This window comes from Hydra viridissima, unplaced genomic scaffold, assembly GCF_058129835.1.
Source record: "Hydra viridissima isolate aposymbiotic clone 2 unplaced genomic scaffold, HvirCarnegie_v1 scaffold_11, whole genome shotgun sequence".
Classification (NCBI taxonomy): Eukaryota; Metazoa; Cnidaria; class Hydrozoa; order Anthoathecata; family Hydridae; genus Hydra; species Hydra viridissima.
Genome location: NW_028324310.1, coordinates 12540584 through 12601531, shown reverse-complemented (window position 1 = coordinate 12601531; position 60948 = coordinate 12540584). Strand labels below are relative to the sequence as shown.

Genomic DNA, 60948 nt, shown 5'->3' with positions numbered 1-60948 from the left:
TCACCGAAGACACTTACTTGGTTCAAGACATTTCAGCAAGAAAGTGACTATTTGTCCTTGAGATCATTTGTCCAGAGTTAACATTTAAAAACATGCACTGAAATTATTGATACATTAAAAGACATCATTTACAACATGAGACAAAAATTTAGTTCTGTCGTGTGGGAAGATTTAAAAGAGGAATGGAAAAATTTTGGTTTAGATGAACCTAAAGATCCAAGGAAAAGAAAGCTAACAATTAAATTTGACTGTGGATTAACAGAGCCACACATTTTCACTGCAAAAAAGCGTTACAATAAAGTCTAAAAAGAAGCAATTGATTTTTTTCTTAGCGGCCAACATCAAGGTTTACCTCAGACTCTCAAAATTTAATTTGTCTAGCGAATTAAACAGTCATGTTGCTTGATTTATATATAAAAAGAATGCATGAAATATTTTTTTAATTGAAACATTTTTAAAATGAGATTAATATCGGCAGAACGAGTACCCAGTAGGCATTGGACGTCCTCAGACGTCCAGTTAACGTCTATGGACGTCTTCGACGTCCTTAGACGTCCGCCGAACGTCGAAGGACTTCCAATGCCAACTAAGTATCTTTTCGAAAACGTTTTGAATTTTTTTGTAAAGAAACCCTAACATTAAAAAAAATGACATCATAAATCATTTAAAAAAAGGAGAAGCTCAAAATACAATTACGTGATGAACTTAAAAAGATCACTTGATAAACTTTAAAAGACTTGAAACTGATCAGTCTTTTTCTGAAAAAGAGCGCTCTGATCATCCGACACCCTGGAGAAGAGAAAAGGAAATTAAATTAAAGAGACTTGTTAATAATCGAGTTGAGGTCAGTTAGAAAAAAATTGTCTTAAATTCGGTTTGAATCAATCAAAAAATTGGTCGTCAATAAAAAAAAAAAAATATTCAATACAGAAAACGTGAAAAAAACTCCCAAATACAAAATTGAACAACAAGTAAAAGCAAACCAGCTGTTAAACAGCTCTTTAATATTAAATTCGTTCTGATTATCGATGATGAAAAATACTATCGTTTTACAGGTGACAACATACCTGGAAATTCTTGATACTGCACAAATATTAAATTAACATGTAAAGAGAGTGTTCGCTCTGTAGGAAAAGAGTAGTTTTTAAAAAAAATATTAACATACACAGCCATATCTGACCATTGTATGCTAAAGCTATTGTCTTACAATATGTCTCAACAACAATGCACCAATCTATATTAATGAATGTTTCGAAAAAAGACTTCTTCCATTCGTTGACAAGTACCATAGCGACTTCAACTACTTAATTTGGTCAGATTCAGCAAATTTTCATTACCCTAAATGTTCTCTAAATTGAACGGACGAATATGTCAATTACGTTGATAAGGAAACCAATCCGCCAGATGTGTTTCAAGCATTACCAATTGAGAATATTTGAAAACATTTAGCCCTATAGATTTATAAGGGAGGTTAACTTGCTCGAGCAACTTATATGCTACCATATGGCGATGTCTGGGGAGTTCAGTTCAAATTTTATTTAATATATTCTTATGTTAGTTTAAGTATAATAATCGATAATTTATGCTAATTTAGCATCAAGATATATTTTTTTATTTAAAAAAGTTCTAATAGCTTTCCTTTTATTAAAAAGAATATTAAAATAGAAATAAAAGGTATAAAAAGTTAGATTTATTTGGCGGTGGAGGTGGAGGGTGTTACCTAAAAATAACCCAAAGTTATCTACCCAAAGTTACCTAAAAATCCACCAATTTAGGGTGGTACACCCTAAATAGGTGGATTTTTAGGTAACTTTGGTCTAATTTCTCATATTTATTTATCTACCCTATGTTTTTATAAATTTTTCTGGAAAACTTAATTGAATGACGAAATTAATGTTAAATAACCTGAGCTGGTCAAATACAAATAAATATATTTATACAAAGATTGCTACTCATGTATAAGTTTTTTTTCAGATCGTCTAGGCTGTACCAATTTCTTGGTTATACTCGATTTAACTACTGGTACTTTGTCTTTTTACGGAATATTTCGGGACGAAAGGAAATACATTTATATTTTTACAACTCTGTAAACCAGAACTAAGACTGTAAAATTGTATGTGTATATGCGGCTCTAACCTATTGGTAGTTTTTTTGAAACATCTAGTTTTTGTTCATTTGTTCATTATTGCTGTTCAATCTCTCTTCAACTTCTTGTTTTGAATAGTTTTTAAAACGCTTTTAATTGCTCGTCTGTAAATTGCAGCAAGAACTTTAGAACGATCTTCTTTGGTTCTTGTTAAAATTACTGCTTTGCTTTCTTCACCTTTAACAAGCTTTATATTTTTTTTCAACACTTTTGATAAATTCGTATGTGATTTTTTGTATATATCAATTGGGACGACTGCTGCACGAACTCTTGACGGAACTAACATTTTTTTCTCTCCGTTTTCTACAATCGGCTTGTCGTGTCCCGTCAGATCGATGAACTTGACTCTGATGTGCATTTGCTGTTGTTGTTTGTAGTGATTCTCAATGGGTGACTCAGGGTTTTCAACCTCTCTTGTTGCCTCACTTTCATGTAAAACTAAGTTGATAATTTCTTCCAATATCTTTTTGACATTTTGTAACCTGTTTACTATGCTGTGTTCATTTGAATCTGAAGGCAGATGGACAGAGTTGATTGTGGTAAATGGAAGTTTCTTAAATTGCTCTTCAGTTGTGACATGTTTTTCTAAGGGGTTTTCATTTAAGATGTCGTTACCTTCTGATTGAATTATCTTTGAACTTTCACTTACGACGCTTTGTGGTTCCAAGTGTGGTTCATGTAAATCGGCATTTTGAATACTACCTAGATTAAGTTGCGGTGTTTCGTGAGTTTTTTGGATATCTTTTACCACGGACTCAAATGCATTTTTTAGAAGTCCTAAAGTTTGATAATCAGGTTTGTGTTCGTTAGTAGAAACCGCTTTTTTTAGAGCATCCTCAATTTCTTGCAACGTAATTTTATTATCATTTTGATGGAAATTTGAAGTCAATGAATTTATCATAGACGTAGATAAGGTCTTTATTACTTGTGGGGTTTCACTGGACACCTGAGTTTATAAAACAATAAATTCGTTTTTAATGGTTGCAGAACAAGAAAAACCAAAAAATGAACATACATTTCCAGTATCTGTCAAAATTTACATTAAAACTTTAGTGAGCCAAGAACAAGTAATATATATATATATATATAAACACATAAATACCTAAAAAAAAAAGATGTTTTTTAAATAAAATAAAATACCTGCATTTGTTGCACGATCTCTTTTAGTTCATTGACCATTTCTAATAACTTTTCATGTGCTGATGAAGGGAAACTGTGTAATGGAACCTTTCTTAACGGAGCTGGATGATGTATGGCAGAAGTATGTGTGCCTGCCTCTTGTTCTAACTTTTCTAATAGATTTACGAACTGATCATTATCTTCGTTATTTTTAACGATTTGACCTAGAGAATCTACAGCAGTACCAGAAATTTTCGTCTCTTCATTTATATTTGTTTCATGATCATGATCATGGATTTTCGAAGAAACTAGTAATGGTAAAGCTGTTGTATATGGATGGTTAAGAAGGGTAACCTGCTTTGATACTGTCATTTCTTCTTCATGAACCGGATGATCTGTGTTAATTATTTCATAATAAGAGTTCTTGTCAAGCGGTACCGATTCACTAGCAGATACAGGTTCTTTCAGCAGATGATTGCTATTTTCAATTTCTGGGTTTGAAATATATTCAGACGTTGCTTCACTTGTTTGTACTGTTTTATCTGCCTCTTCCTGAGCTTCGTTTTTCAAGCTAGTTCCAGAATTTTTAATTGTGTAAAGTGCTTCTGCTGTGTCTTTTGTATGCTTGGCACTACTTTCATGAGCGTCTGTTTCAACATTCGTAACATTGTGGTGATGTTTAACGTGGATTTTAACTGGTACAACACCTTCAGTATCCGAAGCAGTGCTTAGTCCTTCACTGTTGTTTTCCAAATTGAAACCTTGATGATCTGTAGGCGACGGTTGAAGTACTGTCACATCAATGATTCCTTGATGGGCTAAAATAAGTGCACAGAATTTAAAACAGGTGCATAGTCATAAAAATATTAAAATACAAATAACTTAAAAAAGCATCTAAACTTGCTGGCATTATTTTACCTTCCGCAACTCCTTGGTGCCATTTTTTCCGTAGTTTGTAAGCAGAAACAAGAGAAGCGCTAAAAATGGAAGTGAGAAAAAATCCAAGGAAAAGTCTCATTTTAAAAAGTGAGCTTCCTAATGCTTATCTTACACCTTATCCAACTTTTTTTTGAACATTACGCACATTTGCAAAACGCAGGTCTTCGTGACAAACTGTAAACAATTTTTGCACAAGTCGTTGATTTTGATTGTTCGACATCTTACTTGCTGGATATTTGCTAAAATCAAAATAAAAACGCATTTTCGTTTTTCAGAATAAACGGAGCTCTTGAGAGAACAATTAGATACTTTTCAAATATTTATATGGTGATAAATCAATTAGTTCATCGATATTAGTTCCTTAAGATTTCATTTCGAAGATGAATTTTAAAAAGTTAGTATCTCAATATCACAAAACTTTAATAAAATATTGAAAGGCTCCTCATACTCTTCAGTGTTCAACATCCCTAAATGAGTCACCACTTTGACAATTTTTTTTTTTTTAAATGCATTCTTAAGACTTTTCTGTGACTCAAATATTCAAAAACGACATTCATTCAAAATGGGTCAAGCGAATTTTTCTAAACTTCAATAGTTTAAAAGCTCGTCTTTAGGGATGGCACTTTTACTTACTTTTTTTTTACTTACTCAAGTAAGTAAGTCTTTATGAAATTCAATCAAATGTAAATTAAATTTTTAGTCTAAAAGCTCGTCTTTGAAATTTTGAAAAGGCGACGTAAATAATTAAGAGATAAACTGGCTGTCTTTCTAAAATCGTTTCGCTCCAAAATAGAGAAATACGAATAATTAATTTCTGCCCAAGAAACTTCCCTACTGACATCCTGTAACTTACATCAGAAAACCTTCGCTTCAATCATTTAATCCAGTTTCTAAATTATTCGTTTGTCTGGAATCAAATACAGTCTCCTTCCTAACATATTTTACAACTATTTTAATTCTAGAACAATATGCGGACATATATAGGGAAAAGGCGGTTCCAGGACATTGACCCCTTTCCATACTTAAGGAATCCAAGATGACGTCGTGTTTTGATGCAAAGTGTTGATTCCAGAACATTGACCCCTTCCCATACTTAAGGATGCATAAAAAATGGTGAACTTTTCATATCATGTTCTTGGACAAAACCAATACTTAAGAGTCGTCTTTAAAAATCAAGAAGAAGTATAAAAATAATCATGTTATTTCTATACCAGTTCTTCAAGATGCCTGTTCTTCGCTTGGTTTATTGCCTTGTTTTGTAATGTCCGATAGCCAAGGTGTGAATTCCGTCTTCTAAGATGAATCTTTTGTCGTCGTTAGCGCTGAGTGCGACTTTGTTGATCTCTTCGGTGTAGACATCGTGATGACGTGATCGGAAGACGTTCATGGTGGTGAGTTTTTCTTGTTTAGTCATTAAGCAGTCACCACAAGGTATTGATAACTTCTTGAAAGTCAAGACCTTCATTCAATTTTTTCAAGACGTAAAGACACAAATGGCCACAATAAGAAGTGTTACCAAATTGCAATCTTTCACTGTTATAATAAACCGGGCTTTTCAAGTAGTCGACCAGCTCAACAAGAGGAGGCTGAGCATAAGAGTCGAAGCTGTATTTTTTGTCAGCGTCTTTATACCAGCACACCCAATGAAACCCACCAGTGCTTGAATCTCCTGTGTTGACAATTCCACATTCTTTTTTCATTGTCTTTTTTGATAAATCATCCCTCACAAAAACACCTCGAAAGTTTTTCAATTTTAACTGTTTAGCAGCCTTTATCAATTGAAAGTTAGTTAAAGCTTCATTAGGTAAAACAATTCCTTCTACGTCAATCCATTGAAAGTCGATCATTTTTTTAATTTCTTAAAAAGTTTATCCGAATTTTTTAACAAGCGATTTTCATAGAATAGCACCTAAAAAGGGTATGCTATTAAAGGGTGAGTTAGGTCCGAGTAATAATCCAGCTCCAACAGATTGATAACCTTTTCCAGTTTTAATGAAGAGTCCATCACCGTGAACATTTTTAGTCCATGGGGTGATAAACAATCCTTCTCCACCTAAAGTTTTTATCTTCATTCCTTTTCCATTTTTGCTCATGTAAAAAAGACCTCGCCCAGCGATTTCGTCAACCATAGCAGAGCCGGCAGAGGCTCCAACACCTGAAAGCAAACCAGTGGCAAGAGCAGGAACTACCTTTGTGGCAAGAGTGCTACCTATCATACCTAATAACGGTAAAAGAGCTCCGATGAAACCTCCTTCAACTTTAGAGTTGTGTGCAAGTTGTCTTTTACTCAATTTAAGAGTGACCCCTTTTCCAGCTTCATACGCTTTTTTAATTTTGTTCAATTGCACATTAGTGATAGCGAGAACATGTTTACCGTTCAAGTCTTGATGAGAAAGCTTAATGCTAGTATCGGTTTTATCATGCATAGCTTTTTTAATTTTATCAGATTGGCTCTGCGAGATGTTAATTTTGATGTTTTGATAATTGCTCATTTTTTATGTATTAAAAAATTATTTATTTCACTTCTCGAATATGATATCGTATTGTAATATCCTCTCCACGAAAATCAACCAAATCTCCATTCTGATCAATGATGCGAGTAACCATTGTTGAAATTTCAAACAGTTTAACAGGAAGATAAATCAAATGCATTGGTCTCTCGATGATTTTAAAACCTGGACTAACATTTGGATAAAAGGAGTAAATACAATTTAATTGGGTTCCATTAATATAGGATGATCCGATAACGTTGTTAACGATTCTGATGGTGTTAATGCTTGAAATTCTAACGATATGATCCGACTCGTATTCGTATTCGGAATTGGAATTTAATTTTCTTTTAGTAAACCCTAAAACTGAAGAGATGCTATTCTCCACGTTAAAGTCAATCAAATAATTCAAACCAAGTTTAATGGTTGATTTTAAAGTATTAAGATTGATTCCAATTTGAAGGTTGTTTGGAGGGTAATTAATTTTATTTGCAATAATATAACTTCCACGTTGAGCTGTTTTTATTGTGTTTAAAATAGACTTTTGCAAGTACTCATTGATGTCTTTAATGTCATAGCTTCCTGATGGAATGATAATGTTTTCCCAATTAGCTCCATTGTTCATGCTGTATTTGAAATAATTGTTTTTACTGCTTACATTTGGAATGCTGTTGTAAGTTTCAAGACCGGGAAAAGCCATTTCATAACTTTTTCCTTCGTTAAAAACGATTTTATCCAAAAAATCAGTGGTGATAACACTTGATTTTCCATCTACATCGATTATTATACCTGTCATTTTTTTAAATAAGAATTATTTTTTAAATTGTTTTAGAAAAATAAAAAATTGTCAAACCCACTTCGGTACTTTCCCTCGTTCTTTTTAGAAGAGAGATCAATGACGGCAAATCCGTGAGGTTCATTCCAGCAATGATTGCAAAAGGCTTTAAATTCTTCTATTTTGATATCGCTGGAAACGTGATCTTGATAAATGTGATTAACGCTTTTTTGGTCTTGTTTAAAGAGACAAATAAAGTTAGCATTTTCTCTGATGGTATGTCTTGGAATCTCGAAATAGTTTTGAGCGAGGTAAAAGCAGTCAACGTTGGAGTGTCTTCCTCGGATGTAATATTTTTCACACTTGTTTTGATTGGTCAATTGCAAATCGTCAAAGATCATCAAATTGTTTTTGGTCGAGTCTAAGGATTCAGGTTCAGGCACATCATCAGCCGTTTCAAAGAATTGACACTCCATATCATCATTGTCGAAATATTTTTTTGAAATTTCCTCAATAACATCTTCAGGGTTTAAATTCAATTTTTCCATTTCGTCTTGTACATCATCCGTTAACAAATCAACAATATCCTTTTTTAGGAAGTTTATTTTCGAATGAGTTTTTTAATATTTTATATTCTGGTTGAAAAAGAGATTTGCCAAAGACTTGTAAGCGGTTGTAATCTAGCCACCCAGGTCTTAAAAGTAAATTTAAGAGTAACGTTGTTTTTCCGCAACCGGACTTTCCAACGATGATTCCTCGTATACTTCTTGGTAAAAGCGCGCTGTTGTTTCTTTTGGTTTTCCCAATTTTACACGACAAATTCATCACTTCCATTTTTATATAAAAAAAGTTTTATATATGTTAAAATGTACTGCGTTAAGTGTAGAAGAGAGACTGAAACCATTCACTTGAAAAACGAGATCACAAAAAACAACAGAAATATGTTGAAAGGAGTATGCGACTCTTGTGGGATAACCAAATGCAAGTTTGTTTCATCACATACGCTCAAAGGATCATCTTCAGAAACAAAAGGATTTGGTGTGAGTGATTTGAAATGGACGGATCAGCTTGCAGAGGAGCTTCATAAACCGGTGATTCATCATTTTAAAAGAAGAAAAGTGTTTGTGAATGACATTGATGATATAAGGGCTGCTGATTTGGTTGACATGCAATCGTTTTCAAAATTCAACAACGGTGTAAAATATTTGCTCATGGTGATCGACGTGTTTTCAAAGTATGGATGGATTGTTCCGTTAAAAAGCAAAACAGGTCTTGAAGTGGCTGAAGCGTTGAAAAAGATTTTCACAGAAAGAAAATGCATTAAATTGTGGGTAGACAAAGGAAAAGAGTTTTACAACAGACATGTGAGAGCGTTGGGTGTTCAATTGTATTCTACTGAAAACGAGGAAAAAAGTTCTGTTGTCGAGCGATGGAATAGAACAATGAAAGAGAAAATGTTTAAATATTTTTCAGCTAACAACACCAATAAATACATTGACGTATTGGATGAGATGGTGAAAAATTACAACAACACAAAGCACTCTTCTATCAAAATGACACCAGTTGAAGCCAGCGATGAAAAGAATAAATATAAGGTCTGGTGGAGTCTGAATGGTAAACAGAAAGAAAGAAAAGATCCAAAATTCTTAATGGGTGACAAAGTGCGGATCGTAAAAAAGAAGTCTCATTTTGAAAAGGGCTATACGCCGAGATGGACTGAGGAGGTTTTTACAGTGTCAAAAGTTCAGTATACGAATCCGCCCACGTATAAAATCTCTGACGCTAACGGTGAAGAAATTCAAGGCACCTTTTACGAGCAGGAGATGCAAAAGACGCATCAAGACATATTCAGAATTGAAAAAATCATTCGCAAAACCAAGAGCAAGTCGTTAGTCAAATGGTTGGGATATCCAGACTCGTTTAATTCATGGGTAGATAATAATGAATTGTTAAGTTTGCAAAAATGATCTAAAAATTTATTTTTAATATGTAAAATGCATGCTCCTCACAAGTTTTTTAGAAATGTTGTCTCAGCAGAAGTCCACAGTTTGGATTTGCAATTAAAAATTTTGGAAGAGAGGGTTAGAGAGTTGGAGGAAAGAAGACCGAACAACATTATTGTGTCTACGAAAACGTTAGATCATCCACCTTATTTCAACGTTAACGAACAATATGAGATTTTTGCCCAGAAAGACATTAAATTTGCTGCTCTCTCACATACAATGATAGCTTTATCCATTGGGCTGAATTTGGAGAAAGGTATTGCAGTGATAACATTAATGAATAAAATTACTGATCAATTGAATTATAGAAAAAACGAAGTTATTATTTCAGAGTCTGTAGATGATGTTATTATGGACGTGAATAGTAACAGCAAACAGGATGTGATTGTTAAAAAAGGAGAAAAACTTTGTAAGATTAATTACATTGATTTAAAATAATTTTTTATTAATAAAAAATGGAAATATTGAATGATAAACTTTATCCAGTTCTTCCATCAGCTCCTGCAGATGAAGGAGGGCATGTGTATATGCTTCAGAAAATAAGCGAGATTCAGAAAGAGATAGAGAGTGAAAAAGCAAAGCGAGTTCATCTAAGCAAAAAGTACCATCGCGCTTTCAGAATCATTTCTAATGTGGATAATACGATGCAAGCCTTATGCATTGCTTTAGGTGTGACTGGAATTGGGCTTTTGTCAACCATTATTGCTAGTCCTGCAGCAATTGCGTGTGAAGGTGTAGCTATTGGAATGGGGTTTTTATCGATTGCAGGAGGACAGGTTAACAAAAAACTGACATTGAAAGCGGAAAAACATGAAAAGATCAAAGTGTTGGCCGAGTCTAAATTAAACACGATCAGCGAACACATTTCCAAAGCGTTGATAGACGGAAAAATAAGCGATTCAGAGTATGAATTGATTTTAAACGAGCTTCAAAAGTTTAAATCCTTAACAGAGGAAATAAGAACTAAAACAAAAAAGGGAATAGATGAAGTTACTAAAGAAAACTTGATTCAAAAAGGAAGAGAAGATGCGATTCAAACGTTCAATAACCTTTTTAAGAAAGGATCAACGTAGTCGTAAAACCAATTTATGTTTTTTTCCACGTATTTTAAAAAGATGTTTTTCTTTAAAATACAAGACATGAATAAAAGGGATGAAATTGTGAAAGAAATTAATGACAGAAGAAACGGCAACATTTCAGATGCTAATCTTCAGACTGATTTGAGAAAGCTTTACAAGCCTCTGATTGAAAGCAATGAAAAGATGATTAAAAGCCTGTCAGTCGATCAAAAAAAGAAAAGACCTTTCGAAGTGAACAAAGTTGGAGATAAAATGTACATTGGAAAAATGGAGGTTGAAATAGATGGAAATGATATCATTGTCGGTGAAGAAAAGTATAATGGAACAAAAGGTCTTTGGGAACTGATGACTGAATTAACAATACCAAAGAGCTATACCGATGAAGATTTGCAAAATTATGAAAAAATTTTAATGGACAGTGATGCTATAAGATCTGATTCGCAACCGCATAAACCGAAATCATCAAGAAGACCAAAGTATCAACAACTTATTGCTCCTATTTGGGAAAAAATGATGCGTATTGAAAAGGGTATAAAAGGTCGTGGTGTTATTATTCTTCCAGGTGATCCTAATGCGTTGGTGGAAAAGCTTGAATTGAGTATTGCTGCATGGCATGCTGGGAATAAAGAGTCAAGAAATATGGCTGTTGCTATTTGCGATGAGCTGTTGAGACAAGGGGAGATTAATAAAGAGGAATATAAATCGTTAATGAGGACTATTGATAAAATTATTTAAAAAGATTGTTTTATTTAAAAAAAATGCTCATTGTGAACAAAAGAAGATATGTGAAAAAGAACGTTGTTGGTGGATGTGGTATTGTAGACATGATTAAAAATTTCATAAAAAGAGCAGCTGCGTCAAGTGTTACAAAAGCAACAGTGAATTTGCTTAAAAATGCTGCAACAAGCAAAATTGGACAAGAAGCGATTACAGCTGCAAAATCTGCTGGGACAGAGTTAGCCCTTTCAGCCATTTCCACTGCTAGAGATGTGGCTATTGGCAAAGGTAAAAAGACCATTGAGAAATTAAAGACTGGTTCATCTATTCAAAGTAAGAAAATGTCTAAAAAGAACGCGATTCGAATTCAAGACCTGGTGAAAATAGGGCAGGGCATGAAAATAGTATGAAGATAGCATTCTGTTGCGATGACTTGTTATAAACTTGCAATGTCTTGCAATGAGAGACATTGAAATGAATTAAATAACTTTTTATTATATAAAAAATGATAAGTACTGAGCGATTAAGAGTTACTGAGAACCCAGAGTATGATATTGGTATTGAAAAAGTTGATTTTTTTGAGTATCTTCCAACCAATCTCGATTTAAATTCTTCAGGCACGATTACTTTTGAGATTGACTGTCAATCGATTCAAACAGTACCATCAGAGGCTTACATTCTTATTGAAGGAGTGTTGAAAAAGAGCGATGGAACCTTTTACGATGCTAAAGACAACATTGCACTGGTGAACAACGCTTTGTTGTATTTGTTTAATGATGTGACTTATGACTTGTCGGGAGAGCAAGTGGAACGAGTGATGTATCCAGGTCCAGCCACCACCATACTTGGATTGATGAAATATCCTTATGGATTTCAGTTTGCTGATGGATTAAAACAGATGTGGTATATGGATACGTCAAATCTTGTTGGAAATTCAGGATTCAATGTTAGACGAGACCACTTGTTTGCAGACACTACATCCGTTGGAGCTTTTTCGTTTAAAATTCCGTTGAAGCACATTTTTGGATTTTGCGAAACCTATGACAAAGTTGTTTATGGGTTTAGGCATACCATCACCTTTACAAAGAAAGAATGTGATGATGCGATTTATAGAGCGGAGAGCGTTAGTGCAGGAATGATCAACCTTAAAAAATTCAGACTTTATATGTCTCGCGTTGAATTAGATATTTCGAAAAAGACTGAATTCATGAATTTAATGGCTCAAAAAATTCCCATTCAAGTGGCTTATAAATCAAACAAATGTGAAAGACAGCTTATTCCAGCCGGTCAAACAGAATTTACCTGGTCGCTTGGAAGAGTCACTGACAAAAGCATTCCAAGATTTATCTTGTTCGGACTTCAGACAAACAGAAATTCCAGCCAAACTGTTAATCCATCACTATTCGACCATTGTGATGTTAGCAATTTTTACGTGACTGTTAACGGAATTAAGTATCCAAATTACAATTACGACTTGAATTTTGGAGAAAAGAGAGTGGTTATGGCTTATTCAGATGCGTTCTCTTTTGATGATAAATATTACGGCACAAATGAACTTGTTTGTCAATCTGGGTTAAGCTTGCTTGAATATATAAAATTATATTCGTTGTTCTTTGTGGATATCAGCAAGCAAAAAGAAAGAATGACGTCGGAAACAGCTGAATTAGTGGTAAACCTTAAATTTCGAACTTCAACTATTGCAAATACCGTTATTTTTGCAGTGGTGATCTCTGATAAATTGCTTAAATTTGTTTCAGACGGAACCAACATGACTGCTGTTTATTAAGATGTCTTTTCAGGAAAAATTGAATTGACTTAAAAAAAAATCTTGGTATAATAAAATGAGATATACAACATCGTATTTGAAAAATTTGCTGAATGAAAACGGTGTTAGTAAAACAGCAAACGATTTAATAACGTTGATGATGCTTGCGGTTGAAAATAATTTAATCAGTAAAGATGAGATTTTAGAAAGAGCAAAAGAAAAGAAAATACGTGAAATAAAGGAAAAGAAACCAACCGATCCAAAATGGGAATGGCTTCGTTTTGTTAAGAAAAAGCCCATCACTGTGAGAATAACCAACATTGAAACGGGTGAGGTGACTGAATACAAGTCTCTTTACAAAGCGATGGAAGGAACTGGACGTGGATGGAGATATTTAGAGCGTCGAGATGGAAAGGTGGATAATGGAATCAAGATTGAATTTTTAAATTCTGAAAAGCTTGAAAAACGTAAAAAGCAGCAAAATTGATTTTTTAACTTTTAACATGTTAAAAAATTGACTTAATAAAATTCTTGGCATAAATAAAAAGATGGAGAGGAAGTATGTGATTGAATTTGATACCATGGGTCGTGCGCATCTGTTTGATGAAGAAAAAGAAATTCATGCGGCTGGATGCGAATTTACTGCACATGACGAGTGGGGAAGAAAGTATACGATTAGATTTGATGAAATGGGTCAAGCACATGTATACGACTCAATAAGCGAAATTTTTGCCAACTATCTTGTTTCATAAGTTTTTAATTCTCCCGCGAAAAGAATTAAAAAACGGTAAAAACTTTTCGAAGAAGAAAATATGCTGAAAGTGTGCCAAGATTTAAAAAAATTGAATTGACTTAAAGAAAATCACGGCAGAGATAAAATGAGTCTCCATTCTTCAAAAAAATTAATTGCCAAAGAGCGAAAACTTAAAAGCATCGAAAAAAAATTTATTTCCCTTAATAAAATGGGTGATAAAACTGTTGCCAAAGAGCGAATTATTGAAAGCGGCTTAAACAAAAATCTTTCCGTAATAAAAATGGAAAGTAAAACTGTTAATGATCGAAAAGATCGAAACTATTCAAAAATGACTGTGAAAGAATTAAGAGAGATGGCTAAAGGTCGTGGTGATATCAAAGGTATCTATAAAATGAAAAAAGCCGAGCTCATTGAGGTCATAAGACCTGTCATTGGGTATGACCCTGCTCCTCAACCTGTAGCTCGTAGACGAACGACTGAGGCAAGACCGTTGCTTGTTAATGAAAGCGTGGTTAGGTTTGTTCAACCAGCTGTAAAAGTTTCTGTAAAGCCGACAAAAGTTTCAATAAAGCCGACAAAAGTAAGGTTTGTTCCTTCCGCAGTGATAAAACCAGTCATCGCTCCAAAACCAGCGATCATTCCACCAAGACCTGTTGTAAAACCTCCTATTGCTCCGAAACCAATTCATTTGCAAAAACACATCCTTGATGAGCCTGTTTCAGATTCATCACCTGTCATGACACCAAAACCAGTCATTCCACCTAGACCTTCATTTTTTTCAAGTCTGACGGCAGTTGCAAAAAGTGTGGCGTCATATGTTGCAACTAAGTTTAATGATATTAAAGATTGGATAGAACCCTACGTTCCTGAAGTAGTCAAGAATCAAGTAAGCGAATCAGTGGAACAAATCGATGAAAAGATAAAGTCTATCAAATCACTTGTATTAAAAACAGTGTATAAACATCCCGCGTCAAAACCATTTACAGTAAAGTTTAAAATGACTGAACATTCTGCAGAGCGTGCTGCTAGACTATTTTCTTACGAGCCTTCTTCTCGATACCAAGACATTGTTCCTTTTTTTAATTTGGTAAGAGAGTCTGCTAATCAAACCATGGAAGGAGAAAGGAATACAAAAGTAAGAATTGTTTTAATCTGTGAAATGACTCGCGTAAGCATCTTAACAGGTGAAGAGACTACTCAGATGGCTCACTTTTCATCCAACTTGAAAATTATATTGGAGGGTACAGAGGTAAGAACGGTTGTGAGTCAAATGGAAGAAAAAATCTTGGAGCGAAGCGCTAATTACAACAAGATGGGATCCAATTGCGTCTTGTCGAAGATTTTAAGAATGGATATCAGATTTATCGATTATGAACCTTTCAAGGGTTCTTCCTACATGGAGCTGTCTAAAAAGCTAAAAGGCAAAAATGCCATCATCAACATGAAAAACGATGACGATCAATGTTTCAAGTGGTGCGTCACCAGAGCGCTTAACATGAAAAATACGCATAACGAACGAATTGATGATGACTTGATTCTAAAATCAGAAGAGCTCCATTGGGAAGAAATGGAGTTTCCTTTAAAGGTGACTCAAGTCGAAAAGTTTGAGAAAAATAATCCTGACATCAGCGTGAACGTCTTTCACTACGAAATGAATAAACCTCAACCTATGCAAATATCCAAATTTCATGATCGAAAGCACTGTGTTGATTTGTTATATATTTCAAACGAAGAAAACAGCCATTATTGCCTCATTAAAAATTTCAGTCGGTTTGCTCGTTCTTCATCACCAAAGAATCAACACAAACAATATTTTTGCAGAAGGTGCATGCAAGGCTATGACCAAGAAGAAAAGCTCCAAATTCATCGAGAATACTGCTATCATAACACGCCTATGAGAATCGATCTTCCAAAAGAAGGGTCGATCCTTGAGTTTAAAAACTACAACAATAGTATGAGAGTTCCGTACTGCGTCTATGCTGACTTTGAAAGTTTCATCAAACCTGTTAACACTTGCACACCGAATTCTAAAGAGTCATATACCAAAAAATGTCAAAAGCATGTTCCAAGCTCCATCGTCTATTATATTAAATGCTACGACGAAACCATTTACAAGGGAAAGCTTGAAACCTATACAGCAGAAAGTGATGATGACGACGTGGCTCAAAAATTTGTTACCATGCTTGAAGCTAACTTTATAAAGATTTGTGACGATAGTTATTCACGACAAAAACAATGGAAGGAAAAGAAACTCAAGACTGATGAGGATAAAAAGAATTTTGAGGCTGCTACCCAATGTCACATTTGCAGAAAAAATCTTAACGGTGATAAAGTATGGGATCACTGCCATTTGACTGGAAAGTACCGTGGTGCTGCTCATAACAAATGCAACTTGGATTATAAAATTCCAAAATTTATTCCCGTTGTCTTTCATAACTTGTCTGGCTATGACAGCCATTTGTTCATCAAGAGATTAGGTGGAAAGATCACTTGTATACCTAATAACGAAGAAAAATACATCAGCTTCTCGAAAAAAATCAAAGTGAGAGATTCTATTGATAAGAAAGGTAAACCAGAAATAGTGTATAGAGATTTACGGTTCGTTGACAGCTACAGGTTCATGTCAAGCCCTTTAAAAGATTTAACTGACAACCTTGTTAAAGATTTGTGTGAGGAGTGCTCAAAATTAGATCCGAAAACATGCAAAAAGGACTGTATGGTTAAGAAAGGTACAAAATGCAAATGTAAAGACAATTGTGAAGATTGCGCTCATAGAAGATCTAAAAAAGGAGACATCATGTGCAAAAACTTAAATTCATTCCACAGCGGAGCAAAACGAGATTTGCTATTAAGAAAAGGCATTTACCCTTACGAATGGGTGGACTCCATTAAAAAATTCTCTGAAACACAATTGCCACCCAAAGAAGCCTTTTACTCTAAACTAGACGATAAACACATCAGCGATGAAGACTACGCGCATGCGCAAAACGTTTGGAACGTGTTTGGATGCAAAACGTTTAAAGATTATCACGAGCTGTACAACATCTCAGACGTGCTCATTTTAGCTGATGTCTTTGAAAATTTCAGAGACATTTGCATAGAAAATTACGGTCTAGACCCTCTTTGGTATTACACCTCTCCTGGTTTGGCTTGGGACGCCATGTTAAAGGAAACTAAAATTAAATTGGATTTTTTAACCGAGAATGACATGCTCAACATGATCCAAAAAGGAATACGCGATGGAATATGCATGATCTCAAACCGATATGGAACTGCCAATAACAAATACATGAAAAACTATGATCCTTCACAACCATCGAAATTCATTCAGTACTTAGACGCTAATAACCTTTATGGGTGGGCCATGAGCAAACCTCTTCCCGTTAGAGGATTCAGATGGATGGCTGAGGATGAACTCTCCAATTGGAAATCCATGCCTTGTATTCTCGAAGTTGATTTAGACTACCCTTCACACCATCACGATGAACACAATGACTATCCTTTGGCTCCTGAAAAAATGATTATTGGAAAAGTAGCCAAGCTCGTTCCCAATTTAAACAACAAAGAAAAATACGTCGTTCATCACGAAAACCTAAAACTCTATGAACGATTGGGTTTAGTCATCACCAAAATTCATCGAGGAATCACCTTTGAAGAAGAACCCTTCATGAAAAAATACATTGACCTCAACACCAATAAAAGAAAAGTCGCTAAAAACGACTTTGAAAAAGAATTCTTTAAACTCATGAACAACTCCGTGTTTGGAAAAACCATGGAAAATATTCTAAAGCATGTCGATATTAAACTGGTCATCACTAAAAAAGAAGCCTTAAAATTATCCAAAAGCCCTCGATATAATCGGTACACCATTTTTGATGAAAAACTCATCGCAATTCATATGAAGAAAACACAAGTCACTTACGACAAACCCGTTTACTTGGGAATGAGCATCCTTGACATCAGCAAAACACTCATGTTTGAGCATCATTACGACTACATCAAGCCTAAATACGACGATCGTGCAAAACTACTCATGACCGACACTGACTCGCTCATTTACGAAATCAAAACAGATGATTTTTATCAAGACATTGCTGATGACGTACTTGAAAAATTTGACACGAGCGACTTTCCTAAAGACCATCCTGCCATTCAAAACGCTGGATTCAAAGTGGGCTTGAATAAAAAGATCATTGGCAAGTTCAAAGATGAAACCGGTGGAAAGCAAATCACGCAGTTTGTCGGTCTTCGACCCAAACTCTACTCTTACTACATCCCTGAAGAAATAGATGATCAAGAACATAAAAAATGCAAAGGTGTTAAGAAGTGTATTGTTAAATATCACCTCACTCATCAAGACTACTACGACTGCTTGAAGGATAAACAAGAAAAACTCACCACCATGAACGTCTTCCGATCACGTCATCACGATGTCTACACCGAAGAGATCAACAAAGTCGCACTCAGCGCTAACAACGACAAAAGATTCATCTTAGAAGACGGAATTCACACCTTGGCTATCGGACATTACAAAACAAGGCAATAAAGAAGAACAGGCATTTTGAAGAACTGGTATAGAAATGATTATTTTTATACTTCTTCTTGATTTTTAAAGACGACTCTTAAGTATTGGTTTTGTCCAAGAACATGATATGAAGTGTTCACCATTTTTTATGCATCCTTAAGTATGGAAAGGGGTCAATGTCCTGGAACCGCCTTTTCCCTATATATGCGGACGTAATGTAAAAGGTGAGTCACTAATAACAGCTTAACTATTCCACTAAAACAAAAAACTGAATGCGGAGTAAATTTCATTACATATACCCTTCCATATACCATAAAAATCAGATTTTAATCCTAACGTTCAAGTATCTGTTTATAAAGTCACTCCATAATTTCTACCTAAAAAGTTACACTTAACTGTATTACATCTAAAACTTTATTTTTGCATTATGTGCATTTTATAATTTATTATTTGTGTATATGTGAATACACTACATTAACTATTTGGCCTTTATTTTATCTCTTTTAAAAGTCTGTTTAATGAATATTACTTTGTGTAAAAATCAACGTTTATTAGGTAATTGGTTTATTTCTAATGTTTCTCGTTATATTACTATATATATATATATATATATATATATATATATATATATATATATATATATATATATATATATATATATATATATATATATAACATAGAGGGTGAAGTTATCTCAAAAAAGGATCATACAAGTATAATTAGAAATCGATTAGCTCTATCAGTTAAAACTAGCGATAACATAAATTACCTGGGAATAAATTACCAGGAAAGAAGTACAGGAAAACTTTTTATTGAAGATCATTTTAATGAAATACTAAAGCAGATTTATTTAAAAAGCTCAAAAATGTTTTCGTGATTGAAACACTTGCAATATCAATTTTTACAATATTTTAAAACATTTAACATAACTATTGACGAAAGCTAAACGCGTAATTTTTAAATTACTCATATTTTTTTTTAGTACAAACTAAAAAAACTCACTCTTTTATGCTGAGAAGAAGGATTTCTCTAGATGTTTTAAAAAGCATTTGAGGCCCTGGAAGAGCTCAAAGAAGAAGTTCAAAACCGGAAAGTCAGAAAAACTTATCATGGGGTTCATCTCGCTCCATGGAATCCCTATCAAAGGTTTTTATTTATTAGACGTTTTCTTTGCAGGTTTTCTAAATTTAACACTCTTTATCCTTATACTTACGGACTATATTCAGCCCTCTATACCTTTATAAATATGGACTAAAGAAAGTCTTGATGTTAAGTAAACAAAGCTTTGCTAAAGTGTTGTAAATAAACAATAAACACACTCTAAAAGTTTAGATCAGAAACAATGAGTATATAACAAACTTGCCTCAGTTTCTGGTCTTTTTATGATGCTTTTTTTTCATAGCATTCCTTAAATGCATATTTAATATACAGTCCAATGGTTTGAGTTTCGGAACAAAGACTTTTATTGTCAATGTTTTTTACAACTTTTTTAGAAATAAATTTATATTTTATGATATAATAAATATTATATATATATATATGTATTATAGCATATTATAATATATAGAAATAAATGATTGAAAAATGCCATAGAGCTACTTAAAAAAAAATAGCTGCCAACAAATTCAAATATCCTGAGCAACAATACGTTTATACAGCAAAAGCAACGAAAGTTAAGGAGCATGGTAAAGAGTATGGTGTTTCCAAAAGTTCACTCAGTTTTTGTGTATATGTAAAAAAAAGCAATTAACACACAATTGCTTGCAGAATGAATGAAAAACTGCAACTTTTATTTCTTCTAAGCAAGATGTAGATATATTAGAACCATAATGCATTTCCCGAGTTCTTTAATGTTTTATGTTGTAATACATATGCATTACATAAAATTTAAAGTTACATATGCAAAACTGATTTCTTTTTCCTGGGTAACCTTATCTAAAAAAATAGTTTAAAAAAAAAAAAGTAATTTCCTTTGTTGAATGGAAAACGTTTATTGAAAATGAGGTTGTCAAATTGCATTGGAATCATTGATTAGCAATTGCAATCAAACAAAAGAAACTTGAAATAAGAACTTTTGTATACTAACTGTAATCCGATAATAACACAGCATAATGGTCCACAGACATGACAAAAATAAATTAATCAGCTTAGTTTGATCGTACAACTGAGTATGCCGCTATTAAAATTAATTAGTTGTAAGATCTATATAGCTATTATTATTTAACTTATTTCTTTTAAAAGGATAATTGAAAAGCTCAGTCTTATTGTAAAAGGAGTTTTAGAGCCTAAAACGATTATAGCTAATCTTGTAAAGTTGAATATATGTTAACAACATTTACAATAGGATGGGGTGCTTCTGAAAAGATAAAAACAAGTTTTGCAAGCTATTCATGCTGTTTTCTAACGAGTTTTGCGGCATGGATGGAACAGAAACCCGCTTGATTTGACAAAGCGTAAATCAAAAGTTTGAAATCTATAAATCTACACTTGTTGAGGGAATGAAATTTGATTTTTTTTCCTGTTTATTAGTTTGCCTTCGAAAAATATATAAAGAAAGGAGTTGCCATAAAATATAAATTTCTTTTTATGATTAATAGTTAAATAACTGATGTGAGCCTAATTTGCATAATTTGCATAATTGACGAAAAAGACATCAATGAAAGAAAAAAAGAAAAAAAAAACAATTTCCTAAAAAAAATTTTTATTCAAACTATCAATGAAATTAATCATACAATTCACTAGCACAGTTCCAATCAAAGGGTCAGAAAAGTTGTCTAGAACATGGGACAGCAATAAAGTTACCAAGTTTTCCTTAATCATAAATCAAAAAACCAAAATCATCTTTTTTTTTAAGATAGCTCTTAAAAATTTTGCTTAATTAAAAAAAAAGAGTTCAAATTTAATCTTTCAGAAATAAATAATCCTTCAAGATATCATTTTTGTGCTTCGATTGACTCTTCACGCAAAAATATTTTCAAATAAAAATAAGGTTCTGCTCGGTTCTATGATTCATCGTTTTATTTTTTAACAACAGTTTCTAGGAATGTCAAAAACAAGGATGTATAGTTAATTAATTGCACAAGTTGAAAAGTTTTTTATCTTTAAAACATGCCAAATTTTTCAACACCATTTTTATTTTTTACGGTTTAGGAAACATTAGTTCATATTTCGTAAATAACACTATTTTCTTTTTTTGCATTATCATAAGTCGTTGCAATTTTATTAATTGAGTTAAAAACAGTATGGTGGTGTATGCTACAACAAACAACTGAATAAAAGACAGCATGTGGTATTATATCATAGAAAGGACACTTGATTTAACAAAAGATCAATATGTGGTAGGTATTGTGTATTTGAGTTGTTTCATTGACAATCGAAATCAATTTATTTTACGTGCGTATGAGAAAAAAGACTTTTTTTTTTTCCATTACTCCATGCTGTTCTAGAGGTAATTTAAAAATTTTACATTTAAAAATGATTAAACGTTAACAAGAAAATATACTGAGCAATATTAATAACTTTAAAATGGTAGAGCAATTGCTATACTTTTCATACTTAAATATTTAAACAAAAATTCCAGTTTTTTCAAAGATCAAGCAATCTTTCCTTAAACCAATTTAGGGTTGTAACCCTAAAATTGTCCGTCATCATCGATTTTCTAATGGCATAAGCACCAATCTTTTTTCTAAATAAAATGTTTCTCATTGAACTGTATCTTAAATTTGTCTTCCCTCCTACTAGAAGAAATTTAAGACTTGAAATGTAAGGCCTCTGTAATTTTTTTATTGACCTTTTTTTAATCTTGGAAGATGATGAATCCCAGCAAGCACACAACTTTGAAACCACGTTGAAATAACGTTGATCAACGTCGATCAACTTTATTTCAACGTTGTTTCAACGTTTTAAGCTTGCTGGGATGTCACCTAGTATTTCTGACGCTGTTCTCTGAAATCCACGTATACAATCTGCCACTTTGTTTCTTCACTTATTACATTTCGACTCATTTCTACACATTTTAGCTTTCAGACCTCGAAATCTCCAAAAAACATTTTGACTAAACTGGTCATCATTTTCACTTTTATGAAACTTTTAGAATTGATGATAAAACTAAGCATAGGTTATTGAAATAGTTATAAATAGCGGTCGGTTTGAGAAAAAAACAGAACAGAAACAATTTTAAAAAAAGTGCCTATAATTTTTTTTACAACATTCTCAAGGACGCTTTTTTAAAAGCACTTGATAAATTTAAATAAATAAAGTAGAATGATCTTGCTAGGAGCATATTAGTTGCAGAGAAAACTTTGCTTTTTTTTAATATTCATCAACTGTCATGCAAAAAAAAAAGCAAAAAAATAAAAATAAAAAAAAAACAAACATCTTCATGAAATAAAATTACTGTCATTCAAAAAAAAACAAAAAAAAAAACAACAACAATCAATATCTTATTAAAGAATAACATTATCCTTACACAATAATTTGAAAAAAATAATTAACAGTTTTAATTGGCCTGCTTTTTTGAAACCATTGTATATACATATTTCGTAAATAAGTAGATAAGGATGAGTCAATTATAAAAGATAAGCATCAAATTTTTGATTAAAACAAACGTACAAAATAATATACAAAAAAAAAAAATTAATATTGCGAGTTCTTTTTCAACTTCTGCAAAAATTCAAAAGAGGTGAAAGGGATTCTAGAAGGGTTTAGAACGTGAATACGTCATTGTCATTTTTATTGAAAAAAACACGGCTAAAAAAAATTTCCTAAACCATGTATAAGAGACAATAAAAAAAAAATCTTTAGCATTTAATGTGTTGTAACTAATGTTATTTGTAGTCCTGGAGATGGTTATTCTTTTATTCATTTTAGTTATCTCTTTTTGTAAACATTAAATCCATAGGTGCCATATGGGGCCTGGAAGTTTATTCTGTAAAGTATTTTTTTGCCATTTGATGTTTAATTCCTTACGTTTTAAGTGCATTCTGAAATACAAATGAGTTTAAGCAAATAATCTTTTCACTTTATGGTATTAAAAGTGTTTTTGTTTACCAATAATAGTTCAGATTTAAAAATGCAAAAATCAGCCATTGAGTCTCGCAGAGTTTCCACAGTTTGTTATCTATTCATATTTTATTATCCCATTTATAAAAGGGTTAGAGAGCTCATGCCTCAAAAGATGCTTCTATTTACATGATGAAACTTATCTTGTTACAATTTTGCCGAGACAAGTTATATATATTAATGTAATGACATATATACGCATTTGTTAACATTCTAACGTCAAATGAAGTTATGAATTGTATATCTGAAGATTTAGCAGCTAATTGCCGGTTTTCAAATTTATTGGAATATAATTTATTTAACTTTGCACATTTATCTACTTTCAACTGGAATCTGTAAGCATTCTCTTTTAAGTTTTACATGCAAAAAAACAAACAAATGAATAGAAAAACTGTGATAATTTTTTAATGAAAAAAAGTTATTTTCATCTTTCATAAACTAAAAACCCACCCTCGGCCCCCCCCCCCCCACATTTTACTTGGCACATAGAAGTTGTAATAAAAATTATGTTTCTTTTTGTTTTCATACTTTCTATTCTCATGATTGCAATTAATAAGTGAGCTTATTATATATCTCATTGAGCAGCAAAATAATAATCCGAGCCATGTTTAAACTCAGAAGCTTTTCAAAATTTCAAAAGTTCCAGGGGGATTGATTTAACTTAATTATTCTGTGATATAGGCGTTAGTAGGTTGATATATTTTTTCATCCGTGTATTTTAAAAATATTTAAAAATTACTCTCTACTTTCTTCAGTTTAGCATCTAAAAAATATTGTTAACGCAGCGTTTATTTGTTATTAAAAAAATTATTATAATTACAATTATTCTATTTAAATTAATGTTAAATATTTTAGTATTCTGTTAGTTCTAAATATAAAAAATGTTGCACATGCTGCGTCTTTTTCTTTTGGTTATTGGAGTTTACAGTGAAAAACTTATAAAAGTTTCTGACGAATTTGTAGTCACCAAAGTTTACCCACCAACAACCAGCTGCTACAGAGAGCATAACAAAGAAATAGTAAAAACAAGTGAAAAGCTTCTGGAACTGTTAATTGAAAATCCGCTGATCTGTCCAAGTCAGTTCATTTTGTTTTTATTTTCAATTTCATCTTCATTTTTGTTTTTGCATATGACAATAACAAAAAAAACTCGAAAAAAATAGAAAACTTAAAAAGACAATCTTTAGCAAAACGCCTTCACGAGGCTCCTTAATTTTTGCTTGTATATTATATTTACTACAGTTAATGAGTTAAAATGTCAGTTAAGATGCCATGTAATGTTCTCCTTTTTTAAAATCATTTGCACATTGATCAAACAGCATCAAGAGATGAATACTTTCGAATGGAAGCTAAAAAGGTATAGAACAATTTTATTTTTGAAATAAGCAATTTTAAAAAGGCGTAATCAATGCAATGAAATATATATTCTAAAGAGTTTTTACATCAAGTTAGGCGCAACTCGACATTCCCTCCCCAACTCCACGCTCAATTTCAATAATTGTTTATAATTTCATGCTGTTTAAGAATCATATAAAGGTTTAACTCAAAGTAATTTGCTCTAATAACGAAGTTGACAAGGATCTTAAGTTTGGCTAGAACTAACTTTTAGGCATGTTTTTAAAGTTAATTCTAGCACTTTTAAATTTACATTTATACATCCATATTTAGGCAGCACTCTATAGGCCGCTATATAAAGATATCCTGAGAGGTAACAATTTTTTTACAACTTTTAAAAGTTTTTTTTATTTTTTTTTAACAGTTTAAACTTAGAAATATTCTATATTAGGTAAACTTGACAGCAGATACAGAGACCAACTTGAAAACAGATATAAACGCACTTCTACTTGGAATAGTCCATCAGGTTTACCATCCGGAACCGTTATAACATACTGCGATGGGAGTTCATCTTGCTGTACTCCAAAAAAAACCGTTCGAGCAAATGGATTGTACTATAGCCTTTGCCGAGAATGCGTACATCAAGTCCAGCTCCCGAGCAGGTAATCACCTACAAGATAAGATCCTTTTAAACAGATTGTTGTTCAAACGTATTAAATGCTTACATTATTAGCGACATTACATACGCAGACTGCAAAGTAACCCAATCTCAATAAAAAGCGCCATTTGCCCAACGAAACCGAAAAAATTTGTTGCCCTCTGATTAAACACAGATTCTATTACATGTAATTGTATCAGAAATCTAAGACATCTTTTAGTATATTTTTGAAAATTTATATATTATGTTGCATTATAAAATTTTATAAAACAATCATTAAAAAAAATCTTTTTAGCTACTCACCTCGAGATCATACTCATGTAACCTGCCAGAACACCGACTATTCTGAATCCTGCTTTACCGGTGAAGGCGGATGCGTAACAAATATGGTAACGAAAAACGTACTGTACAACGGCAACCTCGTTTCTTTTAGCTTCGGTCACTCATGCTCGTGTGAGATTCGCACTGATTCAATTTTTGCGGACTATATTTAAACTAATGAAAATGTTTTTAATGAAAGTTATTTTTTCAGAAAAATCAATAATAAGTATTTTTACTGTTACAAATACTTTTGTAATTTTGATTTTTATTATTTTCTCTAATGGTGTCATTTTATTTTGGTACGTCTTTTTTGTGATATACCATGCAGAAGTAGTTTACATTTTAGACATGACTATAGTGAGCATGCCCAGATATAGAACTATGGTTATTTCATGAACTCTTTTATTTGGACTCCATTTTTGTGTCTTTTTAACATCTTTTTTTATTTCCGTAAAATATCGGTAAAATATGGGTAAAATATGGGTAAAATATCGGTAAAATATGGGTAAAATATCGGTAAAATATCGGTAAAATATCCGTAAGTAGGAGGAAATTGAGAGTTCTGGTGCATTAGTGTTTTTTCTATACTTAAGCGTGCTAAGTTTTTGATTCGTGCTAATTTTAATACTCGTGTCACATTTTAGAGAAATGAGAGTTCTGACGCATTGATGTACATTTCCGTCTTATTTTAAGGCAACGACTAAATTTTTCAATAATTAGAAAAATTGATTTAAATAAAATAATTTTTAAGATAAAAAAAATGTTTCTAGCGAGTACAAAGCATGCAAGTGAGTTGAAAGCTTTATTCGATCTTTTGTTTTATAATATGAAGATGGTGAGTTTGAATATCAGCAAAAAAGGGATTCATTTAAAAGCAAAAACGACTATTAATCTAATGTTTGAAGTTTATCTTTTAGCTGATCAGTTTGAAGAGTACGTGTTTAATTTTGAGGAGCCATTGTATATCTGCATTGAGAGTTACATTGGCAAGGCTTTTAAAACGATGAAAGGTGAGAGCATGGTGACTTTATCAATTTTTAGTCCAGGAAGTTTGACAATTGATGTAAAATCTTCTGAAAATTTTTAATACAGCATTAAGGTGTTAACAGAGAGTGTTCAAAATGTGTTTTTTTTTTATTACTTTTTGTATGATGCAGAGTCTAAAAGAAGATACTCAGTTTCGAGATTTAGCGACATGTGTAGGATGATTAAGCCTACTTCTGAATTAAGCGTTACAAGGGAAAAAGGGTTGTTTATTTTTTCAATGGACACTCAAGATATTTTCTCAGATAGTTTTAAATTTGGAGTAGAGGATTTGTCAGATGAAATGAAAGTTCACAGCGTGTATCGTTTAGAGCAGTTGTATCGAATTTCAAAGATTGTTTTATTTTCGAGCGTGTAGGATGTTTTTGTGGAGAAGGATAATCCTCTTATGTTTTTGTCTACTGATAAAATTGGACTAGTAAAAGTGTATTTTCTTTAAAAACATTAAAAACGATTTAAAAGAAGTTTATAAAATTGCTCCTAAGAATGGAATGCTTGAGAAGAGTGAATTAGGTCCAAGCAGCAAACCAGAGCCAATAGGTTCATATCCTTTTCCTTTTTTAATAAAGAGCCCATCTCCGTAAATGGGTTTGTTTTTAGTCCAAGGTCTTAAGTATAAACCAGAACTGGCAGCAGCGAGTTTTACTCCATTTCCATTTTTGCTCATGTATACAATTCCTAGTCCTGCGATTTTGTCAACCATAGCTGAACCGGCAGAAGAGCCAACACCTGCAAGCAGACCAGTAGCAAGAGCTGGAACGACCCTTGTGGCGATGGTGCTTCCAATCATTCCTAATAAAGGGAGTAATGCACCGATAAATGCTCCTTCCACTTTAGAGTTGTATGCAATTTGTCTTTTGCTGAGTTTAAGTGTGACTCCATTTCCATTGCTGTATGCTTTTTTAATTTTGTTGAGTTGGGAAGTTGTGACAGCGAGAACATGATCTCCATTTAAGTCTTGATGAGTGAGTTTAATGCTAGCGTCAGTTTTATCTTGAACGGCTTTTTTAATTTTATCAGCTTGACCCTGTGAGATGTTAATTTTGATAACTGCTCATTTTTTAAAAGAAAAGAAAAAAAATAACACATGTAAAATTTATCGATCGGCAACGCTACTTGTATATAGATCTTGCAATACCGAAGATATTCGTTCTCTGACATGAAATCGAATAATGATGTTTTCTTCTCTAAAGTCGATTAAATCTCCATGTTGATCAATAAGTTGCGTTTCCATTCTTGATATTTTGTTTACGTCAATGGGCAAGTAGATGGGATTAAAAGGTTTTCCACTGATTTTGTATCCAGGAGGAGCGTCGGGATAAAAAGAGTAAATATCGTTTGTCGTTTTTCCATCTAATGTCGTTGGTCACTCTGATGACTCCCAATTCTTCAATTCTTACAATGCTTTCAGATTCGTAGTAGTCAATAACGCTAGTGACTTTATCAGGGTCATCACGATCTTCTTTTTTCTCAACGTAAGTGTATTCTTTTTTATCAAATCCAAGAAGTGAGGCTATGCTGTTATTAACGTTAAAGTCGACCTAATATTGAGTTTTCGTTCCAGGTTTTCCAAAAGTAAGAGTGGACCTTGAATTAGTATTAGAATGACTCCGTCTGCTCTTTATAAAGTTCCAACTTGTTTTTTCATTTCTTTTTGCAAGTAATCGTTAATTTCATTGATTTCGTAAGCTCCTTCTTTGATGTAAATGGTGTAACTGGTTGATCCTAAATTAGGGCTATATCTGAAAACGTTATTTTTTGAGGTGATGTTGGGGTAACTGCGATAAGTCTCAAGCCCGACTAAGGCCATTTCGTATTTTTTGTTAATGCCAAGATCGATAGGTACGTCAAAGTAGGTTCTGATAACGCTGCTATCCTCCGTTGAAGTTTCTTTTTTCGATTTAACGATGAGATAAAATCCAGACATCTTTTTATTTACGCAAGAAATTTCTTTAAGCCATTTAAAAAAAAATATTTTCACGAGTTTGGAAAATAAAAATCGCTAAATCCGCTTCTGTATTTTCCCTGATTCTTTTTGGAGGACAAATCAATGACAGCAAACCCATCAGGTTGAGACCAGCAGTACTTGCAGAACATTTTAAACTCTTCCTTATTCATGTCTACAGCAGCATGGTCTCTGTAAATGTGATTGACGTTTTTAGAGTCTTGAGGAAAGAGACAAATAAAGTTAGCATTTTCTCTGATAGTTCGTCTAGGGAGCATAAAATAGTTTTGAGCAAGATAAAAGCAGTCAATGATAGAGTGTCTTCCTCGGATGTAATATTTTTCGCATTTTTTTTGTTTGGTCAGTTGCAAGTCGTCAAAGATCATTAAATTGTTTTTGGTAGAGTCTAAGGATTCAGGTTATGGAACGTCTTCTTCAGTTTCAAAGAACTGACATTCTATATCTGTTTTTCCTTCCCAATTTTTAGAAATTTCTTCAATAACGCATTCAGGACTGGAGTTTAATTCTTCAATTTTATTTTGAATGTTGAAAAGTTCGAGGATGATTTCTTTAGGAAGTTTTTTTTCGAAGGACCTTTTGAGTATTTTGTATTCAGGTTGAAAAAGGGATTTTCCAAACACTTGCAATCAGTTGTAATCGAGCCATCCCGGTCTAAGCAACAAATTGAGAAGCAACGTTGTTTTTCCGCATCCTGATTTTCCGACAATGATTCCTCTATTGCTTCTTGGAAAAAGTTTGCTGTTGTTTCTTTTGGTTTTACCGATGTTCCACAATAAGTCAATAACTTCAATTTTTATATATAAAAAAAATTTCTTTATATATTTAAAATGTATTGCGTCAAGTGTAAAAGAGAAACAAAAACCATTCACATGGGAAACGAAATGACAAAAAATAATCGAAATATGTTAAAAGGGACTTGCGACTCTTGCGGAACGACCAAATGCAAGTTTGTTCCATCGACAACGAAAGGAGGTGATTTGGTGGAATCGAAAATAAACTGTCAAGCAAAGTCAAACTTCCGTGGGCCAAGTTTCCAAGAGAAATGCATATTACCGGGATGAACTTTGCAGGTCCTGGTACGAATTTGGATAAGAGATTGACTTCCACGAATATGTATCAAGATTGGAGCAAGCCGGTGGATAGAGTGGACAATGCAGCGTACCATCACGATTTGGCTTATAAATATTTTAGTGACAGGCAAAATAGGAATTTGGCAGATCAAATGATGCTTGAAGAGATGAATTCTATTCCTAACCCAACGTCAAAAGAGATAAGTGAGAAAAATTTGATTACTCCTGTGATTAAAGCAAAAGCTAAATTCGGATTGGGTGTTGGTAAAAAAATTCCAGAGAGTCGTCTGAAATGGGCAGATCAGCTTGCAGAGGAGCTTCACAAACCAGTTATTCGTCATTTCAAAAGAAGAAGGGTGATTGTGAATGACGTCGATGTAATATGGGCTGCAGATTTGGTAGACATGCAATCGTTTTCAAAATTCAACAACGGCGTAAAATATTTGCCTATAGTAATTGACGTGTTTTCAAAGTATGGATGGATTGTTCCATTAAAAAACAAAACGGGTCTTGATGTAGCTGAAGCGTTGAGTAAAATCTTTGAAGAAAGAAAGTGTTCTAAATTGTGGGTGGACAAAGGAAAAGAACTTTATAACAAGCATGTGAAAGCGCTTGGTGTGCAATTGTATTCCACTGAAAACGAGGAAAAAAGTGTCGTTGAGAGGTGGAACAGAACGATGAAAGAGGAAATGTTTAAACATTTTTCAGCTAACAACACCAATAAATACATTGAGGTTTTAGATGAAATGGTGAAAAATTACAACAATACAAAGTACTCTTCCATTAAAATGACACCAGTTGAAGCTTGCGAAGAAAAGAGCAAGGTGTGGATGAATCTGTATGGAAAGGTGCAAGCTGAAAAATAAGAACCAAAATTTTCCATACGTAAAAAAGTGCGAATCACTAAAAAGAAGTCTAATTTTGAAAAAGGGTATACGCCGAGATGGACTTATGGATTATATATATATGAAGAGTCCAGGGGAAAAAACGGCATAATCACATTTTTGTAGTTTTGAGATATTTGATTTTTAAAGTTTAAAACCATTCACAACATTACTTTTAATCAAACATTTACCTTTTTTTCACCAATTCTCAAAAATGTCCATTTCTTTAAGCAATTATGAAGTTAAAATGGTTCTGGCTTAAATATTAAAAATTTTGTCGCTTCATACCTGGAGTTGGGTCCATTTGGACATCGCCGTTTTTTCCACTGTAATTTACTATGCAAGTTTCATCTTTGTTTTTTATTTAAATTTTAGGCACCAACTATCTAAAAACTTATAATGAACATTAATTTAACATATATCTTTTTATTTTAGAATATCTAAGAGTTCCTTAAAGCATTTTTATTTCAAATTTAATCTTCAAAATGTCTATACAATAACGGTTCTGACTGTTTAAATGCAGTGCACAATACTAAAATCATCTTTGTAATTCTTTGGAATATTAATATCTTTTTTTTGGTAGCTGAATCCAATAATTGCTCATGGATAAAAATCCAAGAAATCCTGTGTTTACTCATTTCTAAAAATCATGATTTTTTTCTTTTTAAAATAATGTACACTCAAAATAAGTTAATGTCTGCCTGACATCAGATGAAGAAAAGTAAAGATAAATGGTCATTGTATTTTATTATATAAGGTGGCCACATAAGACTGAACCCTTCTTACCAAATAGACTTTTACTTTTAGGTCATAAAAATTAAAAGGTCATTTTAAAAAAATATTATATTACTCAATTTGAACTAAGAAACTCACATTCATTCATACACACAAATTAACATTCTATAAACAAGGACTATACAAAATAACAATCATTTATAAGGAAGATAAAATAATGTTATTTTATTTCAACAGAACTGTTTATTAACAATTTTTATTTAGTCAAAATAGTCAAACTCCTCTTGTCCATTAACTTCATTTTTATTGTTATCATGTGGTAAGGAGTCAAAGTAGTCAGGTCTATTAGTGAACTTTTTAAGAACCTGCAGATCTTTAAATTTAGCCATTGATATGCACAGTTTCTCAGAGTATAAGTTTAAAGGTTCACATGGAGCATTTTTGTTTTTGCCTCTCATATTTGAAGTAATGGTGCTTTTTAAAAAGGCACCATTCCAAGAGTCTCTGTGATTCATTGTTCCTGGATCATTTTTGGAAAAAAACACTTCTCTAAGACATCTAGTTGGAACAGGACATCCAGCCTTATAGAAAGGTTTTAAAAATTGTGTCATATTTTTCACCATGTCCTGCCTGAGCTCCAAAACATTGAAAGGAGCTGGATTCATGCGAGAAGCTTTAAAAATATCAATCCAATCAGAAGGTATATTGACCTGTGATTTGGTGTTAATGAGACCCATATCTTTATCACACTCCGTGTAAGAATGCCCTCTTTCAGGAAAGAAAATCTTTATTGAGTCAAATCTTTTTTTATGCTGAACTAGATAATCCAGAAACCTAAAGACTGTATAATTTTTATTTTGGCCTGCACAAGAATCACAAAAGAGCTCTAATTCCCTGACATCTTGACTTAGGTGATGAATAAAATAATCATATAACATAGATGTCACCTCCTCTGCCCCCTTTTTGGCTACAGTTTCAATAGTACATGGATGTTAAAAGAAAGAAATGAAAGTTTTCTTCTGTAATAAAAATCATTGGTTGAGTTATTAGGGACATTTAAATTTCTTTGATAGTCGAATGCTATTGCTTCAAATGTTGAATCATTAATTGCTTTTATCCTAGATTCTCTTTTTCTTCGATAAAATGTTTCTGCTTTTCTTTGATGCAAGTCCCTTTCAGCTTCCAACTCTTTAAGCTTTGCTTGCAAATCAGGGTTCATTAAATTATCTTTAGCAATGAGATCTATTCTCATTTTAAGCTCATCACACTTTGAACAAGTGTCTGTACGAGGATATCCAAAAGCAATGTTAAAATCATTGTTAAATATTGTCCTGTATGTCTCGTAAGAAATCTTGCTATCTGGATAGATAATTTGAAACATGTTAAACATTTTGTTAATGTTTAAATCCTCAGATAAATATAGGCGTCTTGTTTTATCTTGTGAGTAGTGAGACTGCCTACCCCTATAAGATGAAATGTGATCTCTTATCTTCTGAACCATTTCATCTGTCAGCTTATGAGGTCTATTTGTATGTTGACCTCTTCTGTCCTTTGGTGGCTCACCTAAAGATGAAAAGATGAAAAACAATAATAAGATATCTTAAATTATTTCTGTTCATCAAAAACTAAATTAAAGATTAAAATCTTAAAATAACATGCTTGATAAATAATTGAGAAACTGTTTCAATTTATTTACCATTTCATATCGATTAGTCCCTTTTATTTAAATCTACACTAAAAGCTTAGGCTTAGGGAAATATTATGTTAACAATAATATTATTGTTAATATGATTATAATAGAGAGTAGTCCCTTTTATTTAGACTAAAATCAAAGCCAAAGCCTTTCTAATTATTTTTATAATTTTAAAATTAATCAAAATTTTAAGCATTAGATAGGCCTATAGTCTTTTAGTCTAATAGGCCTTTAGCCTATAGTAGAGCACTAGACTAGTCTAATCGAAAGTAGAGGCCTAATAATGTTTGCACAATATGAAACATAATGTAAGGATAGCTTTTGTTAATTAAATTATATGTAAAAACACTAGACCTTATTCTATATAGTATGGTCTCTATGCTAGGCCTACCTGCAGTTGATAAACTCCGTTTTATTGTCTCGACCCTGCCTTTCTTGATGCCGAAGATGGAAAGAAAAGCTTTGAAGCACACCTGGGTAAACTCATCATCAATACTCTTAAATACTTTGTACTTGTAGCTGTTATCATTTAAATCTTTTAAGATAATTTTTTTTTTCCGTGATCTCCTTCTTGTTACATTACAGACTGTAATAAGACCAGCCAGAAAAGAGTCTTGGTATTCTTTGCTCGATAATTCGTTGAAAGAGTCCAATAAACGAGCTCTTTCATCTACTGTTACAACTTCAAAACATTTATATCGTGTACATTTGCAGTCAGGTCCTGTTGTATGAGACGAAAGTTTTTGTTTTTTTAGTATTTCGTTTATTGTCCCTGTAATTTTCCTTTTCTTGGGCCTATTTGTTAATTCACAGTGCTCTTCCCAATCCGCCATCTTTAAAATGTTGTTTACACAAGATCGACCCCTCATTGGACGGTGTGATCATGTGACTAAAAATATCGCATGACATTAGTGACACTGCCGTTTTTTCCCGAGTAAACATTGGACCATGCCGCTTTTTCCATTGTATAGGGTTTTTTCTTTTTTAATTATCATATGGACATTTACACTTTTTTCGCTTGAAATCTAGTTAAATACAAACTATACAAGTCTATGCATAGGGCAGGGGCAATAACTAAGAAAAACCAAAAATGTGACTATGCCGTTTCTTCCCCTGCACTCTTCATATATATATATATATATATATATATATATATATATATATATATATATATATATATATATATATATATATATATATATATATATATATATATATATATTAGGGTAGGCCACAGTCCCACATATATTTTTCAAAGTATCAATTTTTCTAGTAGCTGCATAAAATATTGTTCATTTTACTATAAAAATCATTTTTTGTTATGAAAGTGTTTATGTAGCTCATCTCTAAGTTCTGCCGAAGTTCATTTTAAGTTTCAGTTATATGAATAAATCCAAAACACAAAACTTCCATTACTTCTGTTCCGTTTTTTAATTTGTTCGGCATAATATTTACTAATGACGGCATATTTCTATAGTATTTCATGTAAACAAACAATACACGCGACGCATTCTTGTTTATTTAAAAATAATGTAAGCAACATAATCTACTGCAGCATGCAGCAGTGTTTTATCTATTTTAACTAATTTGTTGTATTTTGATTCGAATTATTCTTTTTTTTCTAAATATTTTGCATAAGTAACAGCCGCTAAATCATAAAGTTTACGTACAAAAAGAAATGTAATTAAAATTCTTTTTTATATAATTAAATACCATGAAATTTTACGATACTTAAAGATTTTTGATTTAAAATAAAATAACTTGTTATTTTCAAACAACATAGTTAGCTTAGATGTGTTTAAAGATAATTTAAAAAACAAGGTTAATAAAAAAAAAGAAGAAGCACGTATCATAACACTAATATATTTTTTAAGAAAGCAACTAAATTTATTAATTCTATAATTATATTCATCTTTCCATTCGTTTTTAAGAAATGAAGATGTTTTACATTTTATTATTTTTCTAGTAGTCATAAAATTTAATTCATTTTAACATTTTAACATGGCATCGCATACACAAAAAAGAAAAGAGAATTTGTCTGTAAAAAATAATTTGACTGAGTCAATTAAAAAGAAATACTCAAAAGTATTGAAATCGACAAATGAAATATGGTTGGTTGGATATCCGCTGTCAGATATTAATACCAGTTCTCTGCCTACTACTAGAGATGTCTACAGATTTTTTAGGTTTATACTATTTAAAGATTTTTATAACTTAAATTTTTTATTTCCAAAAATAACTTTATTTTTCAATTTGAAAATAAACTTAAATTCATCTTCTGTTTTGCTTGTTAAGGTATCAATTAAAAATGATGAACAATTCGATTCAAGTGTTTTCTAAATGTACAAAAGAATTAGGTACTAAAAGCAACATTTCAAAATTAAAATTAACTGCAAAATTAACAATGAAAACCGTTAAAGTTTTTTGGGATAAAGCTGATATTCCTTGCAAGCAGGAAAAGTATATTATTGAAAGTATTATTAAGTTACATGATAAATGGAAAAGTCTTGCAAAGTCTAAACATAAATGTTTTTCAAAAAAAGATTTACTTATTCAAGGCTTTAGAAAAATAATGGATAACTTTTTTGATATTAGTTCTCCGAATTGGAAAGAATATGTTAAAAAAACCAGATCAAATTTAAATGCAGAAGAAGATATTCTCTGGTTTTCAACACTCAAAAGTGGAGTAAAAACCGGAGGACTAGATGGAAAAGATAATTTGTTAAAATTGAGTGTCAAAAGAAAAATAGAGAAGGAGGAAAAAGAAAAATTAAGAATCGATAAAGAAAAGAAAAGAAAATTAAATGATAAAGAAATTGATTTCAGCGTTTATAAAAGTGATAGTGACTCAACTGAAGAATCATTTTTTGCTGCGTCTAGAGGTTCTATGTACTCAGATTCTCAGAGCTCTTCTAAAATTGATTATGAAGTAAATAATTTTGAATCTTCTGCAGGTGTAATGGAAAATGTTGTATCAGATAATATCAATTTAATTTTGCCAAGAAACTTTGTTTGTCATCCAATGATAACATTAACTGCTGATAGATCTAAACTATCAAACGCACAGCTTATGATAAATGTTTCAGCAATCCTGGTTCTAGGTTACTTTTTGATTGATATTTAAATCACTAAACAGTTTCATGAGTTTTTTATTAGTGTGATTAGTTGATAAGAAAAATTATATTCTGTATTTTTTAGGTGGGGTTAAAGCTAATGATGTAGATATTTCACTAAACACAATTAGAAGAGCACGTAAGCAAAATAGACAAATTATGGCAAGAAATATAATGGCAGAATTAAAAAAAAAAGTTAGATTAGATTATTTAACTCTTCATTGGGATGGGAAACTTATAAAGCAAATATCTGGTAAAAAGTTTGACTATTTAACTGTTTTAGTAAGTGGTTTTCCAAACTGCGAGGAAGGTAAAATTTTATCTATTAAACCTATTCAGTCAGGCACAGGTCATTCTATATGTAAAGGAATCATAGAAGATTTAGAAAAATGGGATCTTAAAGATAATATTGTTGCCCAAGTTTTCGATACAACTGCTTGTAATACTGGAGTAAGAAACGGAGCGGCAACTCTTCTTGAAGAATGCAAATCTATAAAAACGCTTCTCTGGCTTGCATGTCGTCATCATGTTTTAGAATTAATCCTAGGGTCGTTTTGGAAAGTTTTATTTCAAAAAGAGACATCATCTGATGATAATATAGAGTTTAATAATTTTCAAAAAGAATGGCTTTACTCTAAAAAAATTCCTCTCAAACTTTCAAATAGATCCCTTGATCTTGAAAATTCATTCTTAAAACAAAAAGCAAATGAAACTCGCAATTTCTTAAAATGGAAAACATGTGGTGCTCACCATCATGCAAGATGGATGGCGCATTTGCTGTATGCACCAAAGATGTTAATATTTAAAAAAGATTTACCCGAATCTGATTTAAAAAATCTTAAAATCTTTTTGACTTTTAGCTCAGCCATTTACATTAAAGCTTGGTTAGAAGCGTCAAAGGCTTGCGATGCACCAATTAATGATATAGTATTATTTAATGATCTAGAAGCACTTAAAGGTATACCAAACTTCGGTGTACCTGCTGAAAAAGCCCAATATGTTTTAAGCAGACACTCTTGGTATCTAACCGAGCAGGTGTCTGTATTAAGTTTATTTTCAAATAAACTTTCTCTAAATGATAAAGATAAAATTGCAAAAAAAATGCTAGAATACGTAAAACCACTTGGTATCAATTGCGGTAAACCAACTCTTCCAGTGATTAGAAAAAATTCCGATATTTTATCTTATATTGGGAACAAGTCTTGGTTGATTTTTCATAATTTAAAAGATGATGGAAAATGGCTTAAAATTCCTTCTTCAGAATGGGACGATAATGCCTATTATTTGAAAATGAAGCTGTTTATCAAACTCTAAAAGTGACTAATGACGCAGCCGAGAGAGGAATTAAGTTGTGTTCTGATTATCTCCAAATACTTACAAAGGTAAACCGTAAAATTAGTTGAGAAGAAATTATGAATAAGAATCTAAATAATCATACAAATCTACTTTTAGAATAAATTATAGATAAATAATATTTCTTATCTTTAGGACGAAGTTTTTAACGTGGTTGAAAATCACAGAAAAGTTGTAGGCAAGTTTAATAAGAAGCAATTATTCGTTGATTTAGCTGAGTATAAATAATAACCACTCTGTTTATAATTAGACCCCAAAAAAATTCCAAATAAAATAACTCTTCTGTAATCCAGGCAATATATGATTTAAAAAGGGGTTATAAAAGCAGTTATTACTTGTATTGTGGTAAACCCCTCCCCATATGGGGGAGGGGTATTGAAAGTGTCACCAAATATCACATGGAAAGGGTGGTTAGCTACAATGTGACGTGAAAAAAACCTTTTAATTACAATTCTTATTATAGCGGAATCAGTAAATTTTTAGCGAAAAATTACTTAGAGATATATCTTTTTTAAAAATAATAGGGGAGGAGTTGATAAACAAGTAACACAAAATTATACATGGGGGAAGTCCAAAAAGGTTCAAAAACGTGTTGCCTATTAAATGAACAGCCTCAAATAACAAAATTTCCTATAGATATAAAAATTTTAATCTTTTTTCACTTTCCTAAAAAATCCTTATTTTGACATATTTTAGACTAAAAATGAAAATAATCAAATCAAATTCGGCAGCACTCAATGATATTTTTTTCCAAATTTTTTTTTAAAGTTTGTATTCATATGTGAAAAGGATCACGTTTTTTTGCAGACATGTTAAATTTTCAAAATTTTTTGTTTTTGGCCTACCCTAATATATATATATATATATATATATATATATATATATATATATATATATATATATATATATATATATATATATATATATATATATATATATATATATATATATATATATATATATATATATATATATATATATATATATATATATATATATATATATATATATATATATATATATATATATATATATATAACATAGAGGGTGAAGTTATCTCAAAAAAGGATCATACAAGTATAATTAGAAATCGATTAGCTCTATCAGTTAAAACTAGCGATAACATAAATTACCTGGGAATAAATTACCAGGAAAGAAGTACAGGAAACTTTTAAGTGAAGATCATTTTAATGAAATACTAAAGCAGATTTATTTAAAAAGCTCAAACATGTTTTCGTGATTGAAACTCTTGCAATATCAATTTTTACAATATTTTAGAACATTTAACATAACTATTGACAAAAGCTAAACGCGTAATTTTTAAATTACTCATATTTTTTTTAGTACAAACTAAAAAAACTCACTCTTTTATGCTGAGAAGAAGGATTTCTCTAGATGTTTTAAAAAGCATTTGAGGCCCTGGAAGAGCTCAAAGAAGAAGTTCAAAACCGGAAAGTCAGAAAAACTTATCATGGGGTTCATCTCGCTCCATGGTATCCCTATCAAAGGTTTTTATTTATTAGACGTTTTCTTTGCAGGTTTTCTAAATTTAACACTCTTTATCCTTATACTTTCGGACTAAATTCAGCCCTCTATACCCTTATACATATGGACTAAAGAAAGTCTTGATGTGAAGTGAACAAAGCTTTGCTAAAGTGTTGTAAATAAACAATTAACACACTCTAAAAGTTTAGATCAGAAACGAAGAGTATAAAACAAACTTGCCTCAGTTTCTGTTCTTTTTATGATGCTTTTTTTTCATAGCATTCCTTAAATGCATATTTAATATGCAGTCCAATGGTTTGAGTTTCGGAACAAAGACTTTTATTGTCAATGTTTTTTACAACTTTTTTAGAAATAAATCTATATTTTATGGTATAATAAATATTATATATATATATATATATATATATATATATATATATATATATATATATATATATATATATATATATATATATATATATATATATATATATATATATATATATATATATATATATTGTGAGGAGGGAAAATGATAAGTTTGTAAACATTATCTGTAAGTTTTACCCGACTAAAGCATATAATATTATGCACGGAGACTTATTAAACTTGTCTTATGAATAAGATGATACAGCGAAAAGAAGAGTAAAAAGTAACTCCAACCAAGAAAAGACGTACACACAGAGAATTATTGAATTTGTCAAATGAATAGACGATATACCGAAAAGAAAAATAAAAACAACAACAACCAAGAAAAGACGTACACACAAAGACTTATTGAAATTGTCTTATAAATAAGATGATAAAGCGAAAGGAAAAGTAAAATGTAACAACAACCAAGAAAAGACGTACACACAAAGATTTATTGAATTTGTCAAATAAATAGACGATATACCGAAAAGAAAAGTAAAAAATAACAACAACCAAGAAAAGATGTACGCACGTAAACTTATTCAACCTGTCATATAATAAAATGATGAATAAGTAGCAAAACGGTAAACAACCGAAAACTATAAAAAGCTCAAAAAAAGAAAAGAGAATTGGTTTTTAGAGGGTTAAGAGATGGTTAAGGTAGAGTAAGAGATTTAAAAGAGAACTTTATGAGAAAAGAGTTTTAAGAGATATTTAAAAAAATAGCTGCCAACAAATTCAAATATCCTGAGTAACAATGTGTTGATACATCAAAAGCAACGAAAGTTAAGGAGCATGGTAAAGAATATGGTGTTTCCAAAAGTTCACTCAGTTTTTGTGTATATGTAAAAAAAAGCAATTAACACACAATTGCTTGCAGAATGAATTAAAAAATGCAACTTCAATTTCTTCTAAGCAAGATGTAGATATATTAGAACCACAATGCATTTCCCGAGTTCTTTACTGTTTTATGTTGCAATACATACGCATTACATAAAATTTAAAGTTACATATGCAAAACTGATTTCTTTTTCCTGGGTAACCTTATCTAAAAAAATAGTTTAAAAAAAAAAAAGTAATTTCCTTTGTTGAATGGAAAACGTTTATTGAAAATGAGGTTGTCAAATTGCATTGGAATCATTGATTAGCAATTGCAATCAAACAAAAGAAACTTGAAATAAGAACTTTTGTATACTAACTGTAATCCGATAATAACACAGCATAATGGTCCACAGACATGACAAAAATAAATTAATCAGCTTAGTTTGATCGTACAACTGAGTATGCCGCTATTAACATCAATTAGTTGTAAGATCGATATAGCTATTATTATTTAACTTATTTCTTTTAAAAGGATAATTGAAAAGCTCAGTCTTATTGTAAAAGGAGTTTTAGAGCCTAAAACGATTATAGCTAATCTTGTAAAGTTGAATATATGTTAACAACATTTACAATAGGATGGGGTGCTTCTGAAAAGATAAAAACAAGTTTTGCAAGCTATTCATGCTGTTTTCTAACGAGCTTTGCGGCATGGATGGAACAGAAAACAAGGATGTAAAGTTAATTAATTGCACAAGTTGAAAAGTTTTTTATCTTAAAACATGCCAAATTTTTCAACACCATTTATATTTTTCACGGTTTAGGAAACTTTAGTTCATATTTCGTAAATAACAATATTTTCTTTTTTTGCATTATTATAAGTCGCTGCAATTTTAATAATTGAGTTACAAACATTATGGTGGTGCATGCTACAACAAATAACTGAATAAAAGACAGCATGTGGTATTATATCATAGAAAGGACATCTGATTTAACAAAAGATCAATATGTGTTAGGTACTGTGTATTTGAGTTGTTGTATTGACAATCGAAATCAATTTGTTTTACGTGCGTATGAGAAAAAAGACTTTTTTTTTTCTATTATTCCATGCTGTTCTAGAGGTAATTTAAAAATTTTACATTTAAAAATGATTAAACGTTAACAAGAAAATATACTGAGCAATATTAATAACTTTAAAATGGTAGAACAATTACTATACTTTTCATACTTAAATATTTAAACAAAAATTCCAGTTTTTTCAAAGATCAAGCAATCTTTCCTTAAACCAATTTAGGGTTGTAACCCTAAAATTGTCCGTCATCATCGATTTTCTAATGGCATAAGCACCCCCAGCCGGTGTCTTTACGTTGTTTTAACGTTGGTATTTGGTTGAAGCATTGTTTTAACGTTGGTTAACCAAATCTCAACGTTAAAATAACGTTAGTATTTAAACGTTGTTCAGTAAACGTTTTTTAAACGTTATTTCAACGTTGAAAAAAAAATTCAGTTGTAAAATATTAATGCGTTGAGTTGGTGTTTAAAGTAAAATAAGTAAAGGTAGGCACCGCCGATTTGGTTCGTAAAATCCGCAAAAAGCCAATCCGACTTATTTTGCGGATTAAAACAGTCAGTTCGTAAAAATTTTTTGGATTAATAATCCGAAAACTAATTTACGAACCACTAGCGAATTTTTTTTTGCGGATTCACTTCGCTGTTCGGATTACTAATCCGAAAAATTTTTACGAACCTTTAACGGATTATTTTTTTTGCGGATTCTCTTTGCTTTTCGGATTATTAATCCAAAAAATTTTGACCAATCAATTTAACTTTAATTCGCTTAGCGAATTATAAGAATCGCGTTCCTTTCGCGACACCATTAAATGGTGTGGTCCAAAAAAATTACATTTTTATTATGTGCGAGTCCTATAAATAGTGGATTTCCTTTTTTATTTTCAATCAGTCCTTTTTGGAAATCTTAACCTACAACAAATCGTTCAACAGATCAAGTCTACTATTCTTCACCTACATTTATTAAGGTAAGCCATTGTTATATTATTTTGATTTAAAAATTATGAATATTTCAAACTGAATTTTTGCGGTTTTTTTTTTTTTTTTTTTTTGTGGATTGAATTCTATTGCGTGGATTGGTCCGATAAAATTTATATTGTTATATTTCTTCTACTTAAATATTGACAGAAGTAAAAATAGAAATAAAGATAAAAACTAGTTTGAAAAATTGTTACGTTCATTTCAATAATGAAGGCAAATAATTAGTTCTTTTATTGAAAACTTTAAGCATGCCTCTTAAATATCATTTATTGTTAAAACGAATGTTAAGGAAAATTTTCAAATAACTTAATAAATAATTAGTTCTTTTTCGGAAACTGTATGCATCAAAAACAATCACGTTTTATTAAGGCAAATATTAAGGAAATATTGAAGAAAATATTTCAATAAAAAGTCCGTAAACCGAAAATGTGATTTGATCCGTGTTTTCGAATTTTTAATCCGAAAAGTAATCCTTATTAATAATCTGATCCATTTTTGTGGATTTTAACTTCAATAAATAATCCGAAATATTCGTCCGTTCCGATATGGCAAACTTAATCCGATTCGTTTCTTTTTTTTATTTAACTTTTTTTTCTTTTCAGATGCCTAAGCTATCTAATATTTGGGAATTCTTCAACGATGTGGAGGAAAACAAGGCAAAATGCAAGGCCTGTGGCAAAATATACTTAATCAACAAAAACACCACAAGTCCAATAAGGAACCATTTGAAAAGAGTCCACTTGAATTTATATAAACAATATGAAAGGAAAGACAAGCAAATATCAACAATACCAGACATTTTTGATGAGCTTGCCTCTGAAGACTTAGATTTTAAACAAACACAAGAAAGAGGAAAAAAGAGGAGGTATCCACAGACACAAAGAGATACACCAGCATCGCTACAGCCTGGACCAAGTGGAACTTGTGGCACTTCTTACACACAGACACGGCAAGGCAGAAAACAGGCTACCAAACCTGAATGGCAAGTTACTGACATCAATCAAATAAGAAATATTGTTAACATTACTAAATGGATGATTGAGGACACTCAACCATTTTCTATTGTAGAAACTGACGCATTCACCCGGATGATGAAAACTGCAACCAGCGGTCAATTCAGAGCCATTACAGCAAAGAATATATCTACAAAATGCATTCCTCTCCTTTTTAAATTCATCATGGAACAAGTAAAAAACATTTTCAATACAAACAAGTCAAATCTTGATGGACCACTGATCACACCAATTTGTCTTTCATGAGCCTTACACTCCACTGTATAGATTCAATGCTCCAATTAAAGCGCTTCTTGGTGGAAATGTCCTACTTCCCCAAACAACATAATGGCGATAATATTGCCAAGAAGCTCAACGAATCTATCAACAAACTTGAACTTGATTTTGGAGTCAAAACCTGGATAACAGTCGACGATGCAGCTAATGTCCAAGCAGGTGTTAGGAAATCATTTGGGGTTCAAAGCGCAATTTTGTGTGTCGACCACCGTCTAAATCTAAAGATCAGTGGTGCTGTCGATGATAAAAGATGTCCAAAATGGTCAATTCTCAACCACAAAATAACGAAAATAGTAGGTCACTTCAACCAGTCCTCTCAAAAAGCTATGACTTTAGTTAATGCTGCCAAAGCCTTAAATAACTCCAGAACGAAGTTAGTACAGAGATGCCCCACAAGATGAAACTCTGACCTCCATGAAATGGAGTCTGTGGTGGATCTTCTTCCGGCGATGCATTCTTTAAATAATCTGTTGTACAAAACCTACCTGAAAACTATCTGTTGGTAAAAGATCTGTCAACCTGTAAGTTGACAGATCTTTAACCAACAGATGATGAAGTGGAATCTATTCAATCTGTCATCCGGCTTCTGAAAGGCTTCTCAGAATTTTCTGAGAAATGCAGCAGCAAAAAGAATGTTAGCATCTGTTCCGTTATTAATTGCCTATACAACATCAGAGGAAGATTAGCAAGGGAGATGATCAAGCCAAAAACCCAGGTGCATCAGAGCTTGCTCATTACTTCAATGAAGATCTAAACAAAAGATTCGAAGGGGAGTTGATGAATATTGAATTCTCTATAGCTCATTTTTTAGATCCTAACAGTAAGGGCATGTGCTTTGTTGAAGAGGAGGAAAACTTTGAAGTAGTCAAAACTGCAGTAAAAAAAGCTATGCAAGAACTGTCAAAAAAAAAATTTTGGCTAGCCAAAGCACTCCTTCCTCTTCAATGTTAGATGATGAAGATGATGACGACTTTGATTTCACTGAACAACTGAGGAAGAAAGTGTTTGGTGCAGGTTACATTAATTCTGGAGGTGAAAAAGCACCAAGAAAGCCATTTCTGCTGAAATTGAGGGGTATTGGAATTCAAAACCATTTCCAGCATATACAAATGTACTGGAATTCTGGAAACAAAACCAGTATATTTACCCAAGAATGTCAAGGCTGGCCAGAAAAAACCTCTGTATACCTGCTGCATCATCAACATCTGAAAGAGTTTGCTCAACAGCAGGGAATATATACAGCTCTAGAAGAACCAATCTTTCAATCTTAAAGGTTGAGATGTTGGTATATATGAAAGAAAACACTAAGCAACTCAGTAAAATTCAAGACATTATGTGGCCAGGAAACGAATTTGGAAAATGATTAACTTTCAGTGTGATTTTGACTTTTTTCATTTTTAACAAGGAAATCATTTCGTTTGATTGTATATTTGAATATTATAAATAAATAAAAATGAATCTTATTTCAAAAGCATTTTTTATTCTGAATCAGTATAAATCCGTAAAAATAATATCGGATCGGATTCCAAATCGAAAAAAATTTTTCGAATTGCATTCCGATCCGAAAGTATCGAATCGGATTGCAATCCGAAAAAATAATCCGAAAATATTTTAACGAATTTTTTTCCGATACATTATTTTCGGATCAAATCAATCCGTAAGTAATTTGAACCGTTTAGCATAGATAATTCGGTGCGCAATCCGCAAACCGATAAACAGTAACGAATCGGCGGTCTCTAATTTTTTTCCCGTGAACTTTGGGAAGACTTCCCAAAGTTCACGGTAAAAAAAAGTTAGACGAATTATCGTCTATGAATCACACCGTGCAACAATAATGTCAGAACTGGCATTATGTTGGTAAAACTACAGCGTACCGCATTGTAATTACCGATGCTGGCATGCCTCTTTAAAAACGCGTTTACAACGAAGCGTTTTGCCGCTCAGCAGCCGATGGCGGAAGCCAACAAATGGCATAACGGACCTTCATTATTTTGCCAATGACGGTAACCATCGCTTTAGATCACAGCGAGCCAGCATTGGGATGCCGGCGGTTTTACGCATCACGGTCCGCTGAAAGCATGTTTTCTGGGAAGTTGTCTAGCATGATCATTGATCTCTATAAACCTTTGTGAAAACCCTACCGACTGTTGTATGAAACACTCCAAATTTTCTACCAAATTCACAATTTGTTTATCCTTTATTGGACTAAGTAACATTGCAACACTTGTTTTGCTCAAATGGCAGTTATCTTTTCTATTGTTAAAACAATTTAAAACAAACACGCACTTTTCTTTTAGAAGTAAGTTTTTATTACAGCAAAACATGCTACTTATGAAAAGCTGCTATAATTTCGAAATTAAGGGAAATGGAATAGTACCAACAAAAGGAGTACTATCATCATTGTAATTGATAAAACCGGGAAATTCATAATATTTTTTAAAATAAGTCGGAATTAGTGAGTGGGGCTGAACCATTTGGAGTTCCACCCTATTATACATATATATATATATATATATATATATATATATATATATATATATATGAGCAATTCCACGTAAAAGAGGAAAAAAAAACAAAATTTCACGGCGACATATAATAACCGCATTAAATTTATTTTCCAGCTATTTAAAAATACTTTTAAGAAAAAAATTTATTAAAAAAATCATTTTATCATACTATAACATACTTTTAAAGTTGTAAGGGTTATATGAGCATTTTTTGACGTTTACATATAGTCATGTTGTGAAGCGTTGAAAAAAGATTCAGTCCTGTTTTTTTAAATAACTATTACTTCTAAGTTTGACTAAAAGGCAAAATTGAACACCATGCATAATGTTTTTTGTAAAAACGAACTCTAACTAAGTCTATAAGAAGAGCATATTAATGAAAACAAGACGTTACGACCGTCACAAAAAAAAGTCGAAACGTTTTTTCTATGCTTCGTATCAAACTTTTTAAAACTGCAACCATGGTAAAAGTAAAGATACTTATACATACTTTATCATCGTTTCAAAAAAAAAAGATTAAAGTGCTTTAGATGCCCATTTCAACATGTTACTAAGTACGTTACGACCATCACGATATGCTGGTTTTCCCATCACGGCTTCTTTACTTAAAAAAAAAAAAACCTTAAGCGCGAACGATTTAATTCATTTCAAACGATTTACATCATTTAAACCAAGTTATAATATAAATCAGTTTTGTTTATGGTTTAATTTGAAGTTTGTTTATTCATCTTATTACTAAACTTGTTAAAGTTTTTTTTAAAACTTTGTGTAACTAATGAAACTATGATAGTAAACTATTGAAAGTTTCTTTGCCCGAAAACGGAGACATGGATACCTTAATCATCTATAGTTGATGGATTAAAGAAGATCATCGCTGTGTACTCAGTCAACATTAAAAAAAACATAAAAAGTATTTTTAAACATTTCCGCGACAATTTACTAGAGTTTACTGAGCATCATCTCACTAAAAAGCACCAGTCTGAGCAATATTGCAGTCAAAAAGAAATTCTCGAACCAGACCAAATTTTGATACACTTTGATTATTCACAAAACTATACATGCGGTTATCAGGATGCTGTTTAAGCTGCTTATTGGTCGCAGTCAACTATTACCTTATTTACAGTTGTAATCTATTGTTACCAATTAGAGCCAAAATCAGTTGTAATAATATCCGACGATAATGATGAAACAAAACGCGCCACTACAACATAGTTAAGTGAAATATTTGACCTCTATTGCATTGATTATATAAAAAGTTATATTATGGAGTGATGGTCCATGCACTCAATTCAAAAATAGGTAGATGGCCAAATTCATACAACATTGCTCTGTGATATATCATTTTCAAAGTATAGAATGGAACTTTTTTGCTACCTCTCACGGTAAAGGAGTAGTTGATGGAGTAGGAGGGTCATTAAAGCGATTTGTTTGGAACTGCGTAAAATCTCGTGAAGTGGTCGTCTTAAGCGCTAAAGACTTTCTCTTATCATCAAATGGGTGCAAAACGTATGTTAGATTTTATCAACACAGACGATATTAATCTAAGCTGGGCCTTAATAGCTGATAAAATAGAGGAAGTGAAAGTCGTTACAAACATAACCAAAATGCATTTCTGGCAAGTAAAAAATGGAAAGTTTTTGGTTTCAAAATTCTCTAATATTTTGTGATGGGGTTGCGGAACAATTTTAAAACTTATATATTAGTAAAAAAAATTTACTATTCTAAGATATTTTTTTCCTATATTGGATTCCCGGCTCCTTAAAACATTTGCGAGGCATATGAAAGTACATACTCCTAGATATTGAGTTGCATTAAATAGAGTTAATAAAACAAAAAAAAACAGGGAGCAAAAATAGCATTAAGCGTTTGTTGCCTACTCCAAATAAAACGATCCCAGTATTGAAGAAACATCATGGATAACCTTGATAATGTTAAAAAATTCATATTTTTTAACATAACTTAATTGGTTTTTATAATCATTTAGCTTTTACTATGTCATTCATTGCGTTATTTGTTGTTTTTCATTTTTGGCTTTTTCGTTACGACCGTCACAGTTACGACCGTCTTGACAAAAAACTTAATAAAATTCTCGGAAAACTTCAAGCAAAATCTATGAAACTCACCATATAGTAAGTTCAATGTGTAGTTAAAAAAACCCAGCAAAGGATTTTTTCTTTCACTGAGTAGATAGCTGCATAAAGATTGACAAAGTTTATTTGTTTAGATTTGTTAAAAAGTAAGCGCTACGACCGTGACGCTGCATTAAGTTGATTTATCAAATAAGTTGAACACTTGAATGATTTAACTTTACATACTAAATTATATAATAGTATTTAACATTTCTGGAAATTTTCATGTAAATACCATTCTTGGTTAATTTTTAATGGCTAAAAAAACGTCAAATGTTACGACCGTCACTTGCGTGGAATTGCCCATATATATATATATATATATATATATATATATATATATATATATATATATATATATATATATATATATATATATATATATATATATATATATATATATATATGTATATATATATATTAGGGTCGGTCGATTTTACCCCGGCCCATTGCGTAATGTTGCAGTATTTGGAGGTAGTTGAAATAAGATACCTCAAAAAATTTCAGCGATTTTCGATGAAAAATGGTTTGCGGATTTGATTTTAAAGATTATTGCGATCTTACGAAAAACGCTATAAGAAGCGCGACAAGCGGAAATTAAAATTTTCAATAGTAAAAATATGCTAAAAAGTTTTCTAAACACCTTTTTTATAATTTATGATTCTAAATTTATAAAAAGTTGTTTATCTAATTTAGTAACTTTTTGAATTTATTCAAAAATATCATTAAATGAATGGGAATAATATCCTTTTGAAATAAATGCTTGACGCACCTTTCTGCTAAGCAATTTTGTCAAGATGCAGCTGTGCCGGTTCTCAAACCCGTAAACGTAATGGGATGCTTCCGATACTAGTTTAACAGTTCACTCTGCACTCAGGGAGTGAGATGGGAAGTTCGGAATATCTGGCTTAACAGAATTGTCTATGAAGTAGTGAATTTCTTGATTTGTAAAATGTTGCGTAGTAGGAGGTTCCGTAACGTCTGGAGCAGTGAGGTCTATCAACTCATATCAGTAATTGGCATTAAAATTTATTACAGGAATTTTTTTCAATTCATTTTGAAAACTGGTTAAGTTCATTTAGCTACTAAGTCAATCAAATAATTTAAAAAGATACCATTGTCTAAGAGTCAGTATTGATTGAAAACCATGATTTCATCATCTTTAATCATGGCATAGAGAATGTTTTCAGGTCTTAGGCAGAATGCATAATTTTTAATGTTCTGCTTCACAATATGTATCACATCATTAAATGGGAGAATATTTAGTCGAACAATAGCAGAAAAAAGAAGACGAGGAGAGTCGTGCAGCTTGGATGATGTCTCTATTTCAAACCATGCTGGAGCATAAACTTGAACAATAAAGAAGACTAGTTTTTTTAAAGACTGGTTTGGTTGATTGTCTCTAGTATATAAACAGAGAATGTGAATAGCTTGAGTTAACGACCTTGCATGGTTAAGTGGAACAATATTATAAGCAGCCCATTTATCAGCAACTTTACCAGACCCTACTCCTTTGCAATACTCAAATAAAAATCTTTGTCACTACTAAGGTCTTTCAGTACTTCTTTTGGAATATACCCATTAACTACAGGATTTGTGACAGGTTCAAACAAAATTTGATGTTAATCCTGAATATTTTCAGCACATCTTTTGTCAAGAAGGCCACTAAAGCTTCCTGTTCCAGTTGTTAAACCATCTAGTTTTAAAAAGAGCTCTTTAAGGAAGTTCGTTTTAATGTAGCGCGCACCCAATGAGGTGCAGTTTTTCGTTTTAACAACACTTCAAGTTTTACCAAAAAACCACTTATTGGGACAGTATTGGCAGCAATATTGTCAAGAAGAACTGCCTGAATATTTTCAACACTGTTAAATTCTTGTAGAACACTGAACGTCTTTTTTGCAAGTACTAAACCAGTTGCGTCAATTACAGGAATTGTTCTATGAGCCAAATAGGTTCCAGCAGATTCTCCATCTTCATAAGCAAATGTAGGGTGATGTTCAGGTTTAATATATTTTTTGAGGAATTTTCCTTCAGGTTAGTTGATTATGCAAGAAATTCGAGTGGTCTGATCAAGTTTTCTATTCACACCAAGGCAAATTAACTAATTTTTCTTTTCTATATCTTTTCCTTCACTAACTATCTTTAATTGTGCCTTAGCCCTATCTAATTTGCACTTGTTAATCAAGCTGTGATTGATATCAACATCTTTTCTCAAAATATGTTTAATGCCATTTAGTAAAGCATTTGCAAGAGCTGCACCTAAGTTTGACGAACACTCATTTCTGACTAATTCCATAGCAAACCTAGGAAGTTTAATTAAGTTGTAGTCTCCAGGAAATTATTTTATTGGTTCCCGTTCAGCTTCTTCCTGAAAGAAATTTCAGCATACAAAATTTGCGTGTACTTAAAGTATATCAATAAAGTTACAATAAGTTAACCTCAGTTTCAGTTGAAAAACTCGCTTCTTCAGATGACATTGTAGTCACGGTGCATAGGAACATGCTCTAAGACCTTGCAACACATCCCCAGAAATTTTATTTTTGATTATCATTAGAAAACATTTCCTCATTCAAAAAATGTAAACGACAACTTTTTTAGTGGGGGCCTGGGGAGAAAACACATATTTTAGGGCAGTGCCCAGGAATTTTGTTGTTCAAGATAGGTAACTAAGGAGCATGTGGCATACTCAAATTTTTAGTATGTTGATACAGGTAGCAAATGAGGATGACTTGCAAAAAATTAGGGTAGTTGGAGCTAAACCAACCCCGCCCCGATCCCTAACTGCCCCCTTCCTAGAATTACGTCTCCTTTAATCCTAAATTTTTTTTTTTGTTCTATCAAAAACTGGATCAAAATTCATCGACAGATTTCAAATTTCATCAAAAAATCTCTTTTCGTTTAAGATTTATAACAATGCAAAGCTTAAAATTACCCCTGAAATAACTTTAAATGGTCTCAACTTTTAAACGAAAAATTTTTTTTTGATGTAATTTGAAATCTTTCGATAAACTTTGATCTAGTTTAATATAAAACAAGCAAAAAATTGAAAAGTGTTTTTAGGAACCATACCCTGGGGGGATTTGGGGAATCTTCTCGAACACCACAAAATCGAGCCCATGCCCCATATTTAGTTTTTCAGAAATGTTTGTGATAGATTTATCAAATTTTTTTTTAAAGTTTTTAAAAATTTTTGTTTAACATTGAAATTTACAGACGGATAAATAATTTTTATTACTTTCTATTTACATTTTTATTGAAATAAAAACAAAGCAAAGCAACCTTTAATTATTAACAATTAGTAAAAGCTAGTAGTTGCTAATTGTTAATATACGAACTGAAAGCATGTTTTTAGCCATTACATTGACATGTGTTTATAGCCATTATATTGACATTTGATTGATATGACTGATATATCATGCTAATATTATCAATCCATATCAGAAGTTTTTATTTGAAGCATTCATTTAAAATGCCTAAACATGCTAATCTGACTGATATTTTAACTCATTTTATGATTTTTTAGTGTAAGACAAGAATAAATAAAGAGTTGTGGAAGGTCTAACTCCCTCACAATCACAGGAAATTGGAAATATAATGTAAATATTGCTACCAATACGTGTGAATTTTATTATAATACCCTATCGAAATGATTCAATATTTTATCAGGTATTTTTTAAAAATCTTAATCAAAAACAAAATAAAATGCGAACAAAAAATATCATAAAAAACAGTTGCTTTTAAACAATGTCGATTGTTCAATTTTTAATATTTTTCTGTCCAATTTTGGAAATTGATTTACAAATGCTAAATATCATTAACAGAAAAGATTTACACTTATTGAATTGCAAAGTTATTCTTTTTCATTTTTTAATGTATATTACATATTTTTTTTTTAATTGGGTAATAAACTGGCGAAGTACTTCTTTTATTTTTATGATTTCAAAAGAGTTTATCTTTACATTTTACCAAATGTAAAAAGATTTTTTTACATTAGATATACAGAATAAGACAATAATTTAATACATGGGGACTCTTCAAAAAATATTGCATAACTGTTAGTTAAAAAGCACCAAGGGGCCATCAGTGCTAAATTTAACAAACCTGCTATAAAGAAAAGAGCTCAACCTTAGAAAAACATTAAGTGAGAAATAAAAAAAAGAAATTGTGTCAATTAAAATTTAACAACACAAGTAACTTTTTATTTCTGAGGGCAGCATGGAGCGGATATTTTACGGATATTTTACGGATATTTTACGGATATTTTACGGATATTTTACCGATATTTTACGGATAATTAACGGATATTTTACGGATATATTACGGATATTTTACGGATATTTTACGGATATTTTACGGATATTTTACGAATATTTTACGGATAATTTACCGATATTTTACCGATATTTTACCTATATTTTACGGAAATAAAAAAAGATGTTAAAAAGACACAAAAATGGAGTCCAAATAAAAGAGTTCATGAAACAACCATAGTTCTATATCTAGGCATGCAAACTATAGTCATGTCTAAAATGTAAACTACTTCTGCATGAGTATATCACAAAAAAGACGTACCAAAATAAAATGACACCCTAAGAGAAGATAATAAAAATCAAAATTACAAAAGTAATTGTAACAGTAAAAATACTTATTATTGATTTTTCTGAAAAAATAACTTTCATTAAAAACATTTTCATCAGTTTAAATATAGTCCGCAAAAATTGAATTAGTGCGAATCTCACACGAGCATGAGTGACCGAAGCTAAAAGAAACAAGGTTGCCGTTGTACAGTACGTTTTTCGTTACCATATTTGTTACGCATCCGCCTTCACCGGTAAAGCAGGATTCAGAATAGTCGGTGTTCTGGCAGGTTACATGAGTATGATCTCGAGGTGAGTAGCTAAAAAGATTTTTTTTAATGATTGTTTTATAAACTTTTTGTAATGCAACATAATACACAAATTTTCAAAAATATACTAAAAGATGTCTAAGTTTTCTGATACAATTACATGTAATAGAATCTGTGTTTAATCAGAGGGCAACAAATTTTTTCGTTTTCGTTGGGCAAATGGCGCTTTTTATTGAGATTGGGTTACTTTGCAGTCTGCGTATGTAATGTCGCTAATAATGTAAGCATTTAATACGTTTGAACAAAAATCTGTTTAAAATGATCTTATCTATTAGGTGATTACCTGCTCGGAAGCTGGACTTGATGTACGCATTCTCGGCAAAGACTGTAATACAATCCATTTGCTCGAACGGTTTTTTTTGGAGTACAGCAAGATGAACTCCCATCGCAGTATGTTATAACGGTTCCGGATGGTAAACCTGATGGACTATTCCAAGTAGAAGTGCGTTTATATCTGTTTTCAAGTTGGTCTCTGTATCTGCTGTCAAGTTTACCTAATATAGAATATTTCTAAGTTTAAACTGTTAAAAAAAAATAAAAAAAACTTTTAAAAGTTGTAAAAAAATTGTTACCTCTCAGGATATCTTTATATAGCGGCCTATAGAGTGCTGCCTAAATATGGATGTATAAATGTAAATTTAAAAGTGCTAGAATTAACTTTAAAAACATGCCTAAAAGTTAGTTCTAGCCAAACTTAAGATCCTTGTCAACTTCGTTATTAGAGCAAATTACTTTGAGTTAAACCTTTATATGATTCTTAAACAGCATGAAATTATAAACAATTATTGAAATTGAGCGTGGAGTTGGGGAGGGAATGTCGAGTTGCGCCTAACTTGATGTAAAAACTCTTTAGAATATATATTTCATTGCATTGATTACGCCTTTTTAAAATTGCTTATTTCAAAAATAAAATTGTTCTATACCTTTTTAGCTTCCATTCGAAAGTATTCATCTCTTGATGCTGTTTGATCAATGTGCAAATGATTTTAAAAAAGGAGAACATTACATGGCATCTTAACTGACATTTTAACTCATTAACTGTAGTAAATATAATATACAAGCAAAAATTAAGGAGCCTCGTGAAGGCGTTTTGCTAAAGATTGTCTTTTTAAGTTTTCTATTTTTTTCGAGTTTTTTTTGTTATTGTCATATGCAAAAACAAAAATGAAGATGAAATTGAAAATAAAAACAAAATGAACTGACTTGGACAGATCAGCGGATTTTCAATTAACAGTTCCAGAAGCTTTTCACTTGTTTTTACTATTTCTTTGTTATGCTCTCTGTAGCAGTTGGTTGTTGGTGGGTAAACTTTGGTGATCAGTTCGCCAGAAACTTGTATGAGTGTTTCACTGTAAACTCCAATAACCAAAAGAAAAAGACGCAGCATCTGCAACATTTTTTATATTTTAAACTAACAGAATTACTAAAATATTTATCATTAATTTAAAATAATTGTAATTATAAAAAACTTTTTAATAACAAGTAAACGCTGCGTTAACAATATTTTTTAGATGCTAAACTGAAGAAAGTAACTTTAAATATTTTTATAAAATACATGGTTGTCGACTCGGCAAAAAATATATATCAACGTACTAACGCCTATATCACAGAATAATTAAGTTAAATCAATCCCCCTGGAACTTTTGAAACTTTGCAAAGCTTTTGAGTTTAAACATGACTCAGATTATCATTTTGTAGCTCAATATGAAATATAATAAGCCCACTTATCAATTACAATCATGAGAATAGAAAGTACGGAAAAAAAAATAAACATAAATTTTATTACAATTTCTATGTGCCAAGTAAAATTCTATTTGCTGCTAAATTTTCAGATATATAATTCATAACTTCGTTTGACGTTAGAATGTTAACAAATGCGTATATATGCCATTATATTACTATATTTAACTTGTCTCGGCAAAATTGTAACCAGATAAGTTTCATCATGTAAGTAGAAGCATCTTTTTAGGCATGAGCTCTCTAACCCTTTTATACAAATTTACTGTTTTTAAGCTGTTATTAAGTTTATTGCATAGTGGGAGTTGTCAAATTAAATGGGATAATAAAATATGAATAGATAACAAACTGTGGAAACTCTGCGAGACTCAATGGCTGATTTTTGCATTTTTAAATCTGAACTATTACTGGTAAACAAAAACACTTTTAATACCATAAAGTGAAAAGATTATTTGCTTAAACTCATTTGTATTTCAGAATGCACTTAAAACGTAAGGAATTAAACTTCAAATGGCAAAAAAATACTTTACAGAATAAACTTCCAGGCCCCATCTGGCACCTTTGGATTTAATGTTCACAAAAAGAGATAACTAAAATGAATAAAAGAAAAACCATCTTCAGGACTACAAATAACATCAGTTACAACACATTAATTGCTAAAGATTTTTTTTTATTGTCCCTTATACATGGTTTAGGAAATTTTTTTTGAGCCGTGTTTTTTTCAATAAAAATGACAATGACGTATTCACGTTCTAAACCCTTCTAGAATCCCTTTCACCTCTTTTGAATTTTTGCAGAAGTTGAAAAAGAACTCGCAATATTAATTTTTTTTTTTTTGTATATTATTTTGTAATATTAACTTAATGATAGCGGAATAATTGATATATAATGCTTTTGTAAATAAGGATGGTACGTTTGTTTTAATCAAAAATTTTCTCATGATGTTTATCTTTTATAATTGACTCATCCTTATCTACGTATTAACGAAATATGTATATACAATGGTTTCAAAAAAGCAGGCAAATTAAAACTGTTAATTATTTTTTTCAAAATATTGTGTAAGGATAATGTTATTCTTTAATAAGATATTGATTGTTGTTGTTGTTTTTTTTTTTGTTTTTTTTTGAATGACAGTAATTTTATTTCATGAAGATGTTTGTTTTTTTTTTATTTTTATTTTTTTGCTTTTTTTTTTTGCATGACATTTGATGAATATTAAAAAAAAGCAAAGTTTTCTCTGCAACTAATATGCTGCTAGCAAGATCATTCTACTTTATTTATTTGAATTTATCAAGTGCGTTTAAAAAAGCGTCCTTGAGAATGTTGTAAAAAAAATTATAGGCACGTTTTTTAAAATTGTTTCTGTTCTGTTTTCTTCTCAAACCGACCGCTATTTATAACTATTTCAATAACCTATGCTTAGTTTTATCATCAATTCTAAAAGTTTCATAAAAGTGAAAATGATGACCAGTTTAGTCAAATTGTTTTTTGAAGATTTCGAGGTCTGAAAGCTAAAATGTGTAGAAATGAGTCGAAATGTAATAAGTGAAGAAACAAAGTGGCAGATTGTATACGTGGATTTCAGAGAACAGCGTCAGAAATACTAGGTGACATCCCAGCAAGCATAAAACGTTGAAACAACGTTGAAATAACGTTGATCGACGTTGATCAACGTTATTTCAAAGTTGTTTCAACGTTGTGTGCTTGCTGGGATTCATCATCTTCCAAGATTAAAAAAAGGTCAATAAAAAAATTACAGAGGCCATTCACTTCAAGTCTTAAATTTCTTAAAGTTGGAGCGAAGACAAAGTTAAGATACTGTAATATCCGTGTTCGGCGGAATACACACATGACTTGTATTATTGAGAGCATGATTAAAAATAAAAAACGGCGGTCAACATATTTCAAACTTTGAGTTATATTCTGTTATTTTCCTAATATTATCCTCGAAATATTACATGGTACCAGAAGTAAACCTGTGTTTAAAATAAAATGGAACAACTAAGACCATTAGAGGCATTAAATTTAAATGGCGATGTTTCAGAAAACTGGCGAAAATGGAAGCAGAGATGGAATCTTTATAAAATAGCTTCAGGAGTCAATGACAAAAATGAAGATATTCAATGTGCCATCTTCCTTCATATGATTGGCGAAGACGCCTTAAGAGTATATGATACATTCATCTTCACAAGCGAAGAAAACGATAAATTAGCACCTTTAGTTCAAAAGTTTGAATGTTATTTCAACCCAAAAAAAAACATAACTTATGAACGTTATTTATTCAATACATGTATGCAAGACAACAGACTATTTACTGACTTCTTAATTGATTTACAAAATAAAGCTAAGACATGCGAGTTTGGAACCCTCGAAGAAAGCCTTATACGAGACAGAGTAGTCTGTGGTATCGACTCTAAAGCTGCCAGAGAACGACTACTTCGAGACACTGAGCTCACTCTAGAAAAAACAATCAATTTTATGAGAGCATATGAAACATCAAAAATACAATCAAAAGCCCTCGAAAATACAATCCAGGCAGATTCTATAAACAAACATGGAAACAGAACTAATTTTAACTCCCTAAAGATTGATAGACCCTTACAAAAACCTTGCTATTACTGTGGATCGAAACATACTACCTCGTTTTGCCCAGCAAAATGGCCTAAAGTGCACAATATGTGGAAAACTAAACCATTTTGCTAAAGTATGCAGATCCAAAACTAACCGCTTTAATACTAATCGTGTAGACCAAGTTGATCAAAAGGAAACCAACCTCAATGTTGCAGAGTTATATATTCATCATGTTGCAGCATCGATGGAATGTGCTGACGATTTAACAGCAAATTTTACAGTCAACAACAAAAATATAACATTTAAGCTAGACACTGGAGCCCAATGTAATGTCATTCCATACAATATCTACAACTCTATTCCTGGAAGACCTCCTCTCAAAAAAACAATAACTAGACTAAAATCATATGGAGGAAACAATATTCCTGTACTAGGAACTTGCAATCTAACTGTTAAAAATAATAACATTTTACAAGTGTGCCAATTTTTTGTTGTATCTCTGTCTGATGCAAAACCCCTTCTTGGTCTAAGTTCCTGCAAATCTCTTGAAATACTAAACATTAATGATGTTGAAATTGATAAAGCTAACATTTTAAAACATTATGGTGATGTTTTTACCGGCCTTGGTTTAGTTAAAGGAAACTATCATATTGCAGTTGCTAAAAATGCAATCTCAGTCGTTCATTCACCAAGGAAAGTACCAATTACTATCCTACCAAAACTTAAAAGCACACTTGACCGTTTAGTAAAAGCCAATGTTATCTCAAAAATTTCTAAACCAACACCTTGGGTACACTCATTGGTCATCATAGAAAAAAAAGATTGGTCCTTAAGATTATGTATTGATCCGAAAGAACAAAACAAGTCTGTTTTAAGACAATACAAAACCACTCCATCTACAGAAGAAATCTCTAGCAAACTTTGCGGCAACAAAGTTTTCACTGTTATAGACATGGCTGATTGCTATTGGCATATAAAACTAGATGAACCTTCTTCAGAGCTATGTACATTTAACACTCCATATGGTCGATACAAATTCAACCGCATGCCATTCGGCATATCATGCGCATCGGATGCTGCACAGGAGATGATTGAACTTAATTTTGGCGATATCCCCAATGTTTTGGCTATCCATGATGACTTGATTATTGCAGCTAAAACAAATGCCGAGCATGATATCATTTTTCAACAAATCCTACAGCGAGCTCGTGAGAGAAACATCAGATTCAACCTAAAAAAAATACAATTTCGAGTATCTGAGGTCAAGTATCTTGGCAACATAATTAGCCATGAAGGCATAAGAATTGATCTTGAAAAAACTAAAGCCATATCTGCATACCCATTGCCTACATGTCAAGCAGATTTGCAACGGCTTTTAGGAATGGTCAACTATCTGCGACAATTCATCCCAAATATGTCAGAGATAACAGCTCCCCTCCGCCAGCTGCTTAAAAAAGACATACTCTGGTCATGGAACCATGAACACAACAGTGCTATGGAAAAAATTAAACAAGTACTTTCATCTTCTCCTGTACTCTCATGGATTAGGAGCCTGTATTATGCAAGAAGGTCACCCGATCAGCTATACTTCACGTAGTTTAACCATAGCAGAACAGAGATATGCCCAGATAGAGAAAGAACTTTTAGCAATAGTTTTTGCTTGTGAACGTTTCAACCAATATACCTATGGGCGACAGGTCTCCATTGAAAGTGATCACAAACCTCTTGAATATATCCTGCACAAGCCTCTGTCAGAAGCACCACCTCGCATACAAAGACTTCTGATAAGACTTCAAAAATATCAAGTTACAGTAAAATATGTTCCAGGAAAAGATCTACACATTGCTGACTCTCTATCACGTGCCCACCTCAACACTTTTGATCAGGATGATAGCCTAAATGAGGACTGCAACATTATGATTCACACTTTAGTTCAAAATTTGCCAATATCAACAGATAGACTAAAGCAATTGCAACACAACACTAAACTTGACCCTGCGCTATCTCAAATAACAAACTATATAACTCATGGTTGGCCCCTACACCGACAATTGCTTTGCGGTGAAGAAAAGAAATATTGGACCATCAGAAATAACCTACACCTAGCAGAGGGAATAATTTTAAAAGACAATAAAATAGTCATACCAACTGCTATGAGACCCCTCATATTAAGACAGCTTCACTTATCACACCTTGGCACCGAGAAGACAAAAGCTAGAGCTCGAAACGTTGTTTACTGGCCAGGACTTACAAGCGACATTGATAAACTAATACTCAACTGCCTAAAATGTCTTAAGTACCGTAATAACAACAAAAAGGAAAAAATCATTCAACACGACATTCCTGACCTACCGCGGAGTAAAGTAGGATCAGATATATATGAGCTGCATGGAAAAATCTATGTGATTTTTATCGACTATTTTTCTAAATTTATAGAAAACAGTGTCATTCCAGACAAAACGGCATTCTCTGTTATCAAGTTCATGAAAACCATTTTTACTCGTCACGGAATACCCTCAAATCTCATTGCCGACAACAACCCCTACAACAGTGCAGAGTTCCTTAACTTCTCAAAAGAATATGGGTTCAACTTCACTCCATCAAGTCCTAACTACCCCCAATCAAATGGTCTCAGCGAAATGGGCGTGAAAATTATGAAGAAAATACTATAAAAATGCGATAACCCTGAACTTGGTCTTCTAGAATACCTCAACACGCCTCTTACAGGTATGGAATACTCTCCATCCCAACTTCTCATGAACAGAAAAACGCGAACAACCCTACCTGTCCACCATGACTTACTTATACCAGCAGTTCCATTAAATGCTTATAGCCAGATCATCAAGTCCAGAAATCGTCAAAAACAATACTATGATCGGAACGCATCTGAACTCCCAAATCTCGTAGCAAACGACACCGCCCGGATGAGAAAAGATGGAACATGGAAGAAAGTGACAGTTAAAGAAAAACTAACACTACCCAGATCATACAAAGTGGTAGATAAGTACGGAAGAGTATATCGACGCAATCGTAAACATCTGATTAGAACCAATGAGCAACCACTAGCATATCAGCATGAGCAACTTGATTTACCATACGATTTACCAGCAGTTATCACACCTCCTAAATCAAATGAGGAAACAGCAAATATTGAAATAGAAGAAGCTACAAGTATTCCAGAAACTCTACCGACTGAACCGCAGCCTGACGTGCGAAGATCGTCAAGGACTAAAAACAGACCTGCCTACTTGAAGGACTTCATTTAACTGTGTATATTATAAAGAATTTATTATATATAGGTATATACACAGATCTTTAAAAAAAAAAAAAAAAAAAAAAAAAAAAAAAAAAAAAATGGTAGAAGGAAGATGTAATATCCGTGTTCGGCGGAATACACACATGACTTGTATTATTGAGAGCATGATTAAAAATAAAATACGGTGGTCAACATATTTCAAACTTTGAGTTATATTCTGTTATTTTCCTAATATTATCCTCGGA

General features: G+C 31.9%; 7 protein-coding genes and 1 pseudogene across 9 annotated transcripts; 5 read left to right on the top strand and 3 right to left on the bottom strand.

The window, feature by feature from the left end:
- Window positions 1-1896: 1896 nt before the first annotated feature.
- On the bottom strand, window positions 1897-4456 carry LOC145191377 (uncharacterized). The gene is made up of 3 exons (XM_080068458.2): window positions 4184-4456; window positions 3287-4083; window positions 1897-3092 (listed from the first exon to the last, which is right to left on the bottom strand). Exons 1-3 carry the CDS (start codon window positions 4281-4283, stop codon window positions 2193-2195), a joined length of 1797 nt encoding a protein of 598 aa, XP_079924584.2. The 5' UTR covers window positions 4284-4456; the 3' UTR covers window positions 1897-2192.
- Window positions 4457-13994: 9538 nt separating this feature from the next.
- LOC149882241 (uncharacterized) lies at window positions 13995-20753 on the top strand. Its single transcript, XM_090065918.1, has 4 exons — window positions 13995-14330; window positions 15171-16118; window positions 16989-17400; window positions 20656-20753. The coding sequence occupies exons 1-4, from the start codon at window positions 13995-13997 to the stop codon at window positions 20751-20753; spliced, it is 1794 nt and encodes a 597-aa protein (XP_089922044.1).
- A 3440-nt stretch (window positions 20754-24193) lies between these two features.
- Window positions 24194-25980, top strand: LOC149882240 (uncharacterized). Its single transcript, XM_090066471.1, has 5 exons — window positions 24194-24449; window positions 24692-24729; window positions 25041-25080; window positions 25159-25369; window positions 25661-25980. Exons 1-5 carry the CDS (start codon window positions 24254-24256, stop codon window positions 25857-25859), a joined length of 684 nt encoding a protein of 227 aa, XP_089922597.1. The 5' UTR covers window positions 24194-24253; the 3' UTR covers window positions 25860-25980.
- A 351-nt stretch (window positions 25981-26331) lies between these two features.
- Window positions 26332-27176, top strand: LOC149882239 (uncharacterized). Of its 2 annotated transcripts, XM_090066476.1 has the most exons (3): window positions 26332-26474; window positions 26604-26696; window positions 26844-27176. In XM_090066476.1, the coding sequence occupies exons 1-3, from the start codon at window positions 26447-26449 to the stop codon at window positions 27086-27088; spliced, it is 366 nt and encodes a 121-aa protein (XP_089922602.1). In that variant the 5' UTR covers window positions 26332-26446; the 3' UTR covers window positions 27089-27176. The 2 variants fall into 2 exon arrangements, with proteins under 2 accessions (XP_089922602.1, XP_089922600.1); XM_090066474.1 differs by lacking the exon at window positions 26332-26474 and having other exon boundaries at window positions 26486-26696.
- Window positions 27177-31475: 4299 nt separating this feature from the next.
- On the bottom strand, window positions 31476-34062 carry LOC145192821 (uncharacterized; annotated as a pseudogene). Its single transcript, XR_016444892.1, has 2 exons — window positions 33470-34062; window positions 31476-32948 (listed from the first exon to the last, which is right to left on the bottom strand). The product of XR_016444892.1 is annotated as an uncharacterized LOC145192821 (transcript).
- A 989-nt stretch (window positions 34063-35051) lies between these two features.
- On the top strand, window positions 35052-43567 carry LOC149882238 (uncharacterized). The gene is made up of 5 exons (XM_090065917.1): window positions 35052-35264; window positions 35374-36179; window positions 36277-36817; window positions 37052-37226; window positions 42911-43567. Exons 1-5 carry the CDS (start codon window positions 35080-35082, stop codon window positions 43565-43567), a joined length of 2364 nt encoding a protein of 787 aa, XP_089922043.1. The 5' UTR covers window positions 35052-35079.
- Window positions 43568-52710: 9143 nt separating this feature from the next.
- On the bottom strand, window positions 52711-54586 carry LOC149882237 (uncharacterized). Its single transcript, XM_090066472.1, has 5 exons — window positions 54343-54586; window positions 54063-54100; window positions 53712-53751; window positions 53423-53633; window positions 52711-53130 (listed from the first exon to the last, which is right to left on the bottom strand). Exons 1-5 carry the CDS (start codon window positions 54533-54535, stop codon window positions 52932-52934), a joined length of 681 nt encoding a protein of 226 aa, XP_089922598.1. The 5' UTR covers window positions 54536-54586; the 3' UTR covers window positions 52711-52931.
- Window positions 54587-56868: 2282 nt separating this feature from the next.
- On the top strand, window positions 56869-57579 carry LOC149882236 (uncharacterized). The gene has a single exon (XM_090065916.1). The coding sequence runs from the start codon at window positions 56869-56871 to the stop codon at window positions 57577-57579; it is 711 nt and encodes a 236-aa protein (XP_089922042.1).
- The last annotated feature ends 3369 nt before the right edge of the window (window positions 57580-60948 follow it).

Excerpts from the sequence above, each read along its gene's own strand:
- LOC145191377 (XM_080068458.2), bottom strand. The coding sequence starts at position 4,283 with ATGAGACTTTTCCTTGGATTTTTTCTCACTTCCATTTTTAGCGCTTCT. Across the intron at positions 4,084-4,183 it reads GCACCAAGGAGTTGCGGAAG|CCCATCAAGGAATCATTGAT; the intron begins GTAAAATAATGC and ends CACTTATTTTAG. Across the intron at positions 3,093-3,286 it reads AGATCGTGCAACAAATGCAG|GTGTCCAGTGAAACCCCACA; the intron begins GTATTTTATTTT and ends TTATAAACTCAG.
- LOC149882241 (XM_090065918.1), top strand. The coding sequence starts at position 13,995 with ATGGGTGATAAAACTGTTGCCAAAGAGCGAATTATTGAAAGCGGCTTA. Across the intron at positions 16,119-16,988 it reads AAAATCTTAACGGTGATAAA|AATGACATGCTCAACATGAT; the intron begins GTATGGGATCAC and ends TTTTTAACCGAG. Across the intron at positions 17,401-20,655 it reads AAAACTCTATGAACGATTGG|GATGGGGTGCTTCTGAAAAG; the intron begins GTTTAGTCATCA and ends CATTTACAATAG.
- LOC149882240 (XM_090066471.1), top strand. The coding sequence starts at position 24,254 with ATGTTGCACATGCTGCGTCTTTTTCTTTTGGTTATTGGAGTTTACAGT. Across the intron at positions 24,450-24,691 it reads AAATCCGCTGATCTGTCCAA|CATCAAGAGATGAATACTTT; the intron begins GTCAGTTCATTT and ends TTGATCAAACAG. Across the intron at positions 25,370-25,660 it reads CAAGTCCAGCTCCCGAGCAG|CTACTCACCTCGAGATCATA; the intron begins GTAATCACCTAC and ends AAATCTTTTTAG.
- LOC149882239 (XM_090066474.1), top strand. The coding sequence starts at position 26,513 with ATGAAGATGGTGAGTTTGAATATCAGCAAAAAAGGGATTCATTTAAAA. Across the intron at positions 26,697-26,843 it reads GGCTTTTAAAACGATGAAAG|AGTCTAAAAGAAGATACTCA; the intron begins GTGAGAGCATGG and ends TGTATGATGCAG.
- LOC149882238 (XM_090065917.1), top strand. The coding sequence starts at position 35,080 with ATGGCATCGCATACACAAAAAAGAAAAGAGAATTTGTCTGTAAAAAAT. Across the intron at positions 36,818-37,051 it reads AATAATTTTCAAAAAGAATG|CTCAGCCATTTACATTAAAG; the intron begins GCTTTACTCTAA and ends TTTGACTTTTAG. Across the intron at positions 37,227-42,910 it reads CTTGGTATCTAACCGAGCAG|ATGCCTAAGCTATCTAATAT; the intron begins GTGTCTGTATTA and ends TTTTCTTTTCAG.
- LOC149882237 (XM_090066472.1), bottom strand. The coding sequence starts at position 54,535 with ATGTTGCAGATGCTGCGTCTTTTTCTTTTGGTTATTGGAGTTTACAGT. Across the intron at positions 53,634-53,711 it reads ATATAAAGATATCCTGAGAG|GTAAACTTGACAGCAGATAC; the intron begins GTAACAATTTTT and ends ATTCTATATTAG. Across the intron at positions 53,131-53,422 it reads CAAGTCCAGCTTCCGAGCAG|CTACTCACCTCGAGATCATA; the intron begins GTAATCACCTAA and ends AAATCTTTTTAG.
- LOC149882236 (XM_090065916.1), top strand. The coding sequence starts at position 56,869 with ATGGAACAACTAAGACCATTAGAGGCATTAAATTTAAATGGCGATGTT.